Here is a 54630-nt window from a genome sequence, read left to right as displayed (position 1 = left end):
TAATCTACCTATCATCTATTGAAATTTTAATTCTCAAAAGAGATATTAAAAAAAGATACATGGCTTTGTAGAAAGCTTTGAAAAGTCAACAGATCATAAAGGGAAAAACCAGTCACCTGTTGTCCACAATTTAGAGACATTATTGGTAATTTGGAGGTCTATAACATCCAGGGCTTTTTTGTTGATCTAGATATATGTATGCTTTTTATAATAGGCATTTTTATTAATGTTAAATAATCATTTTCCTATGTCATTAAACTTTGTTTTCCTGCAAAAGTTGTTTTGTAATTGAAAAATCAATATGAAAAATTTTGGAAAAAAAGAAAAATTACTGTATGAGCTTAATGTGATTGTTTGCATCGTACTTGTTTTTGTAAACCGAACTCTCTGGTCCTGGATTTGTGCACTCACACTTGTGCCCGGAGTGATCATAGTGTAGGCAAAGATGCCATGGGCAACTGGCTTTATCCACTCAGCACCTGAGTGTAGGAGTGTGGCCACACAGACGTCTGTCTTCACACCTGCCAGTTTTGATGACTGCACGGTCTCTAGATTCATTAATGTTGCTTATGCTGCTTGTCCATCCTCTTGCTATTAGATAGCCAAGCTCTTGCCCTTTTTGGCTATTACAAGTAACACTGCAGTGAACGCTTATTAATGTCCTTATCTGGATTCTCAGCAGGGTACCACTAGGGCTAAGCATGGGCGTAAGTATGTACAGCTTTTGCTAATCAATTACTTGCTGGCTTCCCAACGAGCCCTGTTGCTTTAACAGGAAGAATTACAAGCACTGGACGTATTTTTACCTGACTTCAATCTGACCAGGTCTAGGTGATTTCACTTCTCACGACACCGTTGTCTGCCGGAAGACTCCTGCGCTTGATACTGGTTTCCTTAGCAAATCTGGGTGTTCCTTTCTACAAATACCGCAGTGAATGACACTTTGATGCCGTTCCTTGGCTTTTGACCTACTATGGCTGCTCGCAGCCTGAGATGTGTGTAAGTGGCTTTGACCTTGAGCTTAGCATCAACTTTCTATATGGGCAAAGGATTGCTCTGTGTCGTGGGAGGGTGTCCAGGAGTCAGGACCTGGGCCGCAGGTCTGGCCTTACCCATCGCTGGATTTTGATTGGGACTTGGATAAATCCCAGATTCATTCTTATCTAAGGAGATAGCTGAAGAAATGCAAAGCTTTATACACATGTGCAGGGGATCTCTTATCTATTTTGGATTTCTTTAGATCATTTCAATTTCTTTTACGCTTGGAGGCTGGCACTAGTGTGAAAGTTCTGGAGCCAAGTTTCGGTGATGGTCGGATTGGGAGAAAAGAGGGGAACGTTCCCTCCAGCGTGGCTTAGGAGGACTGGCAGGTAGACTGCCAGGTCTACTGGATTTGATAATCTTTCAGGGAAAACTGAATATTCAGGTCTAACACGTTCCTTCATCAAGCAGTTCTCCCACTGTACCTCCTGCTTAGCCCTAGTCCACGTCCATTGGGTGCCAGGAAATTCACCCTTGAAAGCTGGTGGTCAGGATCCGCCTTGTCTTTTGGAGGAGGGTCAGGGAGGGGTCATGGCTTTCCCCAGACCCTATCTTGGAGTTCCCCTGAGTGAGAAACTGAAGGCTGTGTGGATACAAGGAGTGGGGAGGATGAAGCTCTCACACAAAAGGTGGGAAGGGAAGGGCTGAGTTGAACCCGGGGGTAGGAGAGTGTACTTCAGGAATGTTCCAGAATGGTGTTGAGTATTCATACTACTGACTCCCACGGTGGGCTCCCTAGCTCTGCTCACTCTTTGGAGATTCACTCATATTCCATCTGTCCAAGTGGCTGTTGGGTGGTGTAGCTCTGGGACAAGCGGGGAGATGGTAGAACATGAACAATATGCCATCTAGAAAGGTCTCTGGCTTCCAATGAAGGAAAAGTCTTTGAGGCCCCAGGAGTTCTGTTACTGTCTCTTGGAGGTTCTGGTTCAGCAAACCCTGCCAGGGAAGGTGTGACCTCCGGGGGTGAGAGGTCGTGCCCAGGGCTGGTGGCCAAAGGTGGTCACTTGCTCCTTCTCAGGTCTCTTCACATTGACCAGTTCTTACCATACCAGAGAACCAGAGAGAGCCCCATCGATTCTCCCTCCCAATCCAAAGGAGTCATAAAACTTCTTGCTTGCTCCGAAAAACAGGAGCTCTAGTCCCCCATCTGGGTGCACTGTGAGGGTCAGGGAAAGCATGTGACGTCTTCCAGCGTGCAGGGACAGTACAGGACAAGGCGCTCTGTCCTCGCGAGCATCCTCACAACAGGTGTAGTAAACAGAGCACCGCTGTCCTTAGCATCCTCAGGGAGTGGCGCCAGGAACCCTCTGATACCAAAATTCACCTTAATATCAGCTGCTGCTGTAGTTGCCTGTGCACACTTCAAAAAGTTCAAGAATTAAGTTCACTTTGGTGCGTACAAAGAGTTGAAATCCATGCCTAGGTTTTTCATACCGTGCATTTTTGTGACTTTTTTGAAGGCCCCCTCAAACACCTTGTGCACATTCTGTCCTATGCTCCAAGTCCTCAGCAGAGCCAGGTGCTGGGCACAGGGGTGACGATACCTCTTGGGATGCCCGTATCCCGTATCAGAGTGCCTGGGTTCAAGTCCTGGCTCTGCTTCAGACTCCAGCTTCCTGCTAATGCACACCCTGGGAGGCAGCAGGGCTTGGCTCAAGTACTCGGGTCCCTGCCACCCCTGTGGAAGACTGGAATTGAGTTTTGCCCTGGCTTTAGCCTTGCCCAGCCCTGGCTGTTGTGGGCATTTGAGGAGTGAAACAGAGGGTGGAAGACCTCTCTGTCTGTCTCTCTGCCTTTCAAGTAAATAAAAACAGCTAAATTAGAAAGAATTTAAAATCATCTGTTGATTACTTACAATACCTAATGTAACATAAATAGTTGTATTGTTTAGGGAAGAATGGCAAGCAAATGAAGTCTGTACGTGTTCAAGACAATCATTGCAGGCCTAACTACACCATACACATCAGCAACAATGGAACGTTCTTAATTTGAGAAGCAGGGAGAAGACAGACAGAGTGAGCACCCATCTGCTGGTTTACTCCCCAAGTACCTGTAACGGCTCGAGCTAGGCCAGGGCCAGACACAGGAGCCTGGAACTCAATTCCGGTCTCCCACCTGGACGGCACAGACCCAGTGACTCGAGCCATCACAGCTGCCTCCTAGGGTCCACACTGATGGGAACTGGAATTGGGAGCTGCAGCCAGGAACCAAGCCCAGGTATTCCAGCGTGGAAAGCAGACATCCTCACGGCGAGGCTACAGGCCAGCTCTGGGGAGTTATTTAATTAATTAATGCATTTTTGCGTTTTCAGTCTGCAGTTGGTTGAACCTGCAGGTGGTAACATGTGAGTATGAAGGGCTGACTGTGGTTGCCTTTCTACTAGAAAGAGCATGGGGCTCTGTCACCTTTAAAAAAAACCACTGACCCAACTGGAAGGAACCATTGTGCATCCGCAGATTCCATGGAGGAGATGGAGGCCCAGAGAGGTCCCAGGTTCTACCGGAGGCTAAGAGGCTGGTGAAGGGTCATGGGTGGAGGGCTGGGGTAGGGGCGGGGCAGGGGGCGAGGCTCCCTCTGGGCTGTGGCTGTGCAGAGGAGAGGTTCCCACAGCCACCCTCTTTGCCAGGCTCAGGTGCTTCAGGCACAGGAGGGTGATGGCGTGAAGGGGCCTGGGGGTTGCAAGAAGGAGGGGAGGCAGCCCCAGTGGCTCGGGGGTCTTCAGAGACTGCCCACGAAACGCCCTCTAGTGCTTCAAGACCAGTGCTAGCCCTCTAGAGTGAGGCTAGGCACTGCCTCCTGCACCCACCGCAGGAGGCAGGCCCTTTAGGGTATGGGTGGGTGCTGTCAAGGGCCAGGGGGTGGCACTGAGGGGCCCAAGGAGCCCGGCCCCTCAGTGTTCTGGCAGTCAGTCCTCCTTTGTCCTGTGACTGCCATCCTGCCTGCCCCACCCTGCCGGGCGACCCGGCTGCACGGGCAGGGAAAGGCTGGGGCGGCCAGGGCGCCCAGCGGGTGGGCAGAGCCCCGAGTGGGGCAGAGCTCTGCGCACGGCACTCAGGTCCTCCCGCCCAGTGGGCCGGAGCCGCAGGAGGGGCCCGGGCGGGGCCGAGGAGCCGCGGCTGCTGAGTGTTTTCCTGCTCTTGGGAGCTGCTATGGCCAGGAGCGGGAGGATGTGGCCGGAGCCCAGTGTTTCCTGCCTGATAAGCCAGCCCCTCCCTGCGGAGCCCTGGCCGGGGCTACCTTCGCGCCCGCTGCGAGCCCTGCCCAGGGAAGGGCTGGCTGAGGAGGAGGAAAATCACTTCTCCAGAAAAACTAGCCCAGGCTGAGCCTTCCTCCCCGCCTCCAACCCGCAGCAGCGGCAGGAAACGGGGCCGGGGCCCTGCGCGCCCCCGCCTTTGGGCGCTCCGGCTCCAGGCTCCGGGGGCTCCGGCCTGTCTCAGGGCCCCGCCACCCAAGTCCCCCAGGAGCGGAAGCCTTCCTGTTCCAAAGGCAGCCGTTCCCAAGGCCGGCGGTGACTGCAGCCCCTGTGTGTGTCAGGACCCAGGGAGTTGGGCTTAGAAACTCAGTGGCTGTATTGGCAGGCAGTTCCTTGGGCCATCCTTCTCCCCCAAGGCAGTGGGTCCTTCTGTAGCCACTTCGAGGGACCTTCCTGGGGCTTGGAGGCAGGCTGGGACCCTGGGAACCTAGGTCCACTCCTGCTCTGCCCTGATGAGCTGTGTGGCTGGGGTGAGTGCCCCGCCCCGCCCTGCCCTGCCCCCCCCCCCCCCCAGTGTCATGCTCTGCCTGTTCCTCTAAGGGGTGAGCCATATGGCATCTAAAGGGCCCCTTGGGGCCGACTTTGTGGCACAGCAGATTTAGTTGTGCTTGCAATGCCGGCATCCCATGTGATCAACAGTTCAAGTCCCGGCTGCTGCACTTCTGATCCAGCTCCCTGCTAGTGCGCCCGGGAAAGCAGTGGAAGAAAGCCAGTTGCAGAAAGAGCTCTGCCGAGGTGGTTGGCTTGGGAGTGGCTCAGGTAAGCCTCCTGCCACAAGGCACCCACCTGCCACAGGGCACACACCTGCCACAGGGCACACACCTGCCACTGAGCACACACCTGCCAAAGGACACACACCTGCCACAGGGCACCCACCTGCCACAGGGCACACACCTGCCACAGGACACACACCTGCCACAGGGCACCCACCTGCCAGCCACAGGGCACACACCTGACACAGGGCACACACCTGTCACAGGGCACACACCTGCCACAGGACACACATCTGCCACTGAGCAAACACCTGCCACAGGGCACCCACCTGACACAGGGCACACACCTGCCACAGGGCACCTGCCTGCCACAGGGCACACACCTGCCACAGAGCACCTGCCTGCCACAGGGCACACACCTGCCACAGGGCACACACCTGCCACAGGGCACCCACCTGCCACAGAGCACACACCTGCCACAGGGCACACACCTGCCACAGGACACACACCTGTCACAGAGCACACACCTGCCACAGGGCACACACCTGTCACAGAGCACACCCCTGTCACAGGGCACACACCTATCACAGAACACACACCTGCCACAGGGCACACACCTATCACAGAACACACACCTGCCACAGGGCACACACCTGCCACAGGACACACATCTGCCGCTGAGCAAACACCTGCCACAGGGCACACACCTGTCACAGAGCACACATCTGCCACAGGACACATACCTATCACAGAACACACACCTGCCACAGGGCACACACCTATCACAGAACACACACCTGCCACAGGGCACACACCTGCCACAGGGCACACATCTGCCGCTGAGCAAACACCTGCCACAGGGCACACACCTGCCACAGGGCACACACCTGTCACAGAACACACACCTGCCACAGGACACATACCTATCACAGAACACACACCTGCCACAGGGCACACACCTGCCACAGGGCACCTGCCTGTCACAGGGCACACACCTGCCACAGGGCACACACCTGCCATAGGGCACATACCTGCCACTGAGCACACACCTATCACAGAGCACACACCTGTCACAGGGCACACACCTGCACCAAACACCCACCTGCCACAGGGCACACACCTGCCACAGGACACACACCTGCCACAGAGCACCTGCCTGCCACAGGGCACACACCTGCCACAGGACACACACCTGCCACAGGACACACACCTGTCACAGGGCACCCACCTGCCACAGGACACACACCTGCCACAGGGCACACACCTGCCACAGGGCACACACCTGTCACAGGACACACACCTGTCACAGGACACACACCTGCCACAGGGCACACACCTGTCACAGGGCACACACCTGCCACAAAGTGCACACCTGCCACAGGCCCGGGCATTCCCCTCACACTGTGGGTAGGTCCCACCTCCTTCCCCATCCTGCAGACCTGCTCCCCCAGCTGCTGGCAAAGCCACCTGCCCCCCGCAGGCTCTTGACAGGAAAGATTCACAAAGAGGGTGTCTGCTGCCCAGAGCACGTGAATGCCCGCCTCCGTGTCCACATGGGCACAGGCCTGAGGGTGCACATATACGGGATGAGCAGTGTGAGGGCACTGCCCTGTGCAGGCTGTCATGTGACCTCAGGGTCCGGTCTGCCCCGCACATCTGGTGAGGCTGATGCGGAGGCCAGGCAGGGGACTGAGGGAGGCCACGGTGCTGAGTGGACAACTCCACCACTGGGCAGATTGCAAAGCCCACCTGTTCCCTTCGCTCCCCGCCTTTCCTGGCTGCTGTCCGGCGTTCCTGCCATGGAGGAGTGGCTGTCTCTGTGCCTGGTCCTGATAAAGCTGTCAGGTGGCAAGAACAAGGCAGGACATTCCCTGGGTGGCATGCAGCCCTAGCCCACAGCCACCACCCCGCGGGGCCTTCTGGGCATGGTGAACGAGGGAACTTGGGGTCTAGGCCGTGTCATCCAGGCCCACCTAGCCACCTGCCTGCTGGGTCACCCTGGGCTGGCCCCTTTCCCTCTGGGCCTCAGCGAATCAGGAGGCGAGACCTGCTAGCTTCTAGGGGATGTAACTCTGCTTCTCTGAGCCCAAGGGTGGGGAGTAAGGAACAGAGACCTCTGTGTGGCAGTGGAACCCAGGGAGGTGGCAGTGGGAGAGTGCAATGTCCCCTGGACAGCAGCCCCCTGCACAGAGCTATGGCCAGGGTGAGGCTCAGGAGCTGCACATGACAGGATGGGAGCCACAGCTGCTGCATCCAGGCCTCCAACTCCTCCCTCGGCATCATGGCCTCCTGTCTCTGCTGCCCCAACCTTCCATCACCAGGCCCTGCAGGAGGCCCCCAGACACCTGGCCTGGCCCCGTTCCCATGCGTCACCAGCCCGGCCCCACCTCCTGGGAACTCTGCCTCTCCTTGCCCACATCACCTGATCCTCCCCCTCTCCACCTGGGTGTTGGGCTGGACAGGATGGGGGAAGAGGCCTATGCTGGCCGAGCCCAGCCTTGCAGAGCCGCACATAACCCTGGCATCCAGGAGCGCCCTCCCTGCCAGCCGTTCTCCTGCAGGCCCCATGGACTCCTGGAGTTCATCCTGCCCCCACACCCCCCACCACCACCACAACTGTCCCCTCCAGGCTCTCAGCCAGTGCCTCTCTGCCACTGCCACTCTGCCCCCATCCAGCCGGAGAGAGATGGTTCTAGAAGATCCAGAAGGCAACCTTCTGATTACCCGGAACTGCCAATAAGATGACACTCAGACTTCACAGTGGAACCCTCAGGGCCCTCGACGGCCCAGGCCCAGCTTACCTGGCCGATCTCCCCTCACCAGATTCAGGGAGCACAGCACATGGTATCCTCTGAGCACAGCAGATTCCCAAATAGTGTCCAGATCCTCGTGCCCCAGTTTTTGCACTTGCTGTTCCCCCTGGCTGGAATGTCCTTCCTCACATCGTATCTTTAAAATTAAGGCAGTTACTTTATTATTTATTAATTTATTTTTAAATTTGTTTTATTGTATTTATTTATTTATTTGAGAGGCAGAGCGAGACAAAGAAACAAGCCCCATCTGTTGATTTACTCCCGAAGTACCCAGAACAGCCAGGGGCCAGGGACACAAGCCATGTGTCCCCATAGCTGGCAGGGACCCCACCACCTGAGCCATCACCACTGCACCCCAGGTGCACATCAGCAGGAAGTTAGAATCGGGAGGGCAGCCAGGTCTTGAACCCAAGGAGGTGGGCATCCTATGCAGTGTCTCAACGCTGCCAACACCCGCCCCAGTTGCTTTCCTCTGGAAGGGAAGCGGCATGAGCAACCCAGAGGCTGCCTGCCCACAGGCTCTCAGAAAGCCTTTACAGCACGCCTTCTGCCCACCTGAGCCGACCCTGTCCCCATCCCTGCCCTGAGCAGTCGGTGGCCCAAGCTTCTGTTTGTTCTCATAGTAAACCTAGCACTGACAGTGGAGTGATGCAGCACCTTTGTTTCTGAGTCTGTCTTTTTATTTTAAAGATGTATTTATTTATTTATTTGAAAGTCAGAGTTACAGAGAGAAAGAGAGAGTGAGAGAGAGGTCTTCCATCCGTTGGTTCACTCCCCAACTGGCCGCAACGGCCAGAGCTGCGCTGATCCGAAGCCAGGAGCCAGGAGCTTCTTCCGGGTCTCCCACGCGGGTGCAGAGGCCCAAGAACTTGGGCCATCTTCTACTATTTTCCCAGGCCATAGCAGAGAGCTGGATCGGAAGTGGTGCAGCCGGGACTCAAACCAGCACCCATTATGGGATGTCGATGCTGCAGGCCAGGGCGTTAACCTGCTATGCCATGGTGCCAGCCCCTTCTGAGACTTTCTGCTCCCACTAGTTGGGAACCGATATGTTTGGGAAAGGCATCTTATTTATCGCTAATTCCGTGGGCCCTGCCCGGGCCGTGCACACAGATGTGTGATCGCTATTGACCGGGTGATGGAATAGCTACTCAGCTCCCAGGCTCAATGCTTTGCCGTCTGCCCAGTGTTCGGGCTTAGACCAGGGCCTTCCTTCTCTGTGGCTGGGCTTCTCTAGGGTAAATCGGCACTGCTTGTGTCCGGAGCCTCAGAGTCTGGTCATAAACAGAAGCAACGAGGAGAGCTCGGGACACAGTCAGCGGTGAGAATAAATTCCTAATACCATTGCCTCTTGATGATTCCTGGAAAAGTTTAATCCTGCACTGGATCCCTGCCACTTCCTAGGCTGTGTCCGTACCCCACCCTTGGCCCTAGGTCAGGAGTGAAAACTATTTGTCCTCGACAGAGTGTAATTAGGAAGAAAATGTGCACTGTGTGTGAGGGTGTGTGCACACACACGTGCGTGTCACAGCGTCCTGCTCTTCCGTGGTCCTCCCTGGGGCAGACCCTGGGCGGCTGATGCTGACGACCAGAGTGAGGTTTATCACAGAGGGAGCTGGCCGCTAACTGTACCGCACGAAGGGTGCTGAGCTCTCTCCGAAGTAAAGGAAGCCCTTGGTGCAGGCTCCATTATAGCATCTTTTATTGTTTGCTTCTTGCAGCGTGTTACACAGAAGGTGCAGGGAACTAGGACGTACAGGGAGAGAGAGAGATCTTAGAATCCCCTACATAATGAATGATACCTCCTGTTAATATTTCACTGTATTCCTTCTGGACTTGTTTTTAGGTCCATGTGTGTGCTCACAAAAATATTTTCAATTTCTTTTAGAGAATTGGAATTGCATTGTTTTGGAAATTGGCTTTTTAAAAAAAAAAAAAAAAAGGTGACCTTGCAGCCTGGATGTCCGTGTGCCGGCTGCTGCGCCCCATGTGCAGGTCACTTCTCAGCTCCCCGGTGCCCTGGGCTGCCCTACACGACACGAGCACCCACGTCCTCTGCCACCGAGTGGCCGACCTGCTGCTCGCCCCTGAGGAGCCAAGCCTGTGGTCCTGAGCCTCTGGGCGCCGCCCTGCCTGGAGCTGGGCCCTTCCAGAGCTACAACCTCGGACTCTTCCTATGCAGCTTCCCTCACCCGAGAGCACTGAGGAGTTTTTGTGTGGATGGCGTGGGTTGTGAAGATAAGCAGGCATGTGTCCACTTGCTTAGTTTTTTTTTTTAAGATTTATTTTTTGTTTGTTTGAAAGGCAGAGTTACAGAGAGAGAGAGAGAGAGAGAAAGAGAGAAATGGAGAGAGATCTTCCCTCTGCTAGCTTACTTCCCAAGTGGCTGCAACAGCTGGGGCTGGGCCAGACCAGAGCCAGGAGCCTGGAACTCCATCCATCTGGGTCTCCCATGTGGGTGACAAGGATCCTAATCCTTGGGCCATCTTTTGCTGCCTTCGGAGGCACATTAGCAAGAGGCTGGATCAGAAGCCAAGCAGCCAGGACTCAAACCAACGCTCATTTGGGATGCCAGCGTCACAGGTGGCAGCTTAACCTGCTGCACTACAACACTGGGCCCTGTTGTCACTTTCTCAATGTAAGTTCTGTTGTTTCATTGGATGTCGGTTTTCAGACAGGTTCCCGCTGCCCCAGGAATCCAGTGACGGCTCCCCACCCAGTAACCTGCTGGCTCGCCCTGATGGCCCGGAACCTGGCGGCCGGGACACTCTGTCCCTGCTGGGTGCCCAGGACAGCGGCTGGGTGACTCAGCAGCTTGGCTCCCCTGCCCCGGACAGCACTGGCACTGGGCCTCGGGCTCTGACGTGCACTGTCTTGCTTTGGGAAGGAGAGACAGCAGCCCTGGGTGCCCTTGGCCCAGAGATGCCTCCTTTTGCTAGAGAGCTGGGGAATGTGGGGAGTGGCATTTTCGTGTGTGTGCCTCCTCTGTCCGGCCTGACGATGACTGAGCAGGACGTGGTCTTCCTGTCTCCAGCGCCTCCCCAGGTGGAAGCTTCCCGCCCGCTGCTGAAGGGGAGAGGAAGTGCTGCGCCGGGGGCAGTGGCGGCGCGGCTCTCCTCCGCCCGGCGCGCCCCTGGCTTTCCCGGAGCCTCAGCCTTCTCAGCTGGAAGAATGTATGGAACCTCGCGCCGTCACCCAGTGACTCAGCGCAGATGCGCAGTGAACGGGCGCTTTTCCTGCGGCCGTCATCCCGTCCCTGCCCAGCCCAGCAGTGGCGGCTTCCCCTCCACCCCCACGCCCTGGGATGGCGGCTCTTTCCCAGGCTCCCCTGCTGACCCCGTGGGCAGCAGGACAGGCCTGTTGGAGGGCTCAGGGCTCCCGGGAAACCGCAATCTAAAACCTCACCAGGTTGCCATGCCCCTGTGCGCATGGCTTTAGGGCGGGTCCCTAGCTCCCCTGCTCTGAACCTGGAGTGCAGGTCCCACCCCCGCCCCCAGACCTCCCAGTCGCCAGCCAGCCTCAAATCTCTGACCACAGTAGCCTTTGCTGGGCTCTGCCCACCTTGGGTGCCCTCCCCTCCCGCCTTGAGGCCAGCCCTGGGTGTCAGGGACTTCTCCTCAGCCACAGGTCATCTCCCCCAGGGGGAGGGGATGGCCAGGTGCCCCGGTTGCTTTCTCTTCAGGGAAGAGAGCGGATCATTAGGTCAAATGCGCCTGGGTTTGAATCCCAGCCGGTTACTGATTAGCTAGGGAACAATAGGTGAGTTACCCAACTCCTCCAAGCGGCCGGCCTCCATAGCAGGCGCTGAAGATTACGTTAGAGATGGCTTTCCTGGTGTTCTTTCTGCACTCGCCTCCATGCCGTGCACATTCTGTGAGTCCACAGGTGCTCAGGGCACGGGGAAGCAGTGCATGGCGCAGGTGACCGTAGCTGGTGGCACTGGCACTGATGGAGGCCAGCCTGTGGCACAGACGTGGAGTGGGTCACGCTGCCCAGAGAGACCCCATCAGTGCGCTGTCTGAGCTCCTGCTCATGCTGCCACTCAGCTGTTTCACGAGCCCCCCTCCTGTGCCCACGGACCACCATTGAGAGCGTGGCATTCTTGGCGGCAAAGATTTGAAAGGGGCTGGGGAGGCAGAGTCCCCATGGGGAGGGCAGCCATTCACCGGCTCCTGCTCCCAGCACTGTGGTGGCCGGGAAGGGCCTGGTATTGCCTGCCCTGCCAATGACCAGGACAGGGACTCGGGGCAAATCCCCACCATTCCTGCTTCTTTTCTTGGCAGTACAGTTGGTTCCTGGGTATCCACAGGTTCCAGATCCAGTGATTCCACCAACTGCAACCAAAAACCTTCAAAAATGTTTCCAGAAACTTCCCCAAAGCGAAACCTGAATTTGTGGAGCACCAAGCACCAAGCACCATGCTGTACCCTTGCTGTGAGCCCCACTGGAGGGCGTGGGGGTGGTGGTGGAGGTAATCAGTTTCTCTCCAGGCTCTGGTCATACACAAAGACACACATGCTAAGTGCTGATGCATGGGAGGTGCATACAGTCATACGTTGTATTTAAAGTGTGAGAAAGGGAGCAGGGCTTGTCCCACACAGAGCAGTGCCTGTCATTTGCTGTGGAAGAGAGAGAGACAGAGAGAGAGAGAGAGAGCACTACTCTCAGTTGTTGGCCCCTTTCTGAAGTAGGTGTGGTGCCTTTCCAGGCGTGAAGCCACCTCCACAAGTTGCACGGAAGCTCAAAATCCTTATTTTTGTGGCGTTCCCTCCAAGGTCCTGGTGAAATAGGAGCAGCCCCGGAGAGGGGGTGTTTTGATTGACAAGTAGAAGGATAGAATCACAGGGGGAGGGCAGAGGGTGGCTTACACGTCCTTCACCCAGCTGTTCTACCCAGCTGCTCTCTGTCCCGTATCACCACCACCACCCAGAGTTGAGTCCTGGGCAGGTGCGCAGCCTCAGCCGTGACCCCTCCAGCACGTTTCCTGCTCAGAGTTTGGAGTCTCCTTGGGACACCTAAGATGGCCAACTGGTATTGTCCCCGAGACAGTCACTGCTGCTTTGAGGCAATGCTGTTTTCGTCCAGTCTTCTTGGCAGTGCTACCCAATTTTCACTGGCAGCTCCATCCTTTTGCTATAGAAACATTCCAAAGCCTTTGTCTACCTGTCTGCTCTAAACCCATTCACAGATCCCTGGAGGCATTTGGGGACCCCAGGAAGAAAGCACTAGGGCCAGCTCACGTCAGAGGCTCTTGGCAACTTTGAGCCATGCCGCTTGTCCTGCTTTGGGAGTCAACAGGGGTGGCATTTCCCGATTCTGCTGGAGATGCAGGACCCAGGCTCTTGAGAAACTGTTCTGGAATGGTGCAGTCTGGGGAACGCAGGCTCAGTGGATCAGAGGCCTGGGTCAGGTCTGGGTGCGCACTCTGGCTCAGGTGCCTTGGAACCTGGACTGGAAGCTGTGTTCTTGGACTGTGTCAGGAAGGAGCCTTAGGATGGACACAGGGGGACCTTGTTTCCTCTTCATTTCAAGGACATGGCCACTGCAAATGGCCTCTGTTCTCTCAAGCTTTCAAGTGGGTGTTAAAAACAAAACAAAACAAAACAAAACAAAACAAAAAAAAAAACAGAAGAACATCACAGAACATGTCAGAAAGTCTTTTGGGTTTTTTAGCAGATTTTTAAAAAAAGATTTATTTATTTGAGAAGTGGAGTTACAGACAGTGAGAGGGAGAGACCAAAGAGAGAGGTCTTCCATCCACTGGTTCACTCCCCAGATGAACGTAGTGGCCGGAGCTGCGCCGATCTGAAGCCAGGAGCCAGGTGCTTCTTCCCAGTCTCCTATGCAGGTTCAGGGGCCCAAGGACTTGGACCATCTTCTACTGCTTTCCTAGGCCACAGCAGAGAATTGGATCGGAAGAGGAGCAGCCAGGACTAGAACTGGTGCCCATATGGGATGCTGGTGCGGCAGGCGAAAGATTAGCCTACTGTGCTACAGCACCAGCCCCTTTAGCAGATGTTTTATGAGAAACATCATGAGGAATCAAAAATGATAAAATGTCGGGGTGGGTGGAAGTCTGGACTCAATGTGTTTCCTGATAGACACTGCTGTTTCCTGAAGCAGGGGTGAGGAAGACGGGGACATGCTGCTAGCTTTGCTCCGGCTCCCTGCTCTACTGTGTGCGCAGCTTCCCAGAGGGGAGGTTCTGCTCTTTGGCCCCGAGTGGGTTTGCAAGAGAGTAGAAGCTGTGGTCTCTCACTGTCCAGGACAAAAGGGTGCTGACACCCAGGCATTGTTACACAGGTGGGCAGGGTGGTAATCTTGGTTACAGGGGTCATGTTGTCGGAGGCAGTGGACAAGAGAAGAGCTCTCACCTTGGAGGGGAGAGGGTTTGGTCACTTCTCTCCTGGGTTCACCTGTATTAATCCAGTGACCTTGAGCAATGGTTCCACCTGTGTGAACCTCAGTGTCCTTATCTGTCACGGCTGAGGCATTGCCTGCTCTGCCTGTCTCACTGACCTCAGTCGAGCAACCAGGGTGTGTACCTTGGCTCCTATAACCAAACCACTGCATGACGGGGTGGAGTTTCCTCCAGGGAGATTGGATTAAGGAAGCAATCTCTCAATCGATTTCTCCTCTCTCTACACCCTGCCTTTCTTTGCCTGTTGTCTTCCTTCTCTGCACCTGGAGTTACAGCTGCAGGCTGCCCTGGCCTCACGATCGAGAGGAAGAGAACCCTGTGAGCTTCAGGTAGAAAAATCCCAAAAGCAATCCTCATGGCTGAGGGTGTGGTGGGTGAAGTGAGGATGGGGTACTTTGATTGGTCCAGTTTGCATCATATGTCCATGCCTGGTCCAATCACAATAGCTCATAGCAATCGAGAGCTATGATTTGTCCATCTGGGGAGTGTGCTCACCACTGGGCCATGATGGGAGGCTGTGGCTCGGAGCTCCCTTGAGAGCCACGAGACAGTGAGCTCCTCCATGCACTAATTATGTCTTTTTTATATCTTTATGTATGAGACCTATTCCAGTGTCTGGCATCCAATGGACACTTAATACATGAATAACCTTGGCAATGAAGTTTCTAAAATCTCCAAGGTCACTTGAGTTATACACCTGCTTGTGGCCTGCAGATGCGGGTCAATGAGTATCTGTTTAGTTGCTTGTGAGTGTCCTGACTTAGAATGTGAGAGCCACAAAAGCGAGGGCCTTGTCTAGTCTGTCTTCTGTTGCATCCCTGCTGCTCAGCTGTGTGTAGTTCAAGTACGTGGACAGTTACCATGTGTGGAATGGATGAACGTGTGCATGTCAGCTGTCTCCTTGGCCCAGGATCTCTATGGAGGAAGTCCCACACTCATCTTCCTGGCTGCTCGTCACCTCCTTGCCCCCTCTTCCCTCCGCATTTTTTACTTCCGGTTCCTCCAGGTGCAGTTATGACATGTGTACCCAACAACCAATTCCAAGTGCATTTCGAGGTTCTTTATTTTTTTTAAATCGAACCTAGTGAATTGCTCTTATCCAAGTGCTAAAATATACTATATTTATGTTTGTGTTGTCACCTCAGAAGCAAGGACTTTTATCTTTAATGTTGAACTTGGAAGGGGATTTCCCACAGTATTCATAATAGTAATAGATGTTTCATTTGCAACAGAGTTAATTTCCAAGAGCTTTATTTTTCCTGAATTAGATGAAAAAAGTGAGCCATTATTGGAATCGGCTGCTTCTTCGATCAAAGCTTCTGATTTCACTGCTGGGAAACTTGGCCCTGTTGAGCCACGTGTGCAGTTCTTCTACCACAGGGCCAGCCTGTGAACCACTAGTGTTTTGTTTCCAGCTGTGTCCATGAAAACTTAGACTTGATGAAGAACAAGGTAGATTTCGGATTGCCGCTTGATCAGGTCCTTCCATGTGTGTTGATCATGGATTCCAGCATCTCCACGATTCTAGCAAACCTAGCATCTTCTGATGCTGACATCTCCTGAGATGCTGGAATCCCGCTGTGTCTTGAGCAGACTGGTGCCGGGCTGCTCCGGTGTTGAGTGACATCACCATGGCTCCCAGGGTCGATGGTGTACACCATTAGCCATTCGGTGCAGGTTACAGTTTCATCACTAACTTTCTTCTAAAAGGAGGAAGTCAGGATACTTATGTGTTCCTTGCTCACATTCTTTCCTGTTCTGCCAAACTCATTGTGCCCAAAAGGGTTTATGGAAAAATGGAAATGGAATAGCAAATGATACGGCAGATGAACAGCTGCAGGTCCATGCCAGGACTCCTGCCTTCTAGTCCTGCACCTTCTGCAGGACTCCCTGGCTTGCCTCTCCCATCTTCCTCATTGCCCGAAGAGCCCAGTGGCTTCATGCCTCTCAAAGTAACTCAAGTGGCTCTACTGCTGAGCCACTGGCAGGAGCAGCAGCACTGGGCCCTTCTCTCTGCCTTGGCTCTCCTCACTTTACTTGGATCTGCCTGCATCTCAGTGTTCATGAAAAATCCAGGTGCTGTCTCCAAGAGGCGCATGGAGGGAGAAGCCCTCGGGGTCTCCCAGATCTAGCCTGGAGTGTAGGTGAACACGCACTCACTACACAGCACACCGGCTTATGCACCAAGAGACTCACATCATAAGACGCAACCATGGCAGAAGCTGCGAGGACAAGAGGAGAGTGACCAGCGTAAGGCAAGTCTTCATGGGACTCCATTAAACACAGGCAAACCTGGGGGGCTGGCGTTGTGCCACGACCACTTGTGACACTGGCATCCCATATCAGAGCACTGGGTCAGGTCCCGGCTGCTCTGCTTCCAATCCAGCTTCCTGCTAATGGGCCTGGGAAAGGAGCAGAGGATGGCCCAAGTCCTCTGGCCCCTGCTACCCATGTGGGAGACAAGGATGGAGTTCCTGGCTCCCAGTGTCAACCTGGCCCAAACCTGACTATTGCCGACATTTGGGGAGTGAACCAGTTCATGGAAGATCTGTCTGTCTCTCTCTCACTGTCTCTGTTTCTGTCTCCATGTCTCTGTCATCTGCCTTTCAAATAAATAAATAAAATTGTTTTTAAAATGGCAAATCTAGGAACTAGAGCTATGGAGCAGTGGGTAAAGCCACCATTTGTGAATGCCAGCATCCCATATGGGTGCCGGTTTGAGTCCCGGCTGCTCTTCAATCCAGCCCCCTGCTAATGTGCCTGGGAAAGCAGCGGAGGATGGCCCAAGTTCTTGGGCCCCTGCACCCACATGGGAGACCCAGAAGAAGCTCCTGGCTCCTGGCTTCAGATTGGCTCAGCTCCAACTGTTTCAGCCATTTGGGGAGTGAACCTGCAGATGGAAGATTCTTTCTCTCTCTCCTCTGTCTCTGTAACTATGTCTTTCAAGTAAATGAATCTTCTTAAAGAAATGGCAAATCTGGCACAAGCACTAACGCAGGCCCAGTACTGGGACACGAGGATTGTGCAGAGCAGCCAGAACGTGTGTTCACTTTGTCCTTGGGTTCTGACAGGTGGTCCAGCCTCAGGGCAGTTTGGGGTGGTTCCTCGGTTTGGTCTCTGGGTGGCCTGATGTAAGAGTTGAGGCCTCCTGTGGGCCTGGGCACGAGTAGGACACCAAGGCTGCTCGGGTCCATCTCGGCAGGCAGGTGGGAGGGAGAGATTTTCCCACGGGACCACCCATTCCTCCTTGGCTGGAGGGTGAAAGCCCAGTTTCAGCTCCCGTGGTGTCTGCTGCCTGAGGCCTCAACTCCTGGCTCTGGGGAGGCCAGGAACCCACTCACTGCTCTGGGTTTCCTCCTTGCTTCTGGCCCTTTCAACACCAAACGGTCAGGATTATGGTGTTGGTCAGTAATATGGGTTATTAATCGCCGGTGTTGAACAGGAAGGCCTTGAGGGCAGAACCTTCTGGCATAGGGCTGAGCCCATCCAAGGGGTAACCAGGGCACTCTGACCCCCTCGTGCAGGTGTGTGTGCACCTGCAGTCTGATGAGCTGTCCCAAGCCTCTCGGGCCAGAGAGGAGACTCAGGTGGTTCTTACTTTTATCATTCATTCATTTTTCCTTCATGCCAAATATTTTTTCATTTAATGAAGTAAGATCCCCAAAACATAAGATTACACTATTTCCACTTAACTGGTTAATTTCTAGAATTTAAACATGTATTTGAAAGGCAGAGAGACACACAGAGATGTCCCCATCCACTGACTGCCTCCCCCAGATGCCTGTAGCTACTGGGAGCAGGTCTAAATGAAGCCAGGAGCCAGGCACTCATTCTAGGTCCCCGAGTGGGTGGCAGCGGCCCGAGCACTTGAGCCAGCACCTGCTGCCTCCCAGCAGCACGTGAGCAGGAAGCTGGAATCGATGCTGAGCTAAGCTTGAACAGAGGCCCTCCAATGAGCAGTCTTGACCGCCTGCCTCCACAAGCATGCTACCTACTGTGCGGCTGAAACGCCCGCTCAGACCACATCCTTCCAGGCTGTGGGGAAGGGAAGCCCCTGCGGGTGGGGGGAACTTCACCGGCTGCTGAGTGGACCAAAGGCTGCCGGAGCCACTTTTTCCTCTTCCCAGTCCCCATAGTCCCTGTCCCCTCCCTGGCCGCTTGGCTGGTCCTGAGAGGGTAAAGCTGGCCTGCCCAGGGATCCCCTCATGCTTGTGGGTTACTGAGGCTCCCATGGTCCGGGGGAGAGCACAGGGCCAGTTGTCCACTGTGCACAGCTCAGGGCTGGGGTGGCCTGAGTCTGGCAGGGTTCAGACCTCTGGGATCTGAGGATGGGCTTCTGGAACACAGGGCGGGATGAGGTGGGTGAGTCTCTGCCAGCGTGGGAGAAAGGCCAGGTAGGAAGAAGCCATCTGTCCCCTCTACTCCCCTGCTCAGTGTCCAGCCAGGAAATTCTGGACAAGACAGCAGTGCTCTCAGTGCTGGGAATCCCCGGGCTGTCCGGGATGTCTGATTCTCCCTTGTTCTGGAATGGGGGGTCTCTGGTATACCACCTGGGCAGGAGCTGTGCCCACTTGTCTCATGCAACACCCATAATACACACAGTGCACATGTACACCCATGCACATGCACACATACACACATGCACACACACACACGTACACACCTGTGCACATGTACACATATGTACATCCATGCGCATGTACACACACGTACACACACCCATGTACACACATACACACATGTACACACAAGTGCACACACACACCCATGCATACACACTCTTTGGGATCCTGAGCAGCAAGGGAGCCCCCACACCTCCCTCTGGGCCACAGTAGCTTCAGCCACACAGTGGATGTGGACGTGGCAAAAACGTTGACGGAGTGGAAGATGAGTGCACAAATGAGAGACCTCCTCCCTCTGTGTCAAGAGCTTTTGGGGGCCCAAGTGCTTGGCCCAGCAGTGAAGCCATCAGCTGGGCCACCGTGTCCCGCATCCGAGTGTCTGGGCTTGGTCCCGGCTCTGGCTCGCGACCCCAGGAAGCAGTGGTGATGGCTCACGTGACGAGGTTTCTGCCATGCATGTGGGAGACTTGGATTGAGTCTCTGGCTTTGGCTGCAGCTGGGGCCATTGCGGGCATTTGAGGAGTGAACCAGTAGAGGGAAGCCTTCTCTCTCCCTCGAATAAAACAAGAGAACATTCTCAGGTGTAGACACACCTGAGAATCAAGGGGGGACAGACGCAGGGCTCAGGGCAGGGTTCTCATGAACCTGGGTCTGCTGTCTCCTGTCTCCTGGACTTCTCCACAAAGGCTGCAGACAGCTGGTGACAGCCCTGCACGGTGCTCCCTGGCCCTACCTCCAGCCTAGCCTCCTAAGGCAGGCCAACTTTGCCAGGAACCAGAGCCAGGCATGCCTCAGGTGACCTGACCTGGACACAGCTGTGGCACAGGGAGAGCTGGACGTGCAGAGACAATGACATGGAACACCCTGTAGCGACCTGTCCTATCACGGGCAAGGAGCAGGGCGGGCAGGTGCAGAGGCTGGCGGAGCAGGTGGCCAGCTTGGGAAGACAGGGCGTGGGGTAACCTCCTCACTGCCCCAATTTCGGGGGTGGTAGTCACCCATCAAGCCGGGTGCTTGCCTGCAAGACCACTGTTCCTGGGACCGAGCACAGACATAGGAATGCAGAGGGAGGACTGGGTTCCAGCCCCAGATCTCTGGCAAAGATGCTTAGCCTTGAACCTTTAAGCCTTTGACACATGGGAATAGCACGCCTGCCTTGCCTCTCTCCAAGGCTGCTATAGTGAGAAGGGGGCCTTCAATACCAGCCCACCATCCTCCCCATGGGGCAGAGAGGGAGAGTGGTGACCTGGAGACAGGATACAGACGTCACACAGAAGATCTGTGGCAGAGCTGGTCTCGTGCCAGGTCCCCGACCTCCTGGACGGCACCACCTGTAACCCCGACTCAGTCTAAACACGGTAGCTTCTTCTGGAAGGGCATTTTCTGGAGGGCAGTGGGTCAGGGTCGTCTAGAGGGAGACTGCCACACTACACACCTTCAGTCCTGTGGTAAGAATCTCAGAGGGAACGGAACGGGATCCAGTCATTGTGGCGGCAGAACCGTTGTGTTAGCCGGAGGAGGTGATGGTCTTCCGGGGAGGCAGCCGGCGGCATCTGACCCCTCACCTAGCGCAGGTGGAGAACCTCCAGCTCAGAAATCCACCTGGACTGGATTTGGGGTGGGAGAAGATGATTTCCAAGATGGAGACACATGGGTTGAGTTTCCCTTTGTTTCTTTTAATCACTGGAAGTCTTCGATTCTTGGGTGCTGAGCACACCCCGCAACCCCTCTCAGAGCTGTCGGTGGGCCTTCCTCCATCGCGTCTTAGAGGACGGTGGCCTGGGGCCTCCTACTTCTTTGCTTTGGCCTTCTTTCCTTTGTTGGCTCTGTTGGACTTCAAGGACTCATCTTGGCCTGGTTGGCCAGTGACTGGGGGAGGGAAAGGGGCGGGAGCGTTGAGATGCAAGGTCTTCTGCTGAAGCTTCAGGTCCAGGATGTCGAAGGTGGTCTGGATCTCAGCCTGCAGCAGCTCCCTCAGGCTCGCCATCTGGACGCGGAGAGCCTCACGGATGAGCGTCTCTAACATCTAGGAGGGAAGGGCTCTGCTGGTGAACGGGACTCTGGGCACGCCCGCAGACAGAGACCCTCAACCGGGCCCACTTCCCAACTCCGTCCCTGCTCTGGGGCCATGCCCCACCCTGCGCCCCGCTCTGTGCCCTGGCACCTCGATTTATAAGGACCGCATCCACTGGCTGCTCTGACCTTTGGCTTCCGGGAGGTCTGAGAGTGGGCGGAGAATGAGGTGCCCCTTCTTCCTTCATGGCCTTATGGCCCTCTCCTCTATAGCTAAGGCTCTCTCTCTCTCTCTCTCAGGTCCCAGTAATCACTTCTTCCCCTTCCTCTTCAGGCCTAGGGTGGTCATTTGCCCCCCCCACCCCGAGGCCAGTCTTATGTCTCCTATGGGCGCCGCCTTCTGGTCAGTGCCCCCTGCCCCTCCTCCCCCAGCCAGGCCCCTTTCTCAGCTCTCCAAGTTCTAGCTGCGGGCCTCACAGGAAGGGACAGAGGAAATGGCTTCACGCTAAGGGTGTGATCCCCAGCTAGCCAGTCATGGCGGCTGGAGACTCAGGACCAGCTGCCGTACTGAACAGGAGATCCTCTCTGCCGGTGCCCTCAGAATCATGGCACTGTAGCCTGCTGGAGTCACGGACCGTGACACCACGTTTCCCCACAAGTTCCCAGCTCACTGGGTGAAATAGCGGAGTTTGTCCGATGTGCTTGCCTATTATGCATTTCTTATGAGTCGAATAGGACATGTCTCTCCAAAACTCATGCAGATGTGCAAACTGTGATGTCTTTTTTTTTTTTTTAAGATTTATTTATTTTACTTGAAAGTCAGAGTTACACAGAGAGAGAAGGAGAGGCAGAGAGAGAGGTCTTCTATCCACTAGTTCACCCAACTGGCATGTACTTGTACACGTGTGTCTCTGTGTCACCCATGTACATGTGCAGCCACAAACCACTTTAGAGCCAGCCAGACCCTCAGTAAGTCAGCGGCCCTAGGGCCAGGCCGGTCACCACTGGGGCAGAGCTGGCCATGGGAGGGGCTGGCGGCAGGAGCCCCAGCGGTCTTCGTGGTCCACCAGGAGGGCAGCCTCCACCTGCCACACTACTCTAGCTGCTTCCCCAGGACCACCAGCTCCACCTTCTCGCCCAGCTCCCAGAGCTGTGCCCGGGTCCCTCTTCCCCCCAGGCCTCTGTGGACACCAGCCCTGTGGGCGCACAGAACGTAGCAGGAGGCGCTGCGGCAGCTCAGAGCCTGGCATGTTACCCCTGCCTCTGTCGCTGGTGAATGACACGGCCAGCAGAACCTGGACTCTACCACGTGCCGGCTGGGGACCTGGCATGACTGGTTAAGTGCTCTGAGCCTCAGCTGTGTGCTCACTAAAATGGGAGCACGTGTTTTCAACCCTGCAGGGGTGTCACGTGACAGCACGCATGCGAAGCCCGTGACAGACACTCAGCTCCCGTGTTAGCCCCTCTGGGCCGTGTGTGTGTGTGTCTGTGTGTGTGTGTGAGAGAGAGAGAGAGAGAGCTCTCGCGAGCCTGTGGCGGGGGGGGGGGGGGGGGCGTTGTCTACGGGGGGATGGGCGCTCACCTCTCTGCTCAGGCCCTCGCTGGGAGGGGCGGGTGCTCCCTCGAATGCCTCTTGCAGCCGGTGTCCCTGCTCCAGCCTCAGGGCCTCCCTCAGGAGCAGCATGTGGGTGCGCTTCTGTGCCTCGGCCTCTCTCAGCTCGGCCAGCTGCTGCTCGTGCTTCCAGACCTCCCTGTCCACGCCAGCCGCCAGCGGGAGAGGTGGGGGCGGCACGCACACCTGCAGCCGGGTGACCGTCAGGTTCACCTCCCAGTCCCGGCCCAGGACGTACTGGTAGAGCCTGTAGTGGCGGAGGAAGGTGTTGTGGAAGTAGTCACAGAGGGCCAGCAGGTGGGTGGGGTTGAACTGCCTCTGGTAGTCTCTGAGCTTCCTCCCGAGGGTCAGCACCGCGTCAGTGATGGAGCAGCCTGGGACAGAGTGGAGGGGGCAAAGAAGCATTGAGAATCAATCGAGCCTTCACCCGAGCCCGTATCCGAACGGGCAGCCCAGATTACCATTCACTCGCTCGTGAAGGCGGGGGAGAATGTCACATTTCCCTTTTTGCCTTGGCTTCCAGGAAGCTCAGAGTTCATTTTATGCACTCACATTTATCTCATTCTTTCTCTTATGATTATCCCACTTCCTACCTGGTTTTGACCTTTTAGCTCCTGTTTTAAAGACTTACTTCACCCAAGAGGAGAAGGGAATTCTGATAAGAGTGTGGTATGAGAGACGTCCAGGCCATTGTGACATTGGTGACTTGTGTCACAGAATTGGACAGATTGTTCACCTCATGCAAAGGATCAGCTTTCATGGGCAAAGCCGCTGCTGTCAGGCATCCCCTGTTCTCTCTCCTCTCCCCGTCACTCGTTCTCTCTCTCCTCTCCCCGTCGCTCCTCCCACTCACAAGCCCTGTTCCAAGAGGCAGGGCTGTCACCAGCCTGTGACTGGGACTCGGTGGGGACGTGGTCCATGATGACAGCTGACAGTTCTGTGCGAGTCCCAGTGAGCAGAACCATGCAGACACATGGGCCAGTGGTGGCAGCGTGAGCCCTCAGCCCCAACATGAGCAGACGCGGCTCCTCCCACGGCACTGTCCTGGGAGCCCGCGGCGAACCTGGCCGGGCCTCTCCTGCTCCGAGAGAGACTCGTTGTTCACCTCTGCTGAATTTGCAGGCTGGGCCAGGTGACCGCCCAGCCGTGGGCTCCGGGAGTGCGGCCGCTGCATCTACTGATGACAAAGTGATGGATGCGGGCAGCCTGGCTCCTCTCCCCAGCCAGCCCCCTCTCCTGTGCGTGAGTCCTAGGGAGCCTGGAGGAGTCTCTCCACCCTGACCAGGGTGCTCCCCACTCCGCCCTGCGCCTCGCCTGCACTTTATCTCTGTGCTCACTCTTGGCCCTTCCCCAACCTCCAGCCTCCTCGGGGTGCCCAGAGGAAGCGCTGTCTCCCGTAAATATGCATGGGAGGGGCCCGCTCCCACTTTGAGCAAGGTTAGGATGAGCAGGGGAGTGTCCCATGGATCCCATAGGTTGCGGCCCCCCCCCCCCCCCCGCCCCGGGAGGGAAGGGCGGGGACCTCCTGGTGGTGCAGGGGAAAGGCTCAGTGGGCTGGAGCTGTGCTCCCATCTAGGGAGGGGATGGGCTTGCAGGCCTGGTACACCTGTTCCTTCTAGCAGTGACTCTGGGCCTTCGTAAAGATGAAGATAATCACACAGCTAACTACTTCCTGGGCTTGTTGGGCGGGCCGCTGGGGACACCATGCCCGTGTCAGCGTAGCCAGCGACAAGGCAGGAGGAACACGGCAGGAAGCACTCTCTGTCCCCGAGAGCCAAGTTCATCTTGTCCCCCATCCTTCCACCCACTCACCCAACTGGTCACCCGCCCAGCCAGCCAGCACCTCTCCACTCTTCCTTCCGTCCATCCACCCAGTCATTCATCCCTCTGTCCATCGTCCATCCATCCATCCACATATACATACAGATTTCTGTAGTTATCCATACAGTAATCCACCCACCCACCCACCCGTCCTTCAGCCATTCACCCAGCCTCCCATCCATCCATCCACCCATCCATCCAAAGTCAATTTGTTGAACTGTTACTGCCTACTAATTACTGGGCACTGTGCTAGGTTCTGGCAACAGCGTGTTGGGTAAGACACCTTCGCTGCCCTCGGAGCGCACACAGCAGAGACACACAAGCAGGCAATTGCTGTGTGTGGGTAAAGCAGCACAGTAAGGCACGAGGAGCGAGCAGTTGAGGATGGGCTCCTCGCTGCATGCGCTGTGGCCCAGAGACACAGAGGGGCTGGGCTGGGCACAGAGGCGCAGGGGCTCAGGGTGCAGTGAGTGACAGCAAAGGCTGAGAAGCCCCCCGGCCTGCGTGGGCAGGGAAGTGGGGCCCCAAGAGGTGGAGGCTGACGCTGGCATGCATGGAGCACATGGGTGGGCATTTGGGAGGGCCCTGCAGGCCGTGCCCAGATCTTCTGCACGCTGGGGAAGGAGCAGATTGGAGGGGCAGGGCTGGGCGGTCGTCAGCTGTGCAGTGAGTGAGAAAGAAACCCGCGCGACTCCCGGCTTCTTACTGGAGGTTGCCTGGTGCTGGAGAGAACACTGCACAGCGGTGGTGGGGGGCAGGGGGCTGACACTGACCCCTGCCATGACCCCTGCCCTCAGAGAGCTTCCAGTCTGCAAGAAGAGACAGCTGAACAAGTGCTGGCCACCTCGGCACGCCACACCAGGGGCTGTGCACAATAGTGACCCACTAAGTGTCTGGTGAATCGCAATCTGGGTGCAGTGGCTGAGCTCTCGGGGTATTTAGTCAACATGCACTCCTCAGGGGCCTTCCATGTACCGAGAGCTGTTGCAGGTCCCAGGGAGGCGACAGAGGGCTGGGGGGAAAGCCATAGTCAGTCTAACTCTGCACACGGCTACAAGGGGCTGGAGGGCACATGATAGGAAGCAGTGGTGTTCTCAGGGGCATGAGGGCTCCCTGGAGGTGGTGATGAAGGAGCCAAGGTGGGCAGAATCAGAGGAGTTTCCTAGGTAAAGAAGGGTGGAGAACATAGAGGCAGGCAAGAGGGTACAGCTTGTGCAAAGGCCCTGTGGTTGAAGAAAGTATGTTCCATTTGAGAAACTGAAAGACCTGGGGAGGGTGGGTGGTGAGCAAGCCAGAGATGAGTAGGTAAAGCCCCTGGGATGCCCTGCCCCACAGAGGTCTCACTGCCAGTAGTGCCACCCTCTCACTGCGACCCTTGCCCATGCTCCCTATGGTATTTCTCTCCAGAGCACTGGTGTAATCTCCCATGCTAAGGATGTTATGTGCTTTGTTCTCTCTTGGAGCACAAGCGCTGGGGGAGCGCACGGCTATGTCTCTTGCTCACTGCTGAGGGCACGTAGGCGGCCCTCCCTGGAGGGGGCGAGCTGTTGAACAGACACGAGTGACGAGTGACCGGGTAGCAGGTGGGAGGCATCGGGGGTCTTCCCTCCAGAAGCCCTATTGGGTGAGCACACAAGGACCGGAGCCCAGACGATGGCAGATGTGGCCTGTGGACAAGGAGCCGGCTGTGGAGGCAGCTGGCTGGGCCCACCGCGACATCTTGGGCAGGGAAGTGAGTGGTGCCAGGCTCTGGGGAGGCGACTGTGGCAGCAGCAGGAGGAGCAGGCTGTGTGGGAAGGAGGGGCCAAGACCGTGGGTCAGCCAGTGGCAGGGGCCTGGCCTGGCTGTGCACACACGGGACAGGGAAGGTCGCCTACTCCAGGTACCCGGCAGTGTCCGCTCAGAGCTGAGTGCCTGAACATGCAAGACTTTTCTACTACAGAATAGCCAGGGGCCAGCGCTGTGGCGTAGCGGATAAAGCCACCATCTGCAGTGCCGGCATCCCATATGGGCACCAGTTCATATCTTGGCTGCTCCACTTCCGATCCAGCTCTCTGCTAAGGCCTGGGAAAGCAGTAGAAGATGGCCCAAGTCCTTGGGTCCCTGCACCCATGTGGGAGACCCAGAAGAAGCTCCTGGCTCCTGGCTTCAGGCTGGTGCAGCTCTGGCCATTGTGGCCAATCGGGGAGTGAACCAGTGGAATGGAAGACCTCTCTCTCTCTCTCTCTCTCTCTCTCTCTCTCTCTGCCTCTCCTTGTCTCTTGTATAACTCTTTCAAGTAAGTAAATAAATCTTAAAAAAAAAAAAAAAAGAAGGGCCAGCCATTGGCCAGAGCTTCCCAGTGGGCAGGAGAGTGAGGACAGCAAGTGACCGGAGCCTCATGGCCTTGACATGGAGGAGGGGAGCGGGGCTGTCCTGGGTCCAGAGACTGGGCCCTTGCTTCCTTGCCGCTGCTTGTCTGAGTGACTCAGTGTGTGGCCCAGATTCTGTGGGCCTCTCTCTCGCTGTCCTGTAGTCAGTCCACTCGTGCACCCAGACACTCACAGTCTCAATGGGGCTAAGAATCTTTTTAGCAAAGAATCTTAGCCCAATGGTTTGTGGCTGCCCAACCCTGCCCAGTACCACCACCTCTTTTGGGGTGCTCTTGGCTGTTTCACCTGCGGTCAGTGGTGGCCCAGCTGGAGCCCCAGACTGTAGCCTTCAGCCCTGTGTTCCAGAACCACCTGGAGATTTCTAGAAACACAGACCCTTCCTCACACACATACTCATCCAGTCTTCTCGCAAAAGGGAGGGCTGGTTCCTAGGATAGGGCTGGGCTGGCATTTGTAGCCTGGTGACGTGGCTCAGAGTTGGGAGCCAGACTGAGCCACGAGAACCCAGTGACTGGATGTGGTTCTGCCAGGTGATGGAGCCACAGCTGGCCCCCGACCTGGGACTCAGCTGCTGGCTCCCTTCATGCCGCCTGAACTGGGGGGGTGGCCAGAGATGGATCGCAGACCTCGCCATGGTGGCTTCTTGCAGGGCATTCGTGCCCACGGTGGCGCCATCACCTCACAGAGCTGAGGCTGCCGGTAAAGCAGCACGTGAGAACGCCCGGGTGTGGGGCGACACTGTAGGTGCCGGCATGAGGACACGTCCTTGGCCCAGCATGTCTGAGCCGGGAGGGGAGGCTTCCTCCAACTGGGGACGCTGGAGCCCAGGGCAGATGGATGAGGAGGAAGACGCCCCAGCCAGAGAGATCTCAGGGATCCATGCTGGCTGTGGGCCAAGCTCAGTGGGGCTGTGTGCACGGGCCACCGCCGGCCCAGAGCCCCCAGTGGGCAAAGCTGGGGCCTGGGGGGGACCGGACAGGGGAAGAGAGCTTGAGGCCTGCAGTTTGGACAGAGAAAACCTAGAAGGGCCTATGCACTGCGTGGAAGAGTGGGCCTTCCTCATGGAACCCTAGGATGGACAACAGGGTGGGCAGGGGGTCCCCAAAAGTGCATCTGGAATTTTGCTTGCACATCTGTTTCCGAGGCTGAGGGTGCAGAGAGCGGCCTCAGATCCCTCCGAGGGAAGAACAGCAAGCAGAGAGCTGGGGAGCCCACAGAGGTGCTGAGGTGAGAAGCGGAGGCCAGCTAGGGCTTCAGGCGGCTGGGGGCGGTGGGGTGGAGAGGGTGGGCACGCGGGCACTGTTTGTGGGCATCAAAGCCTGAGCCCAGGCCAGTATGGAGGCCCGTGTGACTCGTCGGACCTCCTCTGGGCTCCCAGGAGCTGAACTGGCAGGACCTGGCAGTACCCGACCGAGGGCCGGGTCGCCCGCCTCCCCCCGCCCCCGCCCCAGGAGCTGGTCTCTGGGCAGCCCCTGGCAGCCATGCACAGAGCACAGATTTGGGAGGCGCAGTCACGCTGAGTGCCCCACGTGCAGCTCGTCGTGCCGTGAGCGCGGTTGGTGGCCTGAGCCTGGCAGAGCCTGCTCCAGGTCCGGGAGGATGGCACCCCGGGGCCGAATTCTAGCTTCCAGCCCAAGCCTCTTTTTGCCAGTTCTGAGTTTCGGCAGAGCTCTCCCGAGCTGGCTCCTGAGCCCACACTCCCTGAGCCGCGGGTTGAGAAGCTCCGGCTGACTCAGCCCAGGGATTAAGCGGCAGGGAGAAGCCGCTGGCTGCTGGGCGGACAGACGGATCTGTGCCTGCAAGTTGCCCTTCAATAACAGGGAGTGGCCTTCATTTGCATTGGCGGCTGGGAACTTCCTGAACTTGGTCCCCAAGCCCCTGGAGGCCAGCACCTGCGAGGGGCCCTGGCACAGCAGGGGAGGAGGAGAGGAATGGGGAGGGGAGGAGCGGGGGAGGCTGGCAGATGGATGGGGCCAGGAGGCACAGCGCTGGCCCCGAGCGCCGGGTGCCACCCACCCCCTCACACTCAGGGAAGGGGCAGAGGGGGAGCAAGGGAGAGGGCCCCATCCCGGGGGAGTTGGAAGCCGTGAAGGGAGGACCCAGGTGGCACCGCTGCCCCCTGACAAACCAGTTTGGCTGCCCCCGACTTGGCGCGGAGCAGGAGAAACCGAGTCAAGTGGCGGCCTGGCCTGAGCGCTTTGCCAACCAGGGCTGGCCCGGGGTGGGGAAAGTGGATGGAAGCCAGGCCGGCCTGTGCCCCCCCTCCTACCCCTCCCCCTAGCTGTAGTGGTGTCCCAGTCCCCTGACTGTGAGCGGGGCGGCTGCTCTCCCCCTGCACCAGGCCATGCACACTGGGAACTCCTCCGGCCTCTCCCAGCCCAGCGAGGCTGGGGCAGGCACCATGCCCTCTACCCAGAAGAGAAACTGAGGCTTCAAGAGGCAGAGGTATTTGCTCAGGGACACACACTGGTCAGTGGCAGAGCTGGAATACAACTCTCCATCCATCCATCTGGTCGACCGGCTTTGGGGCTCTCTTTGTAGGCCTTTGGAGGTGGATGCTGCAGGGACTCCCCACTCTCAGTTTTCCAGAGGAGGTTCTGCAGTAGGTACGACTTCAAAACGAATGCTCTGTGTTGGATCCAAGGAAATTGAACGCAGCTGTGATTTGCCAATAGGCCCAGCAGAACACGCTAATGAGCACACACATCACCAAAACATGTTGAGCGATGATGTTGCTCAAATCTACTGGGGACAGAGAGTCGTTCCAGATCAAAGCGCACATTTGGGGACATCCTGAGCTAGTGCAGGCCTCTTGTTCTGCAGATGAGTCAACTGACGTCCAGAGAAAGTGTGGACTTACCTAAGGCTTACAGGAGCAGCCAGGGCTTGCGCTCCAGCCCAGGGGTCAGGGGTCAGGGGTCAGGACCTGGAATAGAGCTGTCCTCCCAGGGGAGGGGAGGGGAGGGCCCGCCTCCACCCAGTTTCTATTTCTTATCATTACCCCTGGGCCCTGCACAGATACCTCTCAGAAAAGGGGAGGGGGGTGGTACAGTCTGCCAGGGTGGGAGGGGATGAGCCTGGGCAGGAGCTCTGGTCTAGTGCTGCCTATGCAGTCAGCGTGGTGACTATGACTACTGGCCGGGGGACAGGCAGGGATTTGGGGAAGAGCCCTGAGAGAGCTCCACCATTGCTGGAGACCTCGTGTGTGGCTCCTGTCTGGGCTCTGGGCTCTTGGCCTCCCCTCCCCTTGATGGCAGAATACCAGTCCCCGGAGAAACACCCCTCTCTGAGTGGCAGCAGGGGGGACAGGGAGCAGCAGCAGCAGCAGCAGCAGCAGCGCCGCCTGGGACTCCGCCCTGGAGGACCACACCGTCACTGCCCTGGAGCTGCAACACAGAACACTTGATAGCAGCAAACTCTGGTCTCAGCCACCGTTCAGTTACGTGGAGGCCACCGCGCAGCCGCAGTCAGGGGCTCCTGGGGATCCACGCCGGCATCAGCACCAGGACCCTTCCTCAGAGCTCAGCTCCTCTCCCAGGGCCAGGGCATGTGCCTGGCAGTCCACGAGCCACGGGCCCCCATCCAGACTCCACTTCCCATAACTTGCAGGGTGACACTCCATGGTATGGACAGACTGTGTTCTGCTGACCCCTTCCTCTGTGGCCGGGCCCCTGGGTGGTGCCACTCACACTGTTTTGAATGCTGCTCTGTGAACATGGTGTACAAGCAGCTGTTACAGTCTCCTCCTTAAAATTATTTTTGGGGACCAGCACTGTGGCATAGTGGGTAAAGCCGCTGCCTGGGTGTCAGTTCGAGTCCACGATATTTCACTTCCGATCCAGCTCTCTATGGCCTGGAAAGCAGTAGAAGATGGCCCAAGTCCTTGGACCCCTGCCACCTGCAGTGGGGACCTGGAAGAAGCTCCTGGCTCCAGGCTTCGGATTGGCTCAGTTCCTGCCCTTGCAGCCAACTGGGGAGTGAACCAGTGGATGGAAGACCTCTCTCTCTCTCTCTCTCTCTCTCTCTCTCTCTCTCTCTCTCTTTCTCTCTCTGCCTTTCCTTCTCTCTGTGTGTAATTCTTTCAAATAAATAAATAAATCTTTAAAAAAATTGTTTTCGGCTATGTAATCAGAAGATTGCTGGGTCATATGATAACTTCATGGATAAATTTTCAAGGAACCACCATACTGTTTTCTTGTCCCCTGAGGTTTTTTTTTTGTTTAATTTTTGTTAAAGATAAAGCAATAGCTACATTGCAGGGAAAATCTACCCAAAATCTAGGATTAGGAAGATTTTGTTGTCCTTTTAAAGATTACCTTCCTTGCTCGCTCGCCTATGGCTCAAAGAGAAAAACACAGGGGCTGTCTATTTCACAGACCACCACGGGCTTTTGCTCAGTGGTCTGTCCACTGGGTCAGCTCAGCAATCCGCCCTCGCTGCCCCTCCCTCACTCCCTCACTTAGCTTCAAGCTAAGGAGCTGTAGCGGAAGGGACAGGCTCTGTTGCCTTCACTCTGTGATGACTGGCGAGTGAGCTGGCTGAGCTCTCTGAGCCCCAGCTGTACCCCGTGGAAGGGTACGCAGTGTGTGTGTGCACCTGCCATTGCTGGGAGTGTTCATTAGATGACGGAGGCGGAGAGCTTTTGCCGACCATGACACGGAGCGGACGTCCGCTGTCGCTGAGGTTGTCATCGTCTTCGCCCTGCCCGGTCGTCCCAGCAGCCTGGAGCTCCACGGGCAGTGAGTTGGGCTCGCTGTGCTCCACTCTCAGTGCGACACGCTGTTAGAGTCGGGGCAGGGCAGGGGCGAGCGGGCAGAAAGCTCAGAGAGAAAGTTCCAGTGGAACAGCAGGAAGAAGTTTCCAGAAGGGAGGCACTCTGTGCAGAGTCTCCTCTTGAGGAGTGAGAGGCGTTCACCAGAGGTCTGACAGCCATGTGACGAGGAACCCTAGGGAGAGGGAGTCCCCAGCGTGGGTGCCAGGTGGAGAGCTCGGATCGGGCGGCTGCTTGGGTGTCTTTTCTTGCAGGAAGCGGTGGGCCCTCCATGGAGCTCAGCATCCCCCATACATGGCTTGCGCCCCGTGGCCAAACTCTGCAGCTGACTGTGGGAGCCCCGACTCCCCCGAGGTAAGAGCCACTAAGAAGTAGACAACACGGCCCTGTGCTAGCCTACGACTCCGCTACTTCCTTCTCACTCCTTGTCCCCTTTGATGCTGGGGGGAGCCGTGAGCCTGTCTCACGTCTCATGGGTGGAGGAAGGACAGAAGTAGGAGGTGAGGCAAGGCATCCTTCCAAAGGCCAGAGGTGTGGCGTTCAGGGGACCTGTTCCCTCTGCCCACACACAGGTGGCAGGGCCTGGCCCAGCCTCTCAGCTGGGACGGGGACACCCACCACCCTGGAGCTTCCTGCTGGGGACCAAGATCCTGCGAGGGCTTCACCCGGTCCCCCCCTGGTGCTCACTCCTCCTGCACAGCCTGAGCCCAGGCACCACGGGGGCCAGTCCAGGCTTCCCACCCCCCACGACGGCAGGCACCTGGTCTACAGTCCCCTGCTCAAGGCGGAAGGGCTGTGTGCTCTGCCATGAGACAGACCTGGACTCAAAGCCCAAGGCCACCCCCCTGGGGGGCGGAGCTGGGACAAGGTCTCTGTGCCTCCATGTCTTTGGCCTTACATGAATGCTGCCAGGCCAGGCCGAACTGTGGAGGAGCTGTGCTCACACAGGCCTCTGTCTGTGGCCAAGCGGCCACTGGCACCAGGGAGGGGAAGGAGTCCCTGGCACACTCCTGGTTTGTGGCCCATTTTAGTGTCACCAGGGCACTGTGTCCTCACTCAGCAGCGTTGCAGGCCCCACCCCATATTCATATGTTAGGGTCCTATCCCAGGACCTCAGAATGCTCTGCTTTTGGAGAGGAGGTCTTTCTGAAGGTGATTAGGTTCAACGAGGCCGAGCCAGTAGGGCTGGTGTCCCATAAGTAGAGGACATGAGGACACAGATCACAGAGGGAGGATGCTGGGAGAAGATGGCCCCAGAAGGCCAAGGAAAGAGACTGCGGGGAGCCAGCCCTGCCCACACCAGTCCCCAGCCAGGGGACATAAATGTTGTCAGAGCCGAGCAGCAGGTGGCTCTCTGTGACAGTGGCCTTGGCTGACTCAGGCCTTGGAGGAAGCTGTATAACGGCTGCCCACTGGGCCCTAGGAGTGCTCTCCTGAGATCCCAATCAGAGGCTTCCGGACACTCCGCCACCAGCCAGCAGCAAAGGAGTTGCACACAAAACCCCTCCAGGCCTAGTCGGAGGGGCCCTGGGCTGCGCTGGTGGGAGGCTCAGCCAGGCCTCTGGAGGCGGCACCTGCTCTCCGCGCCAGAGGTCATTTGCTGTGTGGAATGATGGGGCAGACCCTAGGCCAGGCATGAGCAAGTGTAAGGGGAGGACGGGCCCCACGGGGGAGCTCGGAGAGGAATTGCTGCTCGCTGCCAGCCCCGGCTGTGGGGGGCGAGCCAGTGGCTGCCTCCACCTCCTGCGGTGGCCCGGGTGACAGTCCCTGGATGTACTTCACGGGACAGCAGGCCGTGACACGCTCCACATCTGTACCCTCCACGTCCTTCCAGCCCCCTTGACTGTTCTCCCCTCCCCAGATGGGAGACAGCATCACCAAGAGAGGCCGATGCCCGCCGGGTGCTGCCGATGAAGAGGGACAGAAGCAGCAGCGTGGTCCAGGTGGAGCTTGGTGGTGAGGCGGGTGGGAGACAGGGCAGGGCCCCCACACCTGCAGGCTTGGCTCCTGGCCCCAGCCCGTGGAGGCTGGAGGCGGGCAGGCCACACCCCCTTCCTCCCTGTCTGTCTCTACCAGGGGTTCCTGGACGTCCTCTCATAGCCTGAGCCTGGTAAGGTGCCTAGCGATCTGCCTCTTCCTGAGGTCCCTCCCACCAGGCCGTGCTGGGGAGGTGTCAGCCCCTCTGTGCCGTGGCTGCTGACCTCACCCTCTGTCCCCAGGAGTCAGCTGGGTGTGGCCTGCCCAGGGCTTCCTGGGGACTGGCTTTGGAGTTGCCAAGAAAGAGCTCTTTCTTCTGGCCCGCACTTGAGCCCAGAACGTCCTGGGTGGAATCAGCTTATGCTTTTGAATAAAGGGCCACCTCGCCCTCCTGTCCTGAGGCCTGATCAGGCCGGGAGATAAGCCGAGCTGGCGGCTGTCCTGGCAGAGCCTCTGTCATTGTTGTGCAAACGTGACCCTCCTCGAGTGCTGCCTGCCAGCCTCCTTATCTCGCAGGCAAACAGAACTCAATCATCTTCAGTCCCAGATTAGCAACAACAACAAAGATCCCTGGGGAAGCTCCTTCCAAGAAGGGTGCCCGCCCCGCCCCACCCGGCCGAGCTGCGTCCTTCGTCCACACCTGGGACTGGTGGGACAGTGCCCCGCAGGAGCTGGGAAGGGCCGGGTCACATCTGGGACCTCACCTGCCATCTCAACCAGCTCTTCCCACTGGTGAACCTAACCACGGCAGTGAAGAGTTCCTGTCTTTCTGGCCGGCCGCGATGTGCACCCAGAGATGGTTATGGGAGTGGGGGCAGCTGGATTAGAGGCCAGGCCAGAGGTTGCCTGGGACTATCCTGTCTGGACCATCAGCAAAGATAAAGGAAAGGTGAATGTCACGGCCAGTGATGCCCTGAGGTCAGTGTCCAGCTCCTTCCAGCACAAGCAGAGGCGTAACCCCCTGTACCACAATGCTGGCCCCTCACCCTATGTCATGTAATCCTTCCAACTGCCCTGCGGATGGGGACTGTTATCACCCCCATTTTACAGGTGAGGTTATGTAGTAATGAGTGAGGAGGTGGGATCTGAACCCAGAGCCTCTGACTGCACAGCTGGACTCGCCATTGCTCCGCCCCAAGCCTCTGACACCAGCTGTGCACACAACTGCCGAGGGAGGGCCCCAGCTTCCTCTGTGCTCCTGGGCATCTCCGTCTCCTTGGGCGGTGAGATCCACTCATGTGTTCCTCCCTGTCTCTGTTCAGCGCCTGCAGCTTGCTGTGTGCACTCTTGGTGCTGGGAGGACAGAGAACACATGAACAGGACACCAACCCCTTCTCAGAGTTGAGGTGTCTCTGTGGCCCAGCCTCTCTAGCTGCTGACTTATGGACAATGGGGAGGTGTTTGAAATAAACAGAGAGGGAGGGAGGATTGCGATGGTCTGGGAGGCTGAGGGCTGCAAGTGACATGCAGGGGCCAGGTGTCAGGGGCCTGCAGGGAGCAGCCCAACCCAAGAGGCTGGGCTGCGGGTGTGTGTGTGTGTGTGGGGGGCAAGATGGGCACTGGGTGGCGAAGTCCGGAGACTGCAGGTGCTGTGCGCAGGAGGGAGCTTGCCCAGAGCTGACAGGCACCAGAAGGGACAGAGAGAAGATCAGGCAAGGACCAGAGACTAGGGTTCAACAGGTGACAACCACGAATCTGAAAGACACAATCCTAAATGCCATAATCCCAAATGTTGAAATCTTGAAAGATCAAAAGCCTTAAAGGAGAGTGTTTGGCCAAAGAGTTAAGATGCCAGTTAACACACCCACATCCAGGGCCGGTGTTGTGGTGAAACAGGTTAAGCCTCTGCCTGCAAACAGTTGTAGGCACCGGTTTGAGTCCCGGCTACTCCACTTCCAATTCATCTCCCTGCTAATGGCCTGGGAAAGCAGCAGAAGATGGCCCAAGTGCTTGAGGCCCTGCACCCATTTGGGAGACCTGGAAGAAGCCCTGGGCTCTAAGTTTTTGGCCCTTGCTTTTGCCACCACTTGGGGAGTGAACCAGCAGATAGAAGATCTCTCTCTCTCTCTCTCTCAGTCTCTAATTCTGCCTTTCAGATAAATTAACAACTTATGTATATTTTAAAATTAAATATATTAAGAACATATATATTCTATGTATATGTGTGTGTATATATATATATATATATATGCAATAAAAACACCCAGATCCCATATTAGAGTGCTTCTGTTTGATTCTTGGTTCTGGCTTCTGATTCCAGCTTCCTGCCAGTGACAACCCTGGGAGGCGGCAGGGTGATGGGTCAAGAGGTTGGGTCCCTGCCACCCATGGAAGACCTGGATGGAGTTTCTGGTTCCATCTGGCTCAGCCCCAGACATTGTAGGTATTTGGAGAATGCACCAGTGGACGGGATCTCTCCGTCTGTCTGCCTTGGGAAAGGGAAGGGAACTTCTAAATTCTAAAATTCTTTTGATATGTATATTTTAAAGACTTATTTATTCATTACTCACTGGTGCCCAGATGGGATGCCTGTGCTGCAGGAGCTGGCTTTGCCCACTATGCCATGGTGCTGGCCCCACTCTAACATTCTTAAAAATATGAAAATTCCCCAAATCTCAATCCTGAAAGCTCAAATCCCCAGAAATGCAATTCCCACTGGAGAAAAAGGCGAAATAGGAGTGGCAGAAGGCCAAATTCTGGAGAAGGGATTAAAGTTAATCCTTGAGGTTGGAGTTAGGGTCAGGATTCTCTGTGCAGTTGAAAATCTGTATATAACTTTTGACTCCCTCAAAACTGCTAAGAACCAGCTGTTACCAGAAGCCTTACTGATGATCACATATGTTGTCGTTGTATACATCATACACAGTGAAAAATGGGCAGAGCTGCGAGAGATCCCTTTTCTCTGAGAGATGAACTGCTCCCTGGGAGAGGACAGCAGCACTGTATTTTCAGATCCCTTGAGCTCACTACAAAACCACAACAGGATGTGGCTGTAGAATTAATACCGTAGCACAGTGGTGCCCTCATTGTACACAGTGATGATATGTGATCATCCTCTTTTACTTAATTAACTAATCTTACAGGCAGAGTGAAAGGGACAGGCCGGAGAGAGAGAATCTTCCATCTACTGGTTCATTCCCCAGATGGCTGCAATGGCCAGGGCTGGGTCAGGCCAAAGCCAGTAGGCAGGAATTCTATTAGGGTCTCCCACATGCGTGGCAGGGGCTGAAGTATTTGGGCCATCATCTGCTGCTTTCCCAGGCAAATCAGCAGGGAGTTGGTTTGGAAGCGGAGCAGCAGGGACTTGAACTGGTGCTCGCGTGGGATGCTGGAGTTATAGGTAGAGGCTTAGCCCACTGTGCCACAACGCTGGCCCATAGCAATGACTGATTATGGCATCTTTGCATTTGCTTGTATCTCTCTGGACCTGGGATGGCTGCATGGATAATCTGTGTTAATGTGCCGAAGTCTGAGTAAATATCATCTGTTATGACAGCTCTGGGTGTGTTTTCTGGTAGCAAATCATGACTATTGTCTCTATACATTTTATACATTTATGACATGGCTAAATTTTTCTTAATTTTTTTTTTTATATTTCTGGGCTACATGGTTTGGGAGTTTTTTTCCTAACTCTTGAAAATTTCTGCCCTGTCCCCCAAATCCACACAAAAGTGCTGGCACGCGGCCCAAACCCGTGCTGTTCAGGGGCCAACTGCGGTGTATTTTCAGTAGTAAGCAGCAGTTGCTGTTACTCGAACGTGTGGCACCTCTACCCTGGCCTTCCCAGGACGCCCTTGTGAGAGAATGAAAGGAAACCATCAAGCATGGCATCCTCTGACCCAGTGACACCTCGCCGACACACAGAGTCCGCCAGCACTGCGCGTGCCTGAGTGAGGAACGCTCTTGGTCAGTGCTGACCTGTGGAAGGAAGCAGACTTCTGTTTACCCCTACATCTGACCTGGGAAGACTAGCTCGTGCCTCACTTGGCTAACAGATAGCACTTTTTTTTTTTTTTAAGGTTTGCTTATGTATTTGAAAGACAGATTTAGAGAGAGAGAGAGAGAGAGAGGGAGAGAGAGAGAGAGAGAGAGGGAGAGAGAGAGAGAGAGAGAGAGAGGTCTTTTATCTTCTGAAACCAGACTCGAACCGATTCCTACATGGAATGCTGCTGTTGCAGGTAGAGCCTCAACCTGCTGTGCCACAGTGCCGGCCCCATGGATGGCACTTTTAAAACTCTTCCCACTTCTATTTTTAATCAGATGTATACAGTCCATTCGAAGGTTCTAGAACTTATTTCCTCACTTATGAATTAGTGACTGAAGAAGGTGAAGCATGTTATAAATGCTTATTTGAAGATCTGGTGTTTTTAGGCAAACGTGGATTTCAATGGAATCCCCAAACCACAATGCCAGAGCGAACGTTAGGTGAGATCAGAGCATCCAAGTGTGAGTCCTAGAAGTGATTTTCAACCCAGGGAAGTTTGTTTTTCCTTTCAGCTCAATGCTTTGGCTGGAAGATTCAAATGAGTGGAGGGAGTGAGGGGAGGAAGGAGGGAGGGAGGTGCGGACCCTGGCTCTGCCCAGGGCTCCGGGGCACAGGGACCACAGTGGCTCCTGTGGGCCAGCAGCCTTGCAGGCTCCCGCCCTGGATGCCCTGTACCTGCGGTTTCCTTGAGCAGCTCCTCCGTGAACGTGAGCACCTGGACCACCTGCACCCATGGGGAAGCCTTTGCCCACCGCAAAGAGGAGGCTCTCGTGGAGGGTGTCCAGCACGATGCTTCTGCGGGCGTCTCTCCATTCATCTATCTCCTCCCAGTCCAGAAGTCTCCGCAGGTGCTCCCGACCTTCCGGCTTCTGCGGGGCGTGACACGGGGTGGGGAGCCAAGAGGCCATCCTTAGCGGGAGCTTCGCTCTCCGGGGCCCTGCCAGCCACTCAGAGCCCGGAGGAGCAGCCGGGGACACAGGTTCTCCTCGGTTTCCGGGCAGCTTTCCCTCTGCTCTCTGCAGCGTCGTGCGCTTGCCATTACCAATGCTTCCTGCAGTACAGGTTTGCACGGGCCTCGGGTTCAGGATTGCGAATCCTCCTGTCTCTCCCCTGGAACAAAATCTGACTTCCCTCCGAGCCTGCTCTTAACTAGCTGCTCCAGAGATGTCGATCTAATCAGGAGATTCTTACTAACGTGTAAATGGCTGGCAGGGAGAAGCCTCGCTAAGGCAATGCTTTAGCCAACGGAGGGCGTCTTCTTTGGTGGAGATTCAGGTACTCTGGCAGCCAAAGGGGCACCTTTCCCTATCCAGAGGGTAGAGGCCTGCAGAGAGGTTCCTACAGATCACCAGCAGGTGTAGGAGGCACAATGCCACCTAAAGTGGGGTGGGTAAGAAGTGTGGGCTGGGCTGATGTGTGGCACCGTGGGTTAAGCTGCTGCCTGCTAGGCTGACACCCAATAAGGGCAGTGGTTCGAGTCCTGGCTGCTCCACTTCTGATCCAGCTGCCTGCTAATGGCCTGGCCAGAGGAAGATGGCCCAAGTCTTGCGTTCGATGTGGGGCTACCCATATGGGAGACCTGGATAAAGTTCCAGGCTTCTGGCTTTGGACTGGCCCAGGCCTCGTGGCCATTTGAGGAGTGAACCAGAAGGATGGAAGATCTCTTTCTGTAACTCTACCTTTCAAAACTTTTTTTTTTTTAACAATAATATTTATTTGAAAGGCAGAGTTACAGAGAGAGAGATCTTCCATCCTCTGGTTCACTCCCCAAATGACCACAATGGCTTGAGCTGGGCCAGACCAAAGCCAGGAGCCTTTTCCAGGTCTCCCACACAGGTACAGGAGCCCCAAAGACTTGGGCCATCTTCTGCTGCTTTCCCAGGCCATTATCAGGGAGCTAGATAAGAAGCAGAGCAGCCAGGACTCGAACCAGTGCCCTTATGAGATGCTGGCACTACAGGTGGCAATTTAACCTGCTACTTCATCACACTGGCCATCAAATTTTTTTTAAAAATTAAATTAGGCCGGCGCCACGGCTCAATAGGCTAATCCTCCACCTTTGGCACCGGCACACCAGGTTCTAGTCCCAGTCGGGGTGCCGGATTCTGTCCTGGTTGCTCCTCTTCCATTCCAGCTCTCTGCTATGGCCTGGGAGTGCAGTGGAGGATGGCCCAAGTGTTTGGGCCCTGCACCCGCATGGGAGACCAGGAGAAACACCTGGCTCCTGGTTACGAATCAGCGCAGTGTGCCTGCCTCAGCGGCCATTGAGGGGTGAACCAACGGAAAAAGGAAGACCTTTCTCTGTGTGTCTCTCTTTCACTCTGCCTGTCAAAAATTTAAAAAAAAATTAAATTAATATAATAAACTTTTTAAAAAAGAAAAAAAGTGTGGGGGTGATATGGAGAAAACAAAATCAGCCCCTGGCTGCTGTGTGAGCAGCTTGGAGCTGTGCGAGATTTGCAGCCAGACAGAGCAAGGCCGTCTCTGGTGTGAGGAGCCCGTGGCTGCGGGGATCCCTGGGGAGCACGAGGCGGGCTTGGAGATAGAGAGAGGCACAGAGCCCCGTCCTCGGGCCCCAGGGACCCCTCTTCCTCTGCCTGATGCTCCAGCAAGGCGGCAGAAGCCCTCACATCGCCTGTGCTCCGAGGGCCTGAGGCTCCTGGGAGAGGCAGCACAGTCTCTTCGTCCCTTCTGCACAGGCTGCGCCACCCTCAGGCTGTCACCGTGGCCCGAACGACCAGCCCACAAGCTGCAGGGGCTGGCACACCCTTGGCCTGGCACCGGGGCCCTTGCACCTCTGCTGTGTGCCGAGTCCTGGCTGCAGGCCCACGGTGGGCACCTGGGGGCCCCTCCCCCTGCCCGAGTGCTCGTCCTGTAGAAGCCCCGCTTCCCAGGGCCTCACCTGGCGCTGGAAGACCTCCTTCACTCCCTGGGCTGTTAGGAGCGCCATGGCCTGCATCCAGCCTCTGGCAGACTCAGCTGTACTGACTCAGGGTGTCCGGGACCCCGGGTAGGCCTGCCGGCTTTGTGAGGTCACGAGGCTGCCTCCTGGGCTTTTCCTGGGCCTCCTGCCTCCTGCTGCCTCCACGGAGCCCTGCTCTGGGGTTTCTTCTCCCACTGAGCCTCCATCTTGCCCTGCTACCACCAAGCTCTCCTGCAGCACACACGCACACTTTGCCGCCTGCAGCAGCTCCGTGTAGCTCCGGTCATGGCTTCCCTTCCCTCCAGGCTGGGGGATTGCCCTCTGGGAGCGGCTTGCCCATGCTGGCTGCCGGCAGTCCTCACTGGTGCCGTGGCCCCTTGGCCCCTCGACCTCCACCCCAGCCAGTAGCATCCTTCTACCCTGGTTGAGTTTCTAGCACCGTGACTTTGGCCAAGGGTGCACACACCAGCTTCGGAGGGGTGTCCCCAAGTGCAGCACCCAAGCCTGCGAGTCCCAGTTCCCTTCCCTGGCTAGCTTTGCCCTCGTCTCCTGAAAGTCCCTGTGCCCACGGTCACCTGCCTCAGCGCTCGTACCAAGGGCTGCTGTGGGGAGAGCCTGGGGACCCGGGCCTCTTGGCTCTCCAGATTGGAGCTCCTCCCTCGGAGACTGGGGAGGGAGAGGTTCCAGCATCCATCACCTGTGCCACCCACAACCCCCCTCCTGCTCCACCTGGTGATTGGGCCTGGGCTCATCCACTGCCCTTCACATGTCCACATGGCGGGGGCCTCTGTTGGAGCCACGGTGTTTCCACATTGCAGATCATAAGACAAGTGGGGAGTGGGGTGGGGGGGTGTGGGGCGACTCAGGCTCCTGCCTGTGCTTCCTTTAGCGGTTCAGGTCATGGGGCATTGGACCCCCAGAGCCTGTCCGCCCCTGGCTTCCCTGGCTTCCCCGCCTCTTCCGTCTGTTCCCGGAGGCTGGCCCGCTCCAGAGCGCTCGCCTTACCCTCTTCCCTTCCAGGACACATGCTCTTTTTTAAATTCTCAGTTTCCTGTAGAGGTTTTGATGGCAAAATACACGAGACACACATGACTGTTGTCACTGTTTTAAGCACTAAGGCCATGGCCACTGCCGTGTCGCCATCACCGCCTGCATCTGCACAACCTCTGGAGGACACTGCACCTGCTCAGCACTCAGGCCCATCCCCCTCCCAGGCCCCTGGCTGTGGGCCCCCTCCCCCCCCATCTACTTCCTGTCTCTGTCCTGCTTGGGGACTGCATGTGAGTGGAACCAGACAGTGCTGGTCCTCCTGCGTCTGGCTTCTTTCACTCAGCGCAATGCCTCCGAGGCTCATGGACCACACGCCTGCATCGTGGGTGATTTGCATCCAGCCCCGTGACTTCAACGTCCATCTGTGGCCAAGAGCTCCCGAGTTTGTGTCTGACTTGGGGTGCCTCGAAGAATGAGAGAGCAAGGAGCGGTGCTCCCTGTTAAGTGTCTGGGGGTCCTCAGGAGCCTGGGAGGATTTGGGGGGTGTGGCTGGTGGCAGCCCTCAGACAGTGGTCCCAGGGGTAAGTCCCACATTCCCCGAATGAAGCTCTGGGCTAGGTCCCTCAGGCCGGCCCCTGCACCTGTCCCCTCAGAGGAGGCCCCTAACCCAAGTTCTTTCCCCAGTCTGCTGCCCCGTGTTCTCCCAGGGATACAGCTGGGATGCCCTGAACCTACAGCCCCGTCTCGTTCCTCTGAACTTGCTCCTGGGGTTCAGCACTAGTCGCGGACACTTTTTGGTGAAAGTGTCAGAAACTCGGCCTGCCACTGGCCACGAGAACGTGTTGCTTCAGGTGAGGGGGGATGCAGCGCTCACGTGGTGCCGTCCAGAGCCCCTGCATCTCTGGGCTCTCCTGGCAGGCTGTGTCCGTTCTCAGAGTCTGCCCCGGGCTGCCCCTCTCTGGCCCCCTTTCCTAAAAGGCACTATTACCCCTCGCCTGGCAGACTCTCCCTGACTCGGTACAGCTCAGCCTGCCTGCTAGGGCCTGCAGAGTCTCGCCGAGCCCCCTTTTCCCTGGCTGGTTCCAGCCACCCCTGCCCATCGCTCTCTCTCACTCCCTCTCCCAGCCACCTCCAGTTTCTACCAACTTGACCTAAACCTGTGTTGAGTCTGTTCCTTCCGCCCCCCTCGCTGCCACCATGATGTCTGGCCTGCCTCTACCCTGGCCACCCCTTCTCCTCTCTGTTGCCAGAGCAAACTTCAAGGAAAATGGGACCAAGGGCTGGCAGTTGGCAAGGGAGACTGGCTGGGCAATGCTCGGGTTCTGCATCCTGTGTGGGGGGCTGGGTACACGGCTGTGCACACTCCTCACTTAAGGTCTCTGAATTTTATTTTCTGTAAATTATATCTCCCTCCACCAACACACAAACACAAAACTGGACTCGGTCAGCTTCTGGCTTTTAAACCAGCCATGGTTGCCCACAGAGTAAGCCCCAAAGCCTGCGTGTGGCTGGATCCTTTTTTCTGTTCCAGCTCATCCTGGCCACTCCACCCATGGCCTTGAGGCTTCACTGGCACTGTCATTCTTGCTTCAAGGGCTTTGCTCTACTGTATTTCTTTCTTTTTTTTAATTAAAAAAATTAATTGGAAGGCAGAGAGAGAGAGAGAGAAAGAGAGAGAGAGAGAGAGAGACTTTCCATTCATTCATTCATTCCCCCAAATGCCTAACAGCTGGGCCAGGCTGAAGCCAGGAGACTAAAACTGCACCCTGGTCTCCCATGTGGGTGGCAGGGACCCAAGCACCTGGGCCGTCACTTGCTGCCTCCCAGGGTGCACATTAGAAGGAAACTGGAATCAGGAGTGGAGCTGGGCCGGGAACCCAGGTATTCCAGCTTGGCATGCTGAGCCAAGTGCTCACACTCCTGCTGGCTTTCTGGAATGTTCTTTCCTCCTTTGCTCTGCCCAGACAACTCTTTCTAGTGCTTCTTGTCTTTGCTCAATTATCTCTTTCTCCGGGACACCTTTCCTGAGTTCTTGTCACAAGCCCTTGGAGTACTCAACACATCCTTGGTGGCATTTTGTACCACTTGTAATTTTCACTTTGATGATTTAGCACCTGAGTTCCTTGGATAGCACCACCAGGAGGGCATTTTATTTCATTTACGGCTATCATTTGCCACCATACGTGCCTAGCACAATAGTGGGCACACCTTTGCTTGTTGAGTGACTATGACCATCTTCACACAGAAGTTTTTATTGAAAAGTTTTTATTTCTTTGTTTGTGAGGCAGAAAGACTCACATATACGGGGTGGGGGGAGAGAGGAGAGAGAGAGAGAGAGGAGAGAGAGAGAGAGAGAGAGAGAGAGAGTTCCCACACGCTGGTTCACTCCCCAAATGCCTGACAGCTCTGGTTAGGCTGAAGCTGGGCACTAGAAACTGAATTCAAGTCTCCCGTGTGTGGTCAGCAAGAACCCAGTCACCTTTCCTTTTTCCTTCTCCTCCTCCTCCTCCTCCTTCTTCCTTTTTGAAAGACTTATTTTTATTTATTCTAAAGGCAGAGCGACAGAGAGAGCGTGAGACAGAGTGAGAAAGAAATCTTCCAACCGCTAGTTCACTCCCCGAATGGCCATGAGGCCGGGGCTGGGCCCATCCGAAGCCAGGGGCCCGGAACTCCATCTGGGTCTCCCAGAGAAGCAGAGAGGGCAGCGGGGAGGAAGATACGCTGAGGCCTCAGCGCCCTCGCTTCCTGGCTCTGCAAAATCACTTCCCTGCACCTCACCGCCTCACGGGACCCACCTTGGGCCTCAGCAAGACAGGTTTCTGTCGCACCGAGGGGTCGAGCGCAGCAACACAGAACCGAGCATTATTTTTATTAAAAACTTCTCCCAGCGATCAGAGTCGGAACTTGAACTCGAGCCTCCCTTCCCCCTCCCTTCGTCCGCGCTATCAGTGAGATTTCCGGCACTTCACGCTGCCCGCCGTGCTCAGCTGTGTGCGTTAGTCTGGCTGAGCTGCACCCTTAACCACGAATGCGGGACTTTTGTGGGTGGGATCCACTTCTGCACTCTCATGACTTTACATGAAGCAGAGGACACTCCGTGTGGCAGGTGGGCCTCACGCAATCAGCTGAAGAGAGCAGCCGAGGGGTCCTGAGACAGCAGTTCTGCCTCCAGACCACAGCACCAGCCCTGCCCCGCTGCCCCGCCCCGCTGACTTCACGATCGGTGAGCAGTCCATCCTCCCCACGCCCTTCTGCATGAAATGAGAATAATGGACCAAGAAAAGCCTTGCAGAGGGAGCCGTGGAGGCTCGTGCTGAAGGGAGAGTCTAACGGAGAGTGAAGCGAAATCGGCACGTTGGTTTTAATCAAGGAATGCAATGCACTGTGAGACCGAGAGCCCTGACTATTTTTAAGAATATTCTGTGATTGCCATGGCCCAATGACTGCTGGGCGTCTCCCAAGCTCTTGTCTTGATGGGAGGTTTTATTACCGTTCTCTTCCTTTTCTGCCGTTGCCTACGGGGCATGCTGGGGCCAGACGTTCAGTTTGTAGAGCTCTGGGCCACAAGGACCGTGTCTAGACTTGAGAGACAAGCATACCTGAGTGGAAGGACCGAGTGCACAAGATGGGAATGCTAACAGCATCTGCAGATAGCGGCAGCTCAGCAGGGTGGGCTGCGGGGGTTGCTGACTGTGGTCTGTCCAGTGCTGATTCTCGATTCATCAGTAGAACCCCAGTGTTGCTGGGAGTAGCAATGTACAGAGATTTAGAAAAATGGCATTCTGGCGCTGCCTTCCAGATTGGAGTGGTCAAGTGACACAGCCTCCGGAAAGCTTCTCCAAGCTTTGGAAAGCCCATTTGCCCTTTATTCCTCTCCCTCTTGCAGCTGGGAATGTAGAGACCACTGCTGGAGCACCGGCAGTCACGTTGCAAGCTCATGAAGGAGCATCTCACCCTCGGGTCCCTGGTGACCACCAAGGCCAGCTGAACCAGCCCCTGGCTACCGACCTCCGAACGTCCCAGGCGCGCATGCCCAGTGTAAGCCACAGTTGCTCATGTGCTCGGTTCTGTGTTGCTGCGCTCGACCCCTCGGTGCGCCAGAAACCTGTCTTGCTGAGGCCCAAGGTGGGTCCTGTGAGGCGGTGAGGTGCAGGGAAGTGATTTTGCAGAGCCAGGAAGCGAGGGCGCTGAGGCCTCAGCGTGTCTTCCTCCCCGCTGCCCGTGACGTGACGTGAGCTCTCCTCCCACTTCCTGTTAGCATGCTGAGGAAGGGCCCTCACTTGGGAGACCTTTCCAGGACTGGGGGAGGTGGGAGAAGGTGGGGGCGCGGGGAGGGGCTGGGAAGTCTGCTCTCGCCTGTGAAAGAAGCCCCGCCCAGGACAAGGCACCCGGTACAACAAGGTGGGCTCTTGTCAGCGTCCACCGAGGCGTCCCACTCTTGCACCCGTCTCAGGAGTAGTGAGAGACCTTCGCTTCTCTGGGAAAACACCTTTCTCCCAGGATCTGATCGTAAAGTCCAGCGCCCTGGAGCTGGGAGCGGACAGAAACAGTTGAGAAATCCAGTGTTAGGGTATTGCATGCTTTGTTCTTTTAAAAGCTTTTTGTTATTTATTTATCTATTTATTTATTTTTTACTGGAAAACTAGAGAGAGAGAGGGCGAGAGACAAGAGACACACTGAGATCTTCCATCCATGGGTTTACTCTCCAACTGCCTGCGACAGCTAGGACTGGACCACGCAGAAGGCGGGAGCCCAGAACTCTATCTGGGTCTCCCACATGGGTGCCTGGGACTCACGTACTGGGGCCATCACCTGCTGCCTCCCGGGATGCACATCCGCGAGAAGCTGGGGACGGAGCAGAGCTGGAACTTGAAAGGCAGGCACCTGCTGGGAATGTGGGCATCCGAGTGGTGCCTTAACTGCTGCACCAGAGGCCCAGCCCTAAGTGTTCATTCATTCATTCATTCATTCTTCCCAAGTATGTTAACTGAGCACCTGAGAGCAGCCATGCTTTTAGGAGCGTGCGATGCGGAGATGAACACGATTCGGCCCCTGACTTCCTCTGCGGCCGCATTTCCCCGCCTGCCCCTGCTCCTCCTGCTTGGCTTGGGCTCTGCTGTGGACCTCAGCACTTTCGCGCCTTCTCTCGCTTCTGTCGGGAAGGCTAGCACGTGTCACTCAGACCCTGACCCAGTGTCTCATGCCCGGACATGCCTCCCCAACCATGCCTGTCAAATGCACACCCCTCCTGTTGCCTCTCTGTCACCCAGTTTAGCTGCCACCACACCACCATTTCTGTGTCTCTTTCCCCATGAGGATATAACCGCCATGAGAGCAGTGCTGGGACTCCTGGCAGATCCGTGTCGGCCATGGAGTATTCCCTTCTGAATGTATTTATTTACTTATTTATTTTTTAAGAATTATTTTATTTATTTGAAAGACAGAGTTACAGAGAGAGGTAGAGGCAGAGAGAGAGGTCTTCCATCTGCTGGTTCACTCCCCAATTGGCTGCAATGGCTGAAGCTGAGCTGATCTGAAGCCAGGAGCCAGGAGCTTCTTCCGGGTCTCCCACGTGGGTGCAGGGGCCCAAGGACTTGGGCCATCTTCTACTGCTTTCCCAGGCCACAGCAGAGAGCTGGATCAGAAGAAGAGCAGCCAGGACTCGAGCTGGCGCCCATATGGGATGCTGGCGCTGCAGGCTGGGGCTTTAACACACTGTGCCACAGTGCCAGCCCCCTGAACGTATTCATTAACTGAAGGAGCACAGACCTGGGCCTCAAATGCAGCCAATGTAGGGGAGGACTCCTACTCTGGAGCCGTGAGTGGGATGATGGCAGAGCACTCTAGGGGCAGGTGTGCTTTCTGGAGTTGGTGACCCTGCACCTGGGGCAAGGCAGGACCCCAGCACCTGAGGCTTGTGCAGAAGGCTGGGGTGGGGGTGTCTGGGAGATAAGCTGGGCGGGGCAGGTTGAGGAGCACTCACGCCCCTAAGTTAGTGGGGAAGGGGTGGATGAGGAGCCAACTTTGCCGTGGGAACAGGGCTCGTGTGGCGGTTAAGAAGAGCCACCACACAACCCAGCCCTAACTTCAACGCACAAAACAGAAACGGGGCAGTTAGTCTTGGAGCCAAGGCTATTCCCCTTGGGCGTCTTTGTCTATTGTCAGTGGTTTAAAGGGCCTGCTTGGGTGAGGAAAGATGGATGTGTAGGACCACAGGAGGGGGTGGGAAGCCAGGTGGTCCTGCCGGAGAAAGGGGCTGGACGCTCTTCGTCTAAGCACAGTGGGCTCCTGGCGGCCAGGGGAGGCAGCTGTGACATTGTTTTTGTGCTGCTCTAACAAAAATACCAAGGCTGGGTACTTTATGAAGGAAAGAGCTCCACTTGGCTCAAGATCTGGAGGTTCCGGAGCTTAGCATTGGCATTGGCATCCTGCTGAGCCTCCCCGCTGTGCCGACACAGCAGGTGGCACCACGGTGGGCGATCACGTGCTGAGACAGGAAGCCAGGGAGCAGGCAGGGGCCAGTGTGGCTCTTTTGTAAAAGCTCACTCTAGTGGAACTAACCAGAGTCCCAAGAGAACTGCAGCGATGGATCCCCCTCTGAGAGCAACACCCCCAGTGACCTTGACCTCCTGCCAGGCCCCGCCCCTCAAAGGTCACGCCACTTCCCCTACCACCCAAGCTTCCAACACATGAGCCCACTGGGGGACACACACAACCCCTATCCAAACCGTAGCAGTGCAAGTGGCAGTTGGATGGGCAACCAACCGCGTCTGCTCCAAAGACATGGACTCCTGCCCAGGACGATAAAAGCCTGGCCGGGAAAACAGAGATGTAGCTGGACACTGGGGATAGGCGAGGTCAGGTGTCTGGGGGCTCCAGGGAGGAGGTTGGAGACAGCAGAGTGGGGAAATCTGGGGTCCCACGTAAGTGCCACCGAGAAATTCCTTGATGGTGGGAGGGAGTGAGGGACAAGGGCTTGGTGTACAGTGGTGACACATAGTCACCTTAAGAAGCTCTCCCTTGGGGCCAGCGGCATGGTTTACTTGGTTAATCCTCCGCCTGCGGTGCTGGAATCCCATATGGGTGCCGGGTTCTAGTCCCGGTTGCTCCTCTTCCAGTCCAGCTCTCTGCTGTGGCCCGGGAGTGCAGTGGAGGATGGCCCAAGTGCTTGGGCCCTGCACCCGTATGGGAGACCAGGAGGAAGCACCTGGCTCCTGGCTTTGGATCGGCGCAGTGCACCAGCCACAGCGCACCAGCCATAGCGGCCACTTTGGGGGGTGAACCAACGGAAAAAGGATGACCTTTCTCTCTGCCTCTCTCTCTCTCACTGTCTAACTCTGCCTGTCAAAAAAAAAAAGTTTTTTGCCCTTAGAGAAAGAGAGTTTGATAATTCCAGACTCCAGTAGTTCCTTATAGGGTATTGCCAACATAAAACCAAAATCACCAGCCAAGTACAAAGCGGGCAAGGAGCACCTCTGGGGTGGGGTGGGGTGGGGTGGGCCCTGGGAACTCAGCGTCGGCAGCGAAGCAGCTGCTGCACGGTGCAGCCTGTGAACGCTTGGGGCCCGCGTGCCCACTTCCTGTCTGGCACAGCATGGTCACCACATCGCTTCTCCGCTTTCTTCATCCAGAGAGATGGCACATAGTCAGTGCCCTTCCCCTGCTGTCCATCACTCGGCACCTGATGTTCTTGCCTGGCGCCAGGGCAGACTGCCTGGGCGGGCGGGGGGCTCCCTGCACACTCCTAGTCGTGCCTGTCTGTCTTGCCGGGGGTCCCCTTGGGCAGAGGGCCAGGAGCAATCTGTGTAACCCCACTAAGCTCATTATTCTCTCTGCAGATGGCGCCTGCCCTAATCCTCTTGGGTTTGTCATAATCCATTCCTCTTCTGGAAGAGCTGCCAGGCACTGGGGCTCAGTCTAGAGGGGCCATCAGCAAGAGGCTGGGCTCCTGCCCCATGGGACGGGCGCTCTGGCCTTCCAGAGGGGCCCCAAGGCACGTCCAGAGGAGGGTGGCCTGCCCTGTGGCCCGGGGGCCCCAGCCAGCTGCAGGGAGAGAGATGGCATACTGCTCAGCTTGACCTTCCTCCGCCAGCTGTCCCTCCGGGGCCCAGGGGCTCAGGGCAGCTGAGCCATGCTGGTGTGCCCCCTGGAACATGGTGAGTAGGCCACTGTGTGGGTCCCGCTTGCCGGCAGGCTGCCGAGGGCCTCAGGAGCTTGGCTCTGGGAGGCCGCAGCAAGCCCGATCCTGGGAGGGACTTCTCTAACCGGATGCTCCCGGTGACGCAAGGTCGGTTCCTTCCCCATGCCTGCTGGGCCCTTTGGGAGAGGATCATGTTCAAACACGGGGCTGCCGAGTTTCAGGTTCCTGCTCGCTGTCTCAGGGATGTTAACATTACTGCCTGTCTGTCTCTCCCACCTGGGCCGGAGGGCGAACGACGCAGTGGCTGGAGCCAGGGAGGGAGCGCACCCCCCCCCCCCCAGAGCACCAACCCCCCCCCCAGGCTGCTTCCCCAGGCTCCTGCAGGGTGAGGGCAGCTGGGGCAGGGGTGGGCGGCGGGGACTTCCCAGTTTGCGTCTCAGAGGACCCAGTCTTCAGGGAGAAGCCTGCAAAGAGCCAGGGGGAATACACAGAGCAGCCAGGGAATCCTTGCACACGGCCTCGAAGAAGTTTCTCTGCCAGCTTCAAGGTTAGCTTTCTGCACCCATTTCTACAGAAGAAGAAAGTGAGGTGCAAGTAGATTGAGTTATGGAAGGGCCATGCTGGTTTAAAAAAAAACAAAAACAAACCTGCTCTTGTTGGGACCATGACATCCCCTAGGTGGGTGGGGCAAGTGCCAGTCTCCTTTCCCAGGTTTTGGAGGAGGAGGAGGAAGCACAGGTTTGGGGAGTTGGTTGGTGCACGGTCACAGGGCAGGGACTGCACTCCTTGGACCGGCTCCAGTGTCACTGCTGCGCCAGGGTCGCCGTGCCGCGGCTCTGTGCTTTCCCACCGCCAGCTACCCCTGCTGAAGGCTGGGGTCCAGGGAAGCGAGGCTGCCCACCCCCAGCTGCAGCACAGTGATGGAGAGGGGGAAGCCTCTGCCCTCTGCAGGTGGCACTCGGGGAACATCGGGTCCCCTCCCCTTGCGGGGTGCCCAGCCCAGAAATGCACGTCCGGGAGTCTGCGGGAAGTGTGGCCAGGCCACTGTTTATTCCCCTTCTTAGTTATAGGAACGGCTCTGGAAATCCTCTTACAAACTGTAATGGCTTCCGAGGGGCCTGCTCTCCTTTTGCAACCTCGGGGGGAGGAGGAGACCGCCGTGTTCAGCACGTTGGTGCTTAAATGTGGGTGTGTAGTGGGTGTGCACGCGTGTGTGGGTGTGCACAAATGCACATGTGCATAAGCACACGAGGTGCTTGTGTAAAAGGTGGGCGTGCATCCGTGTGGGTGTGTGTGTACAGTTTGGAGGGGAGCCCTGAGGTTGTGGCGAGACCCCTGGATGGCAGCTACAAAGCGCAGATCCGCCCTGGCCGGCTCTGTGTGGCACTGTGCACGCTGGGCCTTGGTTTCCCAGGTGGAAATCGAGGGGATTGGACTAAAAGCCTTCTGTCGTCCCCAGCTCCAGGGTCCACGCAGGCGGTGTTCAACAGCTTTCTCGGCTCCAAGCTAAATATCCCCAGTCCCTACAACCTTTCCCTGTAAAACACATTTTCCAATCCTTTAATCATCTTGGTTATTTTCCTGTGAACTCCCTCCAGGAGACCTGTGTCACTGGATAAGTATGCCGCATAAATTGGTCAGTAAATCAATCTGTCAACAATGTCTCTTGAGCAAGCACTCTGTGGCTTGCTGGAGGTGCTGGGCTGATATGGCCCAGCCACACAGGAACAAAGAGGGTTTCACTCTGCCTCGGACCCAGAGGCACTGTGGACCTGCTGCCAGTTCCCAGGGGATCGGGCCTTCTCCCAACATCCAGGTCTGCAAACGCCTGTGGGAACACGATTGGGCACCTGTTGCATCCAGAGCTCCACCAGGCGCTGTGAGAGGTTGACAGTGACTATGAGGCGGTCCCCAACCACCCATGGAAAAGGCAGGTGCACGAGGAGGCAAGCAATGGGGTTATAGGGATTAGAAGAAAGGGGAACGGTGGGTCCTGGTGGGAGGGAGCCCACCAACCCTCAAGGCTGCAGAAGAGATGTTGGTGCTCAGATGTGAGCTGTTTTGGAGAGATGTTTCCCCTCAGTGCAGCGTGATCAATAAGAAAATAAAGCAGCCAAGGCCATGCAGGATTTGGAGGAAAAGCAGGTCTTTATTGGAAGCGATTGCACCACTCATTAGCTGCGTGAGCCTTGGAGAGGCATCTCAGCTTCTGAGTCCTGGATTCCTTAAGCTGATGTGGGGCTGATTGTTCCGGCCAGGAAGGATTATCGCGGCTTAGATGACATCACGTTCGCAGAGTGCCTGGCACGTGGTGGTGTCCAGGTGTGCAAAGCCCCGCCCTCCTGACAGCTCATCACAGGGCGGTTTAAGAAGAGGCCTTCCGTCTTCTGGATGGGAGCGTGTGCTGTAAGTGATACACCAGTGGGGGTTCAACGTTCCCAAGTTCACTAGTGGACATGTAAGACATGACCATCTCAGGGCCAGCGCCGTGGCTCACTTGGTTAATCCTCCACCTGCAGTGCTGGCATCCCATATGGGTGCCGGTTCTGTCCCGGTTGTTCCTCTTCCAGTCCAGCTCTCTGCTGCGGCCCAGGAAGGCAGTGGAGGATGGCCCAAGTGCTTGGGCACCTGCACCCGCGTGGGAGACCAGGAAGAAGCACCTGGCTCCTAACTTTGGATCAGTGCAGTGCAGGCCATAGCGGCCATTTGGGGAGTGAACCAATGGAGGGAAGACCTTTCTCTCTGTCTCTCTCTCTCTGTCTATAACTTTACCTGTCAAAAAAAAAAAAAAAAAAAAGACATGACCATCTCTGCCAACTGACCCTGAAACTATATTTCTTTCAACCTTGAAGGACAATCTCTTATTTAAAGTAAACCCAGTGCATCATTACTTTATATAGTTTTTAAAAAATATTTATTTATTTATTTGAAAGTCAGAGTTACACAGAGAAGGAGAGGCAGAGAGAGAGAGAGAGAGAGAGACAGACAGACAGACAGAGAGAGAGAGGTCTTCCATCCACTGGCTCACTCCCCAATTGGCTGCAACAGCCGGAGCTACGTTGATCCGAAGTCAGGAGCCAGGAGCTTCCTCTGGGTCTCTCACGTGGGTGCAGGGGTCCCTTATTGGGCCATCTTCTATTGCTTTCCCAGACCATAGCAGAGAGCTGGATCGCAAGTGGAGCAGCCAGGACTCAAACCAGCACCCATATGGGATGCCAGCACTGTAGGCGGTGGCCTTGCTCACTATGCCATTCCCTTTATATAGTTTTTTAAAGACTTATTTACTTATTTGAAAGGCATAGTTGCGGAGGGGGGAGAGAGAGATAGATCTTCCATCTGCTGATTCACTCCTCAAATGACCACAATGGCTGGGGCTGGGCCAGATCAAAGCCAGGAGCTTCTTTCTGGTCTCCCACATGGATGCAGGGGCCCAATACTTGGTCATCCTCTGCTTTTCCCAGGCAAATTATCAGGGAGCTGAATTGGAAATGGAGCAGCCGGGACTTGAACCAGTGCCCATGTGGGATGCCGGCACCACTGGTGGTGGTCTAACTCGCTGCACCACAGTGCCGGCCCTCTGCTTCATGGTTTTATTGTCTTAGATCAACAACTGTGACCTTAGCTTTTATCTTTATGGTTGGGTCCAATTCGCTGTATTAGAAAGAGCCCTTGACCTTTGCCCCAGACCTGGGACCAGCCCAGCGAGGAAATTTTAGACAGATCACAGAGGAGGCAGCCCAGGTGCAAAGCAGGGCTCCCCGAACTCGAGCGCACCCCAGATCAGGTGGGGATTTCAGTAGAACAGATCGCTGGCTGCACCCCCAGAGCGTCTGATTCGGGGTCTGGGGGAGCCTGAAAACGTGCCTTCCTGAGATGTTCCCCGGTGACGCCGAGATGTAGGAACTACGGATGTGGGCAAGCAGCCCTGGGACAGAGCAGAGTCTGGCCGTGGTAGTGGACCCTTCCGGGGCTGCTTCCCTGTTTACAAGCTCTTACCTCATAGGCTAGACTACCATCCAAGGTCGTAACCGACAAGTTACTCACGGCACTTCATGAGCTATAAGCTGCGTTATAGGCATTGATAGCTTTCTTTAAAAGATTTATTTATTTATTTATTATTTATTTATTTATTTGAAAGTCAGAGTTACACAGAGAGAAGGAGAGGCAGAGAGAGAGAGAGAGAAAGTGTCTTTTATCCACTGGTTCACTCCCCAATTGGCTGTGACGGCTGGAGCTGCGCTGATCCAAAGCCAGGAGCCAGGACCTTCCTCAGGGTCTTCCCATGCAGGCGCAGGGGCCTAAGCACTTGGGCCATCTACTGCTTTCCCAGGCCATAGCAGAGAGCTGGATTGGAAGTGGAGCAGCCAGGACTCGAACCGGTGCCCGTGTGGGATGCCAGCACTGCAGGCCAGGGTGTTAACCCACTGGCCACAGCCCCGGCCCCTAGGTATTCATAGCTTAATGTGACCCTTCAGTTTTAGCTTACTGACCTGTGAAATGGGGATGATAGCGATATTTAGAAGTATAAATTGAGACCATCTCCACGAAAGTGCTTTGGGAACTACTAAGAACCGGAGCATTGTGTTCTTACAAACTCCCTAAGCTGCAACATGATGACACGCGCCAGGCCATCCCTGGGCCCACCGTGGTCGCTCGCGGCTCAGGACTACAGATGTGTGTGATGCAGCCCTGAGCCTGCTGCTGCCCTGAGTCTCGATGGACCCTTTCTCAAAGCTTCATTTGGGGCCTCTATTGCCAGCTAAGAAGCTCTGGGCCCTGGGAATGGAGTACCCAGCTGAAAGTAGCTTTAAGAATGTGGGGTTTGAGGGGCCAGTGCCATGGCTCACTTGGTTAATCCCTCACCTGCAGCACCGGCATCCCTTATGGGCATCAGGTTCTAGTCTCGGTAGCTCCTCTTCCAGGCCAGCTCTCTGCTGTGGCCCGGGAGTGCAGTGTAGGAAGGCCCAAGTACTTGGGCATCTGCACCCGCATGGGAGACCAGGAGGAAGCACCTGGCTCCTGGCTTCAGATCGGCGTAGCTCCGGCCGTGGTGGCGATTTTGGGGGTAAACCAATGGAAGGAAGACCTTTGTCTCTCTCACTCACTCTATCTGTCAAATAAATAAATAAAAAAAAAGAATGTGGGGTTTGCTCTTCCGTC

General features: G+C 56.2%; 1 protein-coding gene across 1 annotated transcript; it reads right to left on the bottom strand.

Moving 5' to 3' along the window:
• Nucleotides 1-20655: 20655 nt before the first annotated feature.
• Nucleotides 20656-40367, bottom strand: C16H8orf74 (chromosome 16 C8orf74 homolog). Its single transcript, XM_062213831.1, is given in 5 exon segments — nucleotides 20656-20892; nucleotides 22462-22865; nucleotides 38093-38153; nucleotides 38155-38286; nucleotides 40320-40367. Coding segments are annotated over 5 exon segments (882 nt in total).
• Nucleotides 40368-54630: the final 14263 nt, after the last annotated feature.

The sequence above is a fragment of the Lepus europaeus genome, chromosome 16 (genome assembly GCF_033115175.1).
Source record: "Lepus europaeus isolate LE1 chromosome 16, mLepTim1.pri, whole genome shotgun sequence".
NCBI lineage: Eukaryota > Metazoa > Chordata > Mammalia > Lagomorpha > Leporidae > Lepus > Lepus europaeus.
This window is presented reverse-complemented; position numbering and strand designations above follow the sequence as displayed.